Raw genomic sequence first — 70,105 nt, 5'->3', positions numbered from 1 at the left:
ATTGAAGGTTTTAAAAGTTTTCCGGACAAAATAAACATAGGCCTAGGTATTTTAACCGTATCGCAGCACGGATAGAAGCTAGTACATAATAAAGCTACCATTTATCATAGTTTGGGAGTACACTATATGAAAATGATCATACTATCTTGACGTAGGCCAAAGTATTAATAATAAAATCCTTTATTCTTTTCTCTTTCAATTAATACTTTGGAAAGTTTCAGACGTTATTTTCCTTGCGTTGAGATATAATAAGAATTCGTCATTCAAAAGACAAGTAAAAGTAATGAAAATTATCAAATGATAATCAAGAGACTTTGAGGATCTTCTGCTCAGTGTCAGTTGATGACAACGAAATGCGTTGTTTTTTTTCTACGAATTAAGCTCAACTGTTCTTCCAACGAAGCATTTTGTTTGTTACCTCCCCTTACACAAGAACCCGTGTACCATGTATTGACAATATACATCTGGGTGTCGTGAGGTTAACTAGCAATATACGTAGGTCTAATAAAATTTATTCTATCGTTGATTTATTATCAATTTATATATTATAGAAGTCAACACATATTTGTGTGAATATTTACTAAATAGTAAACTAAATGCAGCAATAGTATCTAAGTCTAATATTATTACAAGCGAACAAAAGTGTATCTTCTTATCTTATAAAATACAGACGTTACTTCAAGAAAAGAAGATGATTACGTCCCACGCGTCATGCATTTAGTCATGCATAATTAACCAATGACCTAAATTCTGCCAAGTCACTAGTTTTCCTGGCTAGCTCAGGCAACCCATTCCATGCTCTAATAGCACTAGGGAAGAAAGAGCATTTGTACAAATTTGCCCTAGCATATGGGATGAGGAATGTGCCTTTATCTTTGTGACTTTCTGAGTAATTTATTAAATTTTGTTTTTGTATTTGAAGATTATGGTTCAGTGTTTTATGTATAATTGCTACTTTACTTTAAAGTCTCCTATCCTGAAGGCTTTCTAAATTTAGTGATTTAACTAAAGGTGTTACTCTAGTCAAATGTGGATATGCATTTGTTATGAATCTCACTGCTCTATTTTGTGTCTGTTCCAGTTTCTTAATGTTTTCTTGAGTTGAGGGGTCTCAAACAGAGGATGCATATTCTATTATTGGCCTAACCAAGGTTAAATAACATTTTAGTTTTATTTCTTCTTATCTTATCTTTAATAATACAGACGTTATGCATTCAGTCATGCATATTAACCAATGATCTAAATTATAGAAATTTCTTTTAATAAACCCTAATGCTTTGTTTGATTTTTTGATAGTTTCACCAATATGGGGATTCCATGACAGTTTTTCATTTATTATAACACCAACTTTATTTTGCGTTTTTAGTCTGTGTTACTGGTTTGCCATGAATAAGATAAGTGGAATTAATTTGTTTGTAGTTTTTTTTGTTACTCTTAATAACTGACATTTTTCTGGTTGGAAAGACATGCTCCTATTTGATTCTCATTTCTGTAATTCATCTAATTCTCTGTGTAAAATTTTTGTATCTTGTGTTGGCAAAATATGTAGGTCACAGCTGGGGCTGCGCTGTCACGGGAAATACTGTATTCCTCACTAATCTTCGGACTCGAAGAGAAGCCTTATTATTATATTATGCAATCGTCCGCAAATAATCTGACTTGTTCCTAAACTAATGCAATTTGGTAAATCATTTATGTAAATTAAAAATAGTAGTGGACCTAAGACTGTTCCTTGAGGTACACCTGAGTTTACTGTTATCGGTGTTGATTTAGAGCTATTTATTATTAGTTTGTTCTCTCCCTATCAGAAAATCTTTAATGCATTGATGCAATGGACCATCAATGACAAAATATTTTATTTTTTTAAGCTAACTATGGTGGTGAACTTTGTCAAAAGCCTTGGAAAAATCTAATAATATAGCATCTATTTGCTCACTATTATCTAAACCTTTTGAAAAATCATCAATCAGTCCTATTAGTTGTGTTTCACATGATCTATATTTACTAAAGCCATGTTGGTATGGAGTAAGGACAATATGTTTACATTATGAGAAATACCAATGGTTTGAATATCTCAACAATTGGAAATCTATGACTTCTACAGCATAATTAGCTTGTATACCAGTGTTCATTACTTATGCTACTATTTTCAGTTCTTTGTTGATGTAGGCCTATTTGTGTTATAGTAGGATCTGTATTTTATCAACAACAGTTAGAATTATTATTATTTAAAAAAAAAAACAGAAACTATGAAAATATGAAAAAAGTATGACAAACTACAGGTCATACTGACATCTAGTCAAACACTAAAAAAACAAAAAAAACAACAAAAAAAAAAAAAACAACCAAAGTCAAATGTATGTGTTCTATAGATATTTTGTTGTTCTTGTCACATGAATAGATAGATCATGAACAATGAATGTACTCAACATAAAACAAACAACAAACACAATGACCACAGCTGAACTGGTGACCAACCAATTAGTACCCAGTACATCAAGTCCTGGCTAAACATTCACAAATCAGTTCAAAACAACAGAGCTCACATAACAAACAGACCTTCCCTGTCATTAGCATACGTGTAACTTAATTAGCACACACTTTCTCATCTCATGAACAAAAGTGTTAGTCAAAGTTCAATTTCAAAACTATAATCATCCATAAACATTTGGCTGGAATAATGGAACAAATATTATTTATGTAATTTCTTTGTCAGTGTAACTTTATATGCTGATGTCAAAACATGATTACCTATGTGCTGATGTGGGGGGAAATAATTAAATGTGAATCCTACAAGGGCTACAGGGTTAAAGAAAATACACTTCAACTCAGATGACTCAATGCTTAGAAACAAACCTGCTAACAATCTAGTCTTAGGGTTTATATTCTGGTCAAAAGAGATTTATTTTCACTATATAATCAGGACCACTTTGCATTAAAAGGTACTTAGGGTTGGGAAAAATTAAAGGCGCTGATTTATCAAAATTGACTATAGGTCAATGCCATAGACTACAACAGGCAATACTGTCCATGTCATTTATCTCCTTCACAATGTAATCAATCACACATATGCTCAAAGTTATAACCACATCACAACACTAAATGGTCTCACAGTTTTAAAAAAATTGCCATTATTGTTTTTTTGCATCAGTATTTACTTCAATCATTGCTATAAAAATCTGTTTAAAATAATCATTTAAAAAAAAATCTCTCAGCTCTCAAATGAAGAAAAAATTAGCTGACGCTGACCCTGAATAAAAAAACAACAACATATATGTGCACACAACATTTACAAATTGTGGATGTTGTATTATTTCTTCAGAACTTCAGACTTAGTGGAAGGGAACCGTTGAACTTTGCTCCATGGGAGGAGATAAAGTAAAGATATTTACCCTTATTGGCTACAGACAGCTACAGAAGAGTGCTTATGTGAAGTGGAGGGCTACATTATAGAAATGTGTTTCCTTAGTACACTGTTACAAAGGTGTTACTAATATTCTCTTGCCTTAAAAGTGTCTAGGTGGTGGTGTTATGAAAATTATATTCAGTATCGGTTGTCGTTCTTATGTTTACATGTGCTTGTAACTCGTCTGTAAGAATGTGTTCATGAAATGTGTGTTGTGTAGTCATTCAGTGTATTAAATTGTTATGAACATAAAGATATGTGCCATAATGCTGGAAATTTCATAGAAGGATTGCAAACTGGGATTCTAGTTGAAATAAGCATCACATACCAAATCTAAGCTAGGATAATAAGGTTATTAGCGCTATTTAACAATTATTATTTATTCTACAAGAATTTTGATAAGCTAAAAAAATGAATAAGGGTTATGACCCTTTGCCTTCACAACAAATAGAATCATTTTGGGTTACAGTACCTCCATTAAGAATATTTTCCACTCTGGTTGTTTTAATTATTTAAACTTTGTGCACAGAATTTATTTTTTTTAAAATTGCACAGGAAGCTTACACACATGTATCTTTATGGTCAACAAGGTAATAGTACAAAACACAACTTGTACTGCAATGGAGGGTAACGTTTGCATGTGATAAGAAAAATGGTTGAATGACAAAATGATACAACACTCCATCAACTTAAAACAACATATAACATCCAAACAACACACATACAACATACACCAGGTAAAACAATTAAAAGAATATGCATAAAAAAAAAATTCCCTAAAAAAAAAAAAAAAAATGCCAACAAATGTAATTCAAAGAATCATAATCTGTCCATTAAATGGTATAGTATATCAAATTATATATACTGACCTTGACACAGGGTCAAACACAAAATTATTTATAATAGTAATAATGAAATGTTACTAAATTATATATCACAATATTTGTATACATTATTTGTCAGCATTTTGTACAATACATATATTTATAATTAACATTGGTTTCTTGTATTAAAAACACAATTGTAACAGAATTTGTCTCTGATGCTTACATAAATATTAACAGGGCTATGTGTATAAACAAAGTAGCTACATATTTCTGCTCTGCAGGTTGATGTCAATAATAAGCAGTAGTCTTGTTATGTGTATCAAGAACCACATGGAAATAAACCACATTTGTCCTATTCGGAAGATGAAAAAAAAAAAAAAAAGCTTTGGTCCTTTTGACTAGGTACTAGAAGTCTTGATGTAATTAATACTCAAGCTATTTTTTCTGATAGTAAACAGATTAAAAAAAAATAAAATAAAGGTCACATAGCTGTTGTACAATATTATCATTTAAAATATATTTAAAAAAAATGAAATAAATTTTCTTTGTTTAAATATGTTTTGGATTAGGGTTAGAGTTCCTGCAGGTCAGCAGGGGATGGCAGTGGACAGCATTTGAACCCAGAACCATCACAGTGACAATCCAGTGCACATACCACATGATCAGGCAGCCATCTTTCATCAAGGGTGGAAAACAGCTTCACTTCCCCCCCCCCCCAGTCCAATGTACACATTTCTCTTTGAATTCCTTCATTGAAATGTGTATTACTGAGTAAAACTCTTTCTTATTTCAAACTTGTCTGAATGGCATACAAAGTGTTACAGTTAGCATTTTGTAAGATAAAACAACATTAACAAGGTTACAAAGACAGTTTGTGTAGAGACACAAACTCAAAATCGGCCCCCAAAGTAAAAATACAGGTTTCAATATTTTCAGAAAGAACATCAGAATGAAATTCTATCAAAGACAAATGACAGAGAAGAATGGAGAAAGAAGGTTGACGGATCTTGTGTGGTGCCCCAGCGGTCCACAGACCAAAGAATAGGTGAAAGTGAATGTGAAGTTAGATGTTAACTAATGTCTTATAATGAATATCTAATTGATCTAATTGTTTTGTAAAGGGACAATCTCTTATTCCTCAACAAAGAAACAAAAAAAAAATATTCCTTTAGTTCAGTATCTCATAGTCACTCTGCAGTTCATGCGATAATATGAAAAACTACTTATTAATTGTTGTTTTAAATTATGTCCAACTTGCATACTAAATAGATTTTTTTTCTCTTAAAAAAAAAAAAAGTAAACATTTGTTTTGTGTAAATGTAGTAGTTAGTATAACAGAACTTACATAACTTAGCAATACAAATGTAAAAAAAAAATTTTTTTTTTAATACGCAAATAGTCTTCTCCCCTACTAAAGAGCCTCCCGTGTTTGTTACTATTAATAATCAATAGTTATAAAAGTGGTGTATTTTTATGAAAAAAATGCTTGCATAAGTGATTTAAAAAATTAGATTACATCAGGAAAAAAAAAGTAGACGTTGAATTAGAACTTAGAATTGTCTGAAATATTATGATGTCGGATTTTCACTATCTTTTCTAGTTTAGGAAATCTAAAAGGGACGGACGGACAGACATTCCGTACAATACTAATAGCGTCTTTTCCCTTTTGGAGGCCGCTAAAAAAAATATTGCTAGTTTATCTGCCTATTAGTATATCAGATTGCTCAAATTGTCTGCACCTTTTTTTTAATTTTTGTATTAAAAGAAAAAAAACATTATTTTGATGATATCAACTTTGAAAAATCAAGTCAGTCATTCAAAAAGGAAAATGGGGGGGGGGGGGGGGGGGGGGGGATGATTAAAGAATAAATGACATTCAATCACAAATCAAAATATGAGGTAGGCTTTTATTAAAACAGTAAAAAAAAAATAATTCATTTTACTCTTTTAAACACATATTTTTGGCGCATAAATTACAGTTCTTTACAACTTCTTTGAATTTTTCTTCACCCTAATCCCTGACATAGTTCTAATAATAAGATACGGGTAATGTTAATGTAATATTCAAATAAATGAGAATGCAGCATGATGCATGTAATCATGTGATCCAAAGATAGACTAGTTATCAGCCAAATTTCATGAACATAATAATTATTATTAACTATCCTGACAAGAAACAAAGAAAAATTTTTTTTGCCACAAAACAAGGCACAATATGTGACAACACAAGTTTACACAAGGTCCAGAAGATGAAAATTGTAAATACACCTTTGTGGACAAAGTTTTCCGAGTGTCGCCAGAGAATGCTGACCATGCCTTTCAAAGCTTTATAAAGAAACTACTGCAAAGTTTATCTCAGATGTAGGACTGGTTATCTGAACCCTCCGACTTGATAGTGAGAACAAAGAAGACAAAGTGAGAACAAAGAAGACAAAGTGAGAACAAAGAAGACAATCATGTGACATAGTAGTTAAATAAATACCCAATGCTTCTCTAAATGCACAAACAAGCAAGACATTGTATGATTAGTTCTGAGCATCTAGTGCTCGCTACCCAGCTCAGAGTGCCTCTAAACCTCCAAATGATTATGAACCCACAGTACTAGAAATAAAAACATACAATAAATATTCACAAAAATATCTATTTCCCATCATTTTGGGATTTTGATTTTTAAAAAAAAATCAATTTAATAGCGTGATTAGAAAAAAAATGCCCTAGGTCAATAAAAAACATAAATAAATTTTTTAAATATACCGGTATATAATCAGAATTAATCCCATAATGTATGCCTTAAAAGAATAAAAAGGGATTATTTTTTTCTCTTTTATCATTTAACATTTAGAAAAAACTTCTAAACTGAGCAAAATTTAAAAAGTCTAAAAAAAAATTAATATTTTATCAAATCCAAAAGAAATGATACTCAAGGGAAACTTGGTTGTTTTAAAGGTTTCATTAGATACCAAAAGATGAAAAAAAAAAAAAAGTAAACTAATACATTATGTTAATTATCATTAACACATCAGTCGAAAAGCCTTGTTTTTAAGAAACAGTATAATAATTATGACTTGGGAGAAAGTAATTCTGAACAAATTCAATTTCATAAGATTAATTTGATGTTATTTTGTTCTAGTAGATAATGTGGGTCCAAGAATGTGATGTTCAGATATTTTCTATTAAAATTTTTTAATCTGCAGGCTAGAATGAGCCAAAATAGAACCACTAACAATTACCTAGCAATCTTTGATATTACAACTCTTGATAGACCATTACCTAACACACACTAGTCATTACAACTTTTTAAGCTCTACTACAGAGTTACATGAGAACAATTTCTAAATTCCATGCATTTCTCATGAGAGAAGCTGTAGTTGATATTTGTTCCCCCTTCCCTTGACAAGGCTAATGTTATCAGGTCTACGTCTTCAAGTTGCTTCAAGAGGACTGGGGCAAGAAGCTCAAGTTTGGCCATGATAGTGTCCACTTGTAATTGAAAGCCTATTGACAACTGTCTGCGTAGCGCTGCTGAGATAATAGATCACACCATCTCAAGGGAATTAAGCCTGAGCCATGTTAGAACATAATCCTATTGAGAACATTCATTTAATTTTCTGAAGCCAATGAAACAAGCTGTTTTCATACATTGAAAGAGTTCATGGTCAGAACAGTTTTGCTTAATAAAATAAATGGGGGAAAGTTTAAGCCTGAGATATGTCTAAACATGTTTAATTTATAGAAAAATCATTAGCGTCATTTTTAAGATCAGTGTCAAGGTTCCTCTATGAAGTTGTGACTTGAATAGAAATATTGTACAAAAAAAACAAGTTAGCATTTAACAAAACTTAATGTTAAAAAAAACAACAACACATATTTAGGGGACACTTTAGTTAAAGTATACACAAGTAAGCTTGGTGAATCAGTCTTCTATGATAGGATGATAGGTTATTTACTTAAAGGTTACTTATGAGTTACTGTTGAACCAGTTTGTTCACTAGCTATTAATTCCACCAATATCCTACGAGAATGTCATTTAGATTAATGTTTTCAACAAAGAATTGTAGAAACTGAAAAGGGTGTCTAACAGATTGCACAGCTTTTAAAATGTCATACTCTTTTCATTGCCACATGTACAACAGAGTCAATAATCATAAGAGGAGAGGGGAAGGCATGAAACAGGCATATACCACTCGTCAAGAGGATTGATTGCCCACAGAGAAAATGACAATCTACAGCTCTTAAGTGCAGATATTCACAGTTCCACATTACAATTATTGTTTTCATTTCAGTCATTAAAACATTTTACTTTAAAAAAAAAACATTTATGGGACATGAGGCAGGGGACATTTTATTTCTTTATCTAGCACCTGAGCTTACAAAAAGAACCAAAAAAAAAAACTTTTTCCTAAAAGTGGTTCAGTTTCTGGCTCAGGACCCTGGGCTCCTTCAACATTTACACAACTATAGGAGCAGTAAAGTGGAGGCTCCCCTACCACTCGAGCTTCAAGGACCCCATAAAACTGCCTGTATTATTTAGACATGTGTTAAAGTAGGGCCCTATGAGTTATTATCTCTGAAAGCCTAGCTAGCATTATAGAGAGCACTCCTAGACTTTAGAGCACTGGGGTTGGGTAGAGCTATCCTTTCAAGTCATGCCCAAAAGCTGTAAAACAAGACGAGGGGAGACAAAATTGAATGTTTTTTTTAAACATTCAATTCTTCAACTGAATGAGACAAAAGTTATGATAAAAACTTACAGCCAAGACTTCAAGTACCATAAATCTTAAAAGTAATTTGGATGGTTTCATTTCTAAACGTAAATACATAATTTTTCTTTCAAAATAAAAAAAAAAAAACACGTTTACAATGTATCAATCATATTTCAAACTCCTGGCTTGGGATATTGTTTTTAAAAAAAATTTGAAACTTATTCTGATTTATAAGTCTAAGGAATATTGTTAATCCTAGCATACTAGCCAAAATTGTGAAAGATTTTCAACTTAGAAAAATAATTTATATTTCTAGGGACTGGGTAGATAAATTTGCTCTGCTGTCATATTTTATGGTAGATTTTTTGTTTTAATGTGGAATAAAATTATAAAAACAACCCTCTTAGATGTTGACTTTATAAAACAACAAAAGCTGAAGTTAACATTTCATGTATGCAAAAAAAGTCTCCCAAAGGAAACAAGTTTTTGTCTAAAGAGATTCCAATGCAGAGTGAGTTACATATGTTTAATAGAGGTACTAAACTGAATGAGAACAATCTTTTGGCAGAAATATATGTATTAATTTTTATTTTCACACTCTTGAATTCCCCCCCCCCCCCCCCCCCCAAAAAAAAAATTATAAATTTTATACTTTAATAAACCACTTCTGACAATAGGTAAGTAAAATACTCAACATTATCCAAACTCTAATGCGATTTGACCTATCTACAAAGCACCAAAAGATTATGGATGTGACTTTTCATACTACAAGTCTGGAGTGCTCTCAACATAAAGTGTCAATGCAATCATTAAATCTGTGACTTAGAACTAGTTCAACGTATAATGAGGTAGATGTTTCCCAAGTAGCATTCACAAGATCCCCCCCCCCTCTCCCACCTTCACTATTTTCCTCAATCCTTCTGTTTTATTTCCCTGTAACTCAAACAATTGTGTATTTTTATTGCACTGGTTAACAAGTTCGGAGGGCTACAGGGGAGAACGGATGTAAACATACGTTTTATGTTGGCGCAAGAAATAATTGCACCACACCTGCGGGCACTACAAGAACAATCGCTTCAGACACATATCTTTTTGAGTGTAAATATTGTCTACAATAAAATACGGCTTAGTACTTTAGTCGAAGTATCTTCGCTTAAAAGAAATGACCTTTAAAACAAAATTCTAATGGAATACTCTTATTGTCAGGTTTAAAAACAAAATGTATAGCATCTTATTGAAATTAAGGATAAAAGTTAATTATTGTTTTTGTATAAGGTGCAAACATTTTGTCAACTTAATTTTTTTTAAATATTAATTTTTCTACAGTTTTAAAAAGAACATTTTTAAACAACATAGTAATAAATATACCTTCCTTTAAGATATGTAATTTTACATTACTACAAAAACAAAATTTTACAAACACATCAGACTGGCAAATGTTATACCTATACAATTTGAGCTTCAGAATTGTATCAAATGTACTGACTGGAGTAACAAAGATAAAAGATAATAATTAAAAAAAAACAAAAAACAATGTCATTACAAACTGGCCATTCAAAACTTGAAGTCTACTGTATAAACCTAAAGAAATGTGGCTATAACAAAATGGCAACACAAGACATTTTAATAAAAGTTTTCTCTTAAAAGTGAGGGGGAGTAGGAGCGCTTGTGATTAAACTAAAATAATGGGATAAAGTAGAGACTTGTATAAATACAGCCATTTGGGCAACAAATTTACAATTTCAACAAGGCTAATGCTCATATCAGGAACTTGAATTCCGTCGACACACTCCAAAAAACACTTCCAGCCAACATGGACAGGATGTAATGAATTGTCTCGAGTAATTGTGTCCCCAGCCTTTAGCTAAGCTAATCCTAACACTGCATGGGTCAAAGGGTCCATCCTTCCGCATCTTGCGCCTAGCTTCTGTGTGTTCCAAAAGTTCTGCGCGGGCATAGTCATATATCTTAATGGAGTATCCAGGCGGAACTTTCTTCACTACAAGAGACTTTGGTGACTCAGGGTTGTCCAAAGTGGGTGAATTCACAAATATAGGAAAATTTGAGGCATTGTAGGCCCACACCTCACCCTGCTTGTAAGGTAATTCTGTGGAGCTGTGAACAGTGGGAGGTTGGCTATATGATTGTTCATCCTTCAATTGAAGTTTTATAGAAGTGTTAGGCTGCTTAGAGGGCAGTGACTTTGTCATTTTGCTGCTGCTGTCTGCTTCCATGGGGGAGGTTCTTTTGTTGCTAGACGTCCTCTTCATGCTGGAGTTGACAGTCTGCAAGTGAGCATCCAGAGGTGGGACCTGCCTTGAGCATGGGCTTCCTGAGGTCATGACAAAAGCATCGCTGCTGAAGTAAGCTGGAGGTGAAGACATGGGTGATGATGACGATGATGAAAGTGATGATGGGGAGGGCAGATGTGAACCAGGGGAAGAGGGAGGTATTGTCATAGCATTTTGCGAGTAATCCATGGATTCATCCCATATCTGACCTGTATCACACTCAATGTAGTCACTTGTCCTGGGCTGGCCATGGCCACAGTGACTGCTATGTCCACACAGGACTGAATGGTCTATACACGCCCCACATTCACAACCATTTCTAAAAATGGGGTACCCCCCTTCAGGGCCCCTGTCTTCCAGGCACAGAGATGTAGATATTGAGGTAGATGATGTATTATTATTATTATTACCACAGCCACTAGAACTACTAGAAGTCGGGGACACCTGGGCAGAGGATGACTTCTGCTGAACTTGAACAGCGTTGCTGACCCTATCATCCTCCTTAGATCTCCGCAACAAGTTGACATTATTTCTATGGGCAGCCTCTCGACTAAGAATGATTCCAAACCCGATCTTCTCCCTGGTTCTTCTCACTGCCTCATCATTTGTGGGCTTCTGGAAAAGTCTTAAGCACACCCCATTGCCATGGGGCAGCTGCTGAAACACATGACAACTGGGCTCGGAAACCTGGAATAAACGGCCAACCCTTTCCCGTAGCTCCCAATATGCCAGAGTGCACCAATACATATGATTCTGTTCAGAGCTATGTTCTTCTGTATTACCTAAATAGATAGAGAAAAAAAAAAGAACAAGATCAAATCAATGAAATAAAACTAGTATCAGTTCAAGTAAACAGGGAATGTATTGGAACAAATCTTTTAAAAACAATTTTTAAAGGGGAGGGTCTAAAAATGTGCTGTATTACCCTATGTTTCTAGTGCATGAAGTATTTTGTATTTAGTTATCTACCATACAAATAAAGTGAGGGGGGGGGGGAGCTGGGTTTGGATAATCAGACAATAATCAAATGTACAACTAAACGAATTTAAGTAAAGTCTGTAACAGTATTGTGTGTGTGTGCTCACTGTCTTGATTGAAGTGTCTACATGAGTAAAGTGTTAGAAACATGACCTATATAGAGACATGTATTTTATTAATAAATTTAGTTGCTTTTAATTGCTGTTACAATACATTGAGTTTCCTCATTTCAGTTGAAGTGAGGCGAGCAGGAGAAAGAAGGAAAACAAACATGAAAACAACTATGAAAGCTTCATATTGATCTACACAGTTTCAAACAAGATACTTTATATAAACATTTCATCTTTAAACTGTTGACTTAAGAAAGCATCATTTTTCTCCTATGTTAGTTTAAATTTATTTTATATTTTTCTTGTCTTGAGGATGGGTGATCTGCACATGATCTGAGTATAGTTTTTCTTGGAACTGCCCAAATTGGCACTTCAAAGTGTAGCTATCATAAGGTACCAATTGGAATGGGATGGAACTAGTAATGTTCACATTCATTGGACGAAATTCGTGACATCTATCAGGGCCTTTATAGCTCCACCACAACGCCAGAATAAGTTACCAGTGCTTGTGAGAACACACAGTTCAGAAAATGAGGTCTAATTATGGAGAATAGGCAATAAAATCATGAGATAATGCAAACATCTAATTGTAGGCAAAAGCCCCACAGATCGTTTACAATAATTTTAGAATCAGAACCAAAAAGGCATTCGAAACACACATATCTAGCCCTTTCCACAAGAGAATAGTGGAAAGGGCGCCCCCTCTGGCGCTGGGAACATGAAGGTTATGATCTTAGCTTCTTCACCAACATCTTCTAATCGTATAAGGTTACGCAAATTCCAGACCGCTCAGATACAAACCCTATCCAAAATGATCATTAAAAATCGCAAGGGTAGATCTAGTCTAGCAGTTTTTCTTACAGCCAATAGACCTTCCCTATATTTGTTTTAGAAACGCCTCCTGGTTCGTTAACAACCCCTAAAGGCTAGCATAACAAGAGAATTAATATAGGGTGTTGTATCACATTCTAAGGGTATCTTCTGTGTTGGTTTATACGCGTCTCCAAATCTACATCGCTACTTCGTGCATTTTTTTTTAAAGGTACTCAAATCATATATCTTCAATCCATGTCACTGTTTCTCGCTCATCTACAGTTACCTCCCCTTATAGTTGAATTCCACAGAGGTACAAGTGAGTAGCCTTGTTGAAGAAAGATAGTAAAAAAAAAATAAAATCGAAAACACAAGGCTGGCACCCCCGCGACCTCCATATAAAATGGACTCGCCCAGGAGACGGAGTGACTCCAGTCTGTCTGTCAGTGTTAAAGTTTTGACTTTTCTACAAGGCAAGGTATTATAGGGGAGGCTAGGAATGTAGTGGGGGGATAAAGCACGGCTCAGTGGGGGAGCAAGGGCTGGAGAGTTTACAAGGCTAAGATTGTAATGGAAGAAGATAGCAGGCCCAACAATACAACTCTATTTCAATGTACTGCTTGTATCGCGTGCTCTATCATTATACAATAATTACATCGGAATATAATGTATATATAAGATATATATATATATATATATATATATATATATATATATATATATATATATATATATATATATATATTATATATATATATATATATAACATTTCTAATATATAAAATGTATATCAAAACAATACTTGTAATAAAATAACTATTTCAGAACAAAAGATATTTTTAAAAATCCATTGTTTCAGTAACAGTGATTACTTCTGCTTTCGTTAAGCTTGTGTTTTGTACGTAGTGTTCCTATAATACGAGAGAAATGGGAATACGAGGAGCATCTGGGAGATGTGAAGTTAAGGCCCTTTATGAGCGTACGAAATAATGTTACTTTTTGGGAGGGGGGGGGGGTTGAAAGAGGAGGAGGAGGGGGTGATGTCCAAGAGGAGGGGAGATAACACAGAAGAGCTGAGCTCGCACTGTGTGGGAGGATTTCATGCACACATTGGGGGAAAAGTGGTGGGAGGGGGAGAGAGAGAAAGGAGAGGGGGGGGGGGGACACACGACCAGACGATGAATATATCTAGCAGCGTGGTACAGCGAGGGAGAAATGTGTTTGTGTGTGTGCTGCGGCTGGGGAAGGGGGGGGGGGGGGGAGAGGAAGGGCGGTAGGTCTTCTTCCCATTTTGTGTTTCTCTTTTGTGTACAAACAAACCAAGAGATTTTTTTTCTCCCCTTACTGCCTGCATCTTGGAAGTAGTTTGTTTTGTTTATTTTAGTCTTTCTTACCGCCACCAACACACACAGACACACACACACACGCCACTGCCACGACAGTTTACCATACAACCTGTCACTTAGACGATGTCATTTGTAGTCAGGAATGGCACATATAATAGTGCTATTAAAATCGCTGTTGCACAATGAAATGCTTGGACTGACAGTCGCCCTAGTTGGGTCATACTAATAATGGAAAGTCTCTGCGAGTGCGTACACTCTAAAGTTGTGGCATGATCACTTATCAATATTACAGTCGGGGACGTAGATGAGGTCTGAAGATGCTTGAATAAACGGAACAATAATTGAACAAAACAACAGCTCTCATATCACATTCAGCCTAGGTTAGGATTGTTAACAGTGCTATAAGTAAAGTTCCCCTTTCAGACCTTACGATCTATAGGGCAGATGATGTAATGGTCTTCTGTTTCTGTGGCCCACTTTTAACGAGGGTGTCATGTGGCCAGCACAACGACCAACCGCCTCTACTTTTCCCCAACTAATGTCAGGTACGTATGAGGCACCCAAAGATCACGAAACAGTGCTAAAAATGACATTATTTTAATGACAGGTTGTTGAGTTGGTGAATATATTTAAATATCTAGACATTATTTCATTACACTTTCTTCTTTACAAATTGAAACTGCAGTGGATAGTTTGGGGGGCGGAGGGGCTGTGAGTCTGAGCTACTGAACTATTTCCTTATTCTAAGTGCGCTATTAGGCAGATATGAAAACAAAGGCTTATAATGAACTGTTAATTGCCAATACTTGAAGTCTTCGCGTGATATAACAGTGTTTTAGCTTTACATGATACAACAGCCAGTGTTTTAGCTTTATAAGTTTTCTAGCTCCACAGGACATAACATTGTTTTAGCTCCACGGGACCAAAAAGCGTTTTAGCTTCATACGACATAAGTGTTTAGCTTCACAGGACATATGTGTTTTAGCTTCATAGGACATAAGGACATAACATTGTTTTAGCTTCACATGACATGTTTAGATTCACAGTACATAAGTTTTCTAGCTTCACATGACATAACATTGTTTTAGCTTCACATGACATAAGTGTTTGAACTCCACAGGACAACAGTGTTATAACTTCACAGGACATAAAATTGTTTTAGCTTCACATGACATAAGTGTTTGAACTCCACAGGACAACAGTGTTATAACTTCACATGACATAAGTGTTTGAACTTCACAGGACAACAGTGTTATAACTTCACATGACATAAGTGTTTGAACTTCACAGGACAACAGTGTTATAACTTCACATGACATAACATTGTTTTAGCTTCACATGACATAAGTGTTTGAACTCCACAGGACAACAGTGTTATAACTTCACAGGACAACAGTGTTCTAACTCCACAGCAAAACGGTGAATTCATGAAATCATTTTCTTCTTTAGCCCACCTCCTTCCCTTCCCTCTCTCATACAGACCTCATTCCTGAACAATTTTTTTTTTTTTGAAAACGATGAGAATTTTTGGTGGCAGCAAGAAGATATCTCGCAATCATATCTGCCCTCGGCGTCCTGTAATTTCGCCTCGCCGCCGACTTGACGACCTACATACCATGACGTCAAATGGAGAGAACTACGATAGCCGTGTCTTCTTTCCCGTGGTGTATCTTAGCACTGGAATGGAGGAGAGAGAGGGGGGGAGGGAGGAGGGCGAAAGGTGGAGGGGGATACACATACTTTGTGTATCTTTTTGTTTTAGCTGTCGATTGAGGGTGAAATGGGGTGGGGGGGGGCATTCATTTGATCAAGAATGAAATAATATAAAACATATAGAGTCTTGAGTAAGACTTGAGTTTGATGAAACGAAGAATGGATGCTTTTGCCAATTGCAAGCAAGAATGGGGTAGTGTGTATGGGAGAGAGAGAGAGAATGAGAGAGAAGTTATTCATTGTTCCCATCTTTTATCGACGCAGTAGTTCAGAGTATGAGTATAAACATCTCTTGTACTTGTGCGTTGGCATTCGTATCAAAATGCACTATTTTTAAAAAGACTTGCATACGGCGTGCATGCCACGAAGTGTCTTCTTAGAACACCTTGTTGTGTCCTATAAAATATTAGGTCCTGAAGGGCTCTGGTGTACTATGATATTTGACATTATGTTGTTGTTTTTTTGGCAACACCGGCACAATTGAGACCATGTCGTGCCCACCTGGTGTACTATGAACTTAATGTCTAGGTTAACTGAGTAACAAGCACAACTTCCACTAAGTACACACGAGAGCTTGTAATAATAAGTAAACGAGTTCACAGTTGTTCCATGTACATTTAATACACACCTACTGGGATTTTCATGCATGGCAGATGAAATATAAATGGCTAGCTTTTTTGGTGTATCTGGTGTACACAAATATTAAAGGAAATGAAGATGTGCTATTTTTTTTTCTCCTCAAATGTATACGATCATTATGGTGCACTATTAACAATGCTTATACCAAGTCTACGATGATTATGGTGCACTATTAACAATGCTTATACCAGGTCTACGATGATTATGGTGCACTATTAACAATGCTTATACCAGGTCTACGATGATTATGGTGCACTATTAACAATGCTTATACCAGGTCTACGATGATTATGGTGCACTATTAACAATGCTTATACCACGTCTACGATGATTATGGTGCACTATTAACAATGCTTATACCAGGTCTACGATGATTATGGTGCACTATTAACAATGCTTATACCAGGTCTACGATGATTATGGTGCACTATTAACAATGCTTATACCAGGTCTACGATGATTATGGTGCACTATTAACAATGCTTATACCAAGTCTACGATGATTATGGTGCACTATTAACAATGCTTATACCAGGTCTACAATGATTATGGTGCACTATTAACAATGCTTATACCAAGTCTACGATGATTATGGTGCACTATTAACAATGCTTATACCAGGTCTACAATGATTATGGTGCACTATTAACAATGCTTATACCAAGTCTACGATGATTATGGTGCACTATTAACAATGCTTATACCAGGTCTACGATGATTATGGTGCACTATTAACAATGCTTATACCAAGTCTACGATGATTATGGTGCACTATTAACAATGCTTATACCAAGTCTACGATGATTATGGTGCACTATTAACAATGCTTATACCAAGTCTACGATGATTATGGTGCACTATTAACAATGCTTATACCAGGTCTACGATGATTATGGTGCACTATTAACAATGCTTATACCAGGTCTACGATGATTATGGTGCACTATTAACAATGCTTATACCAAGTCTACGATGATTATGGTGCACTATTAACAATGCTTATACCAAGTCTACGATGATTATGGTGCACTATTAACAATGCTTATACCAAGTCTACGATGATTATGGTGCACTATTAACAATGCTTATACCAGGTCTACGATGATTATGGTGCACTATTAACAATGCTTATACCAGGTCTACGATGATTATGGTGCACTATTAACAATGCTTATACCAAGTCACTTTGTCTGTTACAAACTGTGTAAACCTTTATTTCTCCAACTTTCCATTACCGGAGCAAGTTCAAACTTTTCACAATTAAGCATTGCTCCTAACAAAACATGATTCCATCGAAACAATCGACCATTTACTTTATCAATTAGTCCCAACGAATTTTTTTTTTATTAATATCGAATATATAGTAAAAACGCGCTAAGTAATGGGAGATAAGCCTTGTGTTAGATAATTAAGCGATAAGAATTGAAATAACTCTAGAGTAAAAAAAAAAAAATTAAATGTTAATGCAAAGATTATATCAAAGACTGTATGTACATTAATCAATTATAATGAAAACTTTGTATAGGATTTGTTAATACTGTCTCATCCCTTGTAGAAAAATATATCGACTCACTAAATCAATTGCACGTGTTACTTGTTGACAGAGAAACAACTAAAAGACTTAAGACTTGAGAAGTACGGCTGTAGAAGGAATCAATATATATTAAAACGCAGTAGAAAGCTGAAATATGTGCACAATTATTCATTGTCGATGACAATACACGAACCAATAAAAATAGCATATTAGTTAATTGATTAGTTTTCTTTTATATAGAAAGGGGGAGATAAATCTTGCATCACTGCGTGATTGTGTGGTTCTTTCACATGGGTAAGCATTGTTTCTTTTGAAAGCATTTTTTAAATAAATATTTTGCTTGTTAGCAATGGAAGAATCAAATTGTCTAAGCTCTTCCGTTTAAAGCAGACTTTAAATTCATTTTGGAGGGAGACTTAAGACTTTCATACTATGATTTAAAGCGTGTTCCAATAACTAATGGTCAACTTACTGGTGATAGTAAAGGAAATGTGATACAAATATCAACATCCACACATTGAGATGTGGATAACATTTTAGCTCAGTTTTTTGTTTTTGTTTTGTTTTTTTAGTTGGCAGCAGCGAAGTTTAATGAAGTGCCCTTGACATTGTTCCGTTTATCGCGAAAATCTAACAAGTTAATCTGTGTCTGTACACAAGTTGGTCAGGCCACGTGATAATGTTCCGTTCAGACTAAATATCAAGACGGTCCAGGTCAGATGGACAACTGGGAGGGGGGGGGGATGGCAAGGTATGGGGCCTCTATCATCAATAATACATATGGGTTGGGGGGGGGGAAGAGAGAAAATATAAACTCATTTCTATGATTAGTTTATTGATATGTTGCGCGCATAAAAGATACACAAGTTTCGAGACATCATTCGGAGTAATCCTGATTATCGCCTATTCATTTTTCTTGTTTATTGTTCAACTAATTAATACGGTTTCATATATATGAATAAAACAAACTTAATATTATGTTGAAAGTTCATGCATATATATATATATATATAAAACACAACTAGGTATACCAAAGTGACGAATCAACACACACACAGATGGTAACCAATGCATCCTTTCTATGCGACTTTAATGACACCAAGACGGCTGACAGTCCCATGATGCACTGCCGACTACTCGAGCATGGCGCCCTCATTGTTTATGCCCACGTTACTCTCGTGTCGTACCGCACACTGCTCAACACTTCGGCGCCCAGGTAAACAAAAAATAATAATAAAAGGTAAAGAGGGAGAATTGTGTGATAGATTATAATACCATCTCGGGACCTCAACGACTCGTCATAAAAAAAAACAAACACTAATCTAGCGAACCATGTAATGAGCCGGGTGACTAGGGGCCATGAAGCACAGGGCGCACAACTCTCAAAGAAACCGTTGTTTCATCACAGTGCGCACCAATAAACATCCAGGGGTTTTTTAGAATGGTCGGTATTATTACCACAGACCTTTGTCTCGGAAGAAAAGAGTAGCAACGAAAAGACATAACGGTGGAAGATGCACGAATTGTAATTATAAAAGCAATGTTAACAGGACATTTTGTAACTCGATGTCATGAGCACTGTGATTATAGGATGTACCTACCCTGATTACACAAAACCCTTTATAGCCCCGCCACAGAAAGAAAATAATAGTTACGCAAATGGGGCTGGAGTGGGACATACAATGCGAAGAACAAAACAGAAAATGTAGCAAAACTCTGGACTGGTAACCCACAGGGGAAGAGAAAGGCTGAGAGACCAATGCAAACATGGAGATCAGCAGAATAAGAAGCAAAGACGGCAGGCTGGACATGGACCCAACTGAGGGGCATCGCCCAGGGCCGACTCCGATGGCTCCACTGGGAGTCAAGGTCAATCAAACACACTACAACTAAGTAGCAGAAGATCTACACAGTTCAACACGGTTAACTTCTACAGTTCAACATGGTTAACTCGCACAAGATTAAAATAAGACGCCACTGTACACGTAACACTGATTCACACACACAATGACATTTATGTCAGAAAGAACGTGGTTAATTCTCAAGTCTCTAAATGAACACACGTCGACCAAAGGGAAACAAACAAATTTTAAAAACATAACTGGGATACTTTGATGAATGGCATCTAATGGAACCTGGTTCTTGCAGGTCTAATGGCTGACGCATTATGTAATTAGTACGTCTATTTTTAACTGACGACAGTCGCGTGCTTTATAAATTAACATTGATGAGTTGTTTTTGTTTTTTTGATGAAGCAATAACATTTGTAGAGCTGTGAATGCTTATTCACGCGACTATGTCAAATGCTTAAGAATCTAAAGGCTTGCGGCCCCTGTCGAAAACCCCAACACCTTTGCTGAACTCGGTACTACTGGGGACAGGCTTGACCCACTGCTGACGCCACCGTCATGACAGTAATGCCGGACATCCACTCGGACTAGACATTAGTCACTGTCATTGTGGCATTTGAGCTGTGAGAGTAGTCGACGTGGGAGGAGGTACGTGTGATGGGGGGTGACAGTATGATCGGAGTAAGGAAATAGGGGCTCAGGGAGGCTCTGAGGGAGGCACGCTGACAACAATGAGTTCTTCATGTCATGACATTGTTGGTGGCTAGAAGCGGACCGGTTTCGTTTGGCACCTGTCCCGCAACACTGTAGAATTATTGTCAAGTGGAAGGCGCCGCGGAGTCGCACCACAACAGCGTCACGTCTCATCCTGGCTCCACCTACGAGCCCGCCCCTGACAGATCTGCCGGGCGTACAATAAATACATAGTCTCCTTTATTGATATTCTTTTAATTGAAAGGAGTCACATTATAAACCATAAACTTGAGTAACACAAACGGTGCATTAGGAAGGGGTGTGTGTGTGTCATTAGATAATATATAACACGTACGACGAATGACCAAAAAATAAGTAATCGTTGCCATAACTGTCGTCAACTTTGTTCAACTCTCAGTATTCAACATTTACACGATGTGAGAGATTGAGAGACAGAGGAGAAAGAGAGAGAGAAGAAAGAAACTAGACATACAAAAAAAAAAAACACACTAGACTATTGAATCTACTAAGTTAGTATCAGTCTTAGTCCACTAGGCGCTGTATATGTAGTCAGGTTGCTATCAGTTTTGCACAAATCAACGCTAATCGTTTGCAACTTTGAAATCAGTCAGTCAGCTGTTTAGACAACTACAATACAGGATGAAAACAATTTTTGGGGTACAAATGAAATCTCCAGTACTGCAAACTTAGTCTTCTGACATTTATTTATAGCAATCTTGGCGTAGCAAAACCTAGGTAGAATATTGTTCGCATTTAAACGTTTATCACTTGTCCAACGAGTTTTATTAAACTCCAACCCCCCCCCCCCGCTCCCCCAAAATTTCGAAGAAAGACCAGTCGGACGATGGACTAAGACAAATCACTTACAACACAATCCTCCCAACCTTTCTACTCTCCTAGGGATTTCCCTTCTTGACCCAAAGCCAAGACGGAAGAACGGCTTTTTTTTCCAATGGTCTCTGACCACTCGGCCGGGTCCGTCCACCAAACCTGTTGGTATGTGTCTTAATGTGAGATTTCAAACAGGAGAGAGGGAGGGGGGACGGTTTCATGTGCGACACAAGGTCAATAGGGGGCAAGAGACTCCAAGATTTCGTTTCGGAAAGTCACTAGAAGAAAAAAAAAAGTTTCAACAAGCCACTGAATGTACAAGCCGTGTCCAGCGCTTATGCTAGTTGGGTTAAATTTCACTAGATCTTGATATTTCAACGAAACATGGGTGATCTCACTGATCATGGCACGATGTAACTGATTGGGTTGATCTAGGTTTCTGCAATACCCAACCAAGATAGGGATGTGAACAGTTTTTCTCTAGTGGCAGTAATCCAATCGTTATCCAATGAAACTTTCGTTGCTTCTCAAAACTTCTCCCTAACGCTAGCCCACACTTCATCTTAGTTGACTTTCTCAGACCATTGTGTTCCATGTCTCACTTGAAACCTCATCAGCTCTTCTAAGTGGCGCAGCGACGGGAGTCCAAGGAGCACCCCATCTCATTTTTTAAACAAAATGTTGCTCCCCCCCCCCCCCAAAAAAAAAGTCTACATTCGTTGTTTTTTTTTTTTTTAATCAATTTCTGAAACTGACAGAATTTCACTTCATTCTCTCGAGATTTTGTGTTGTCCCCCTCTTAGAGGTTCTGAGTTTAATAAACAGAGACTATGTAACGTTGTCTCCGTCTTGGAGGTCTGAGTGTATATAAACAAACTGTAAATAAAGAAAAAGGGGGGCGGGAAAGCATGCAATAGATCTGAGCAAACTTTCTATGGTTACAGCACTGAACTCTCGGCAGCTCTTGAATTCTGGTGTCACTATTGCATTCTTTTGTTCAATGCCAACACGTTAACTTTGTCCCCCCCCCCCCCCCCCCCCCAAAAAAAAAAAAGCCGCGTTTTTTTTTTTCAAAACCATTTCCTCAATTATAAACCATTACCAAAGACATCAATGCTGTCTTATGTTATCGCTATAGGGCGCCAGTGCCATATTTAGAACGCCCCGTGGTGACTAAATGCCAGATACAAATGTCTAATCTTAATCTTATATAATACAGACGTTACTTCAAAAAAGAAGTCAAGCATCTAGCCATGCATGTTAGCCAATGACTAAAATGCTGCCAAGTCACTGGACTTCCTGTCTGGCTCAGGCGACCCATTCCATGGTCTAATAGCACCAGGGAAGAAGGAGCATTTGTACACATTTGTCCAAGCATATGGAACGAGGAATGTGCATTTATCTTTGTGGCTTTCTGAGTCTAACCGAAAATCACTTTCACGGAGCTTCTTAATAAAAAGAAAAACATTGCGAAAGACTCTGTAACAGGGTGAAGGGTTGAGCTTTCTGATCTGCTTAACGCTTGAGATTCGCTCCTCCAAGACCTTGGTCTCTTGCAAGTAGGTCAAATATGATGGAGTGTCGAGGACAAAGTGGTTCATCGAACCATTCACCATGAGTCGCCAGGTCTTATCTCGGAGTGGCCCCCACGGTAAACACGACACTGCTCCCAGCCCTCTTCATCTCCGCCAAGTCATTCTCGTGCCTACAGTTCTAAACAAACAAAACGCTTTGGCATGCAAAGTGTGGAGGGGGGGGGGGGGAGGCACAACTACTCGAAGGGAGTTCAACGATAGTGAGGCTCGGTGCAAGGGGGGGGGAGGAGGAGGACAGGAGGAAACGATCGGTCATTGATATCTTGTTCAGCAACCATTTCAAGATGGTGATTGTGCCTTGGGTGGGGGGAGAGGCGTGTACACAGAAAGTTATCAGGCATGAATGGCGAAGCAGCGCTAGTTCTCAAGCTTCTCGACCGACCACATCCACCAGTCACCCGACTAAATGTCAACTCTTGAGGCTAGCGTAGGCCGAACATTAGTCAATATTTTATTATTATGCACCAAATGACAGGCACTTTATGGTACTCTCTGAAGGGATACGAAACACATAAAGAACTGGGGGGGTTGGGGGAAGTGGGCGAGAGAGAAATGGCCCTAAGTACCCAAACGGGTTGAGAAGCAGTGGTGTTATAAAGGAACGACTTATCTCTGCGACTAGTTCGCAGTCAAGTTTGTTGACAGAACTGTTCTGTTTATTTGTACTGTCTGGAACGGGAACAAAGCGTCATTTGAAATGCCGGCAACGTGTACAAGAGTCCACTAGTCTAGCACGCATACAGACGTAGGCACAAGCAAACATACGACGTCTTGACTAAGTGAATGGCGGGGGAGCAGAGAGACACAACTGTATGCTTAGACCGTACGACTTTCTCCGTCCCAGAATACCAAGTCAAAATTGTTTTTTTTTTTTTTTTGTTGTTGTTGTTGTTTTTTACTGAACAACAGAAAGGTCTTGATCCTGGAGATAAATCTGGCAACTTCCAACTTCTGGTTTTTAGTAAACAATAACAATAACCATACACCAATAATAATATCACCTCTTGTAATATAAGAATGCAACAATAACCATAGATCAACAATAATACCATCTCTCGTCATGTAAGTCAATGTAACAATGTGATAACACATTTGAATCAAAAACAAGTTAATAGTAAACAAAAAACTAAAAGGTTCTTACATTGCGTGCATTGTCCCCCCACCATGTTATAGGCCGTATCACTCGAGGTAAATTTGACAATGTGGACCTTTCTAGTGTGTATTGCTCTATGATGTACAAAGAACAGTTACCCCCCCCCCCTTTTTATCACACACACACACACAGAAAATGACACAGAGGAACGGTAATATCCTTCAAGTCTAGAACCTACATTTTGCATCTCTTATAATTCCTTCCGCCAGACATGGACCTCTTGCAGATACTAATGTGTTAAACCGAGACCAATTGTTATAGAAGGCCTGAAAAATGGCCTACAATTGTGGGTAAAACTTTACATCGCAGGACCCTTATGAAGAATGTTACGCAAGTGGCAGCACCGCGCTGTCTATCGCTACGGTAATCAGGTCACAAGGTCACTACCGGCTAGACGGTGTCGGTAGTATCATGTAGGCCTAATAGTTCGTGATAGATCTATAATAGTCATTCGCTAATGATATGAAAACTCTGGATCTATATTATGTAATAAAAAAATATTTAAAAGGCTATAAAAAATAAATAATGAGAATGAATTAATCTTTATTTTTTTAATTTGTTTTTTTTTTGTTTGTTTGTGTCACAAATGTCTGGTACCGTTATCCTATATATTATATATGTACGGGTTATAGGCCTATATTTATATATTTTTGCTGACACTATTTTTTTTTCATTTGTAATGTTTTACAGACCTAAATTATTATTTTTTAATTTATTGATTTAATGTAATTTTACTTTAAAATTAAAGTAAACCATAGTCTATGAAGTAAACCAATCATATTGGGTTTCGTATATGTGCAACATATTCTTTATTTTATTTTCAAATTAAATTAAACTGAATGGGTTTCCTTATAAGTACAGATATTTATCTGAAATCCACGCATTTTCAATAACAGTAGCTAGATGGGTATACCGCTAGATGTTTATGAAGAGTAGTGTGTAGCCTAACATATGCTCGCCCCTCCTCCTTTCACATTCTGGACTTGGAACCAGACAACGGAGGAGTTACCGGCATTTTAACTAAAATATAACTGTTTTTTTTTGTTTTTTTTATTTAAAGCCGGTAGAGACATATGCTATACAATACAAAGGCTCAGTGCTGATGTAAATGAAATAAGTTGCAGTTGCATTTAAACCGTATAAACGAATATAGATATAAAAAAAAGAGATGAAAGCTAAGCCTAAACTAGAAGATGTTCAAATATAAGAATATTTGTGATTCAGTTCTAACGTGTGGCTCTCAAGCATAAAATTTAAGAAAGTAGGCCTACACTGGAGTCACAGTGGAAATAACACGCTAAAAATTTACCCCACAACTAAAAAAAATCCAGTTTCATTGAACAGTGGTCTTATTTCTGCCAGATCTCTACAAATGTTTTTTTTTTTTTTTAATTATTTCAAGTTGTGAAATCCACCGTAAAACATACAACGCTCAAATATTAATTGTATAGAGGCTTTTGTGTAAAGAAAGATACATAGATTACCATGACCATGATGTCCACTTTTGTCTTCGGGAACCGATAATAAATGAGCGCTCGGTATTAATTTGGGATAGACATAGTTTCCAGCTACATCATTAGTTGTCTGTATGAAGAATGATCTATTTAAACTAGAGCGACTACTTTTATGTCCACATAGACTTCGCAAATGCCATAATTAAATTAAATACTTATTTCAGCTACACTAGAGTGAGACTAGAAGCTTTTACATAAAACCAGTGAAGTGAATTGATATCAACTGTATTAATAGATAATGATAACATATGTCTCCCCATTTTCTACACTGATGTTTAAGTGAATTACAGCTAGGTACCAATTTATGATCAAAGAAATATTTATAGAGACAAAGTCAAGTGACGTAAGTTGTAACTTCCAATGTAATAAAGTAAGCATTAAGTGAATAGGAAACTATGAAAAAAATAATCAGTTGGGAAAGTGAGAAGCAGATAAGCTAACGGAATCTATTATGTCATGACATGAAACTATATGAGACAACTAAAGAATTGAAAAAATTGAAACTCACACTGGGTTTTGTATCCGAATCAATCAGAAATAAAAAAGGGAAAGCGACGATGCGATGTTCACTGTTGGATAGCTTGATAATAAACTGCCCTAACTAAAACGTGGACACGTGACTTAAGACAAACAAACCAATCATGCAAATCTGTCATGGGTTATCCAAATGTGTGTGATTTGACCATTTAAGTGAGGGTTACATGAAAAAACAGCAGGGGGTGTGATAGGAAGGGATGGGTGGATGTTGACAGTCTAGCATGTGGCGAGGGAGTTACGCAACATGTCCATCTGTCTTATATGGCCTGCGGGCTCATGATGTATTGTATGTATTGAGTATGTAAACCTACATTTATTACTTAAAAAGATTCATGTATCTTCAACTGTATAGCTTTTAAAAAGAAACATTTTAGATATATAGACAGAGATGAGGTAGAGAGATAAAGGATAGAGAGATAAATAGATAGAGAGAGAGATAAGTTAGACAGAGAGAGGATAGATAGGTAGAGAGAGGGATAGATAGAGAAAGGATAGATAGATAGAGAGAGATAAGTTAGACAGAGAGAGGATAGATAGGTAGAGAGAGGGATAGATAGAGAAAGGATAGACAGAGAGAGAGAGATAAGTTAGACAGAGAGAGGATAGATAGGTAGAGAGAGAGATGGATAGAGAGAGAGAGAGATGGATAGATAGAGAGAGATAAGTTAGACAGAGAGAGGATAGATAGGTAGAGAGAGAGAGGGATAGATAGATAGAGATAAGTTAGACAGAGAGAGGATAGTTAGGTAGAGAGAGAGAGGGATAGATAAAGGATAGATAGATAGAGAGAGATAAGTTAGACAGAGAGAGGATAGATAGGTAGAGAGAGAGAGAGAGGGATAGATAGATAGAGATAAGTTAGACAGAGAGAGGATAGATAGGTAGAGAGAGAGAGGGAGGGATAGATAAAGGATAGATAGATAGAGAGGGATAGATAGAGAGAGAGAGAGATAAGTTAGAGAGAGGATAGATAAATGGATGCATAGAAAGAGAGATACGTAGATTTTGTTTATTTATCTAGCTAATTATTAGAATAATTAAATAAAAAGTGTGTTTATTTAAATAAACTATATAAAAATCCCATTTGTATAGTTATTTGAAACATTTTCACCATTTCCTATTTATTTGCTACGCGCGTGCTTTACTGCCCCGTCGGCGTTGTGTCTTACCGTAACCAACGTATAGGATCTCTGTTCTCCGGCGCAATAGTTCTTCTCACGTCTGCTATCAAACTCGCTAGACGGTCGGCCATAAAACACGGACATATTGACCCCCCCCCCCCCCCCCCAAATAAAAAGTGGGGTCAATTAGCCTGGTAAGGGGATGGTATCAGCATCATACTTACTTCTATTCGGTGCTTTTTTTTTTTCTAAAGAAATAGGTGCCGGTACTCACTAATAAATTAATAATAAACGTTAAAATACAAGAGAAGTAATATTTTTTCCCAAAATTGAAAAAGGTGCCGGTACGCCGTACATACATTCTATTTACATACATGCGAATGTTTGCTCTTTCCCTACGGCTATGTGGCTATCGCCCTCTAATCTTGTCCACTTTTTTTTTTAACATATCTATGCCATCCAGTAATTAAGGTCAATCCTCTTAATACCTACGTCGTTCCTTTCCTCCATTTCTCCCCATTGGACATGACATAGCGCTAGACAGAATGGAGCCCCCCCCCCCCACCACCTACCAACCCCGACCCACCCTCACAGACACCTAAGTAATAATCTCATTTGTAAGAGATACACTTTGTTCAACAGGCCTGTTTGTAACTTTTTTTTGTTACAGAACTATAATTCCAAGCTCTAAACAAAAAAAAAAAAATGTGGGAGGAAAAATTAAGTGGACCAATTAGATTATACTCTAAATTTTTGGCATTTTTAGGATTCAAGCATAAATTGTGAGTGATAGTCCCAAATGTATTAATACAATAGAAAATATCAGATTGAGTAAAGGTTGCAAATAGGCGACTAGATAAAGAATATTAGGGTTCAGAACTCATCTCAATTTTTACTCTTATACTGAATAATTTTGTATAAATTCTAAATTTTCCAAAAGAAAGTTTTTCTTAAAATAGAGCTAAGCAGAAAATGGAAGAGAGATAAGAAGCAATAGCGGCCATAGGGTGTAGCTAATGGGGCAAGCACCCCAGGCCCTACGTCTGAGTGTAAAACGGGGCACTGCCCTGTTGGTGCTTACTTTGCCAGGTTCCGGCCAAATTTTGATGCCCGTTGCCGACACTGTGGAGAGTCGGTGGAGACAGTGGCGCGTCTCTTGCAAGAGTGTATGCAGCTCCGAGAGCTGCGGGATAGTTTGTCTGCAGTCACTTAACCTGTATGGGAGCTTGAAGGTACTACGCCTAACAGAAGAGTTTCTCGCCAAGGCTCTACGGGAGGACTAATCCTTCCAGTCTTGTTACCAATTGGGGTTCATCTCAGGTGCATAGACATCGAATGTTCATACTCTTGTGTGGCATGACTTCCACATGGAGATCACAGATTTTTCTGCATCGTAGAAGCCCATTAGAGTGTATCTTGCTATCAACTTCTACGAGAAGTTCAGATGACTCGTGCAACTTTGATACACTCTTGGGCTCTCCAGCTACTGCCTTAAATGCATTGTAGATGAGAAAAGGTCTCATCTTTGTTAGGCTTTTCCCCTCTTCTGTACACCTGGCCACCAGAAATGATGGCTTGATAGAGTTTCTTGTGCCCTCCTTCTTTCTTTCTTCCATTCTTCCTTTCTTGCCCAGACATAAATCTGGGGCAAGTAGTTTTTTTTTCTGTTGTCCATAGACAATTGTGGCTGTTCATCACTTGTGCTCCCCACCCGCCATCGAGTCCAACAAGGGTCGAGCCATTCGGGTGTTCAGAATGAACCCACCAGGGCTATACCGGTGCTTTACCGAGTCAGCTGCTGCATCCGACATGTGTCCGATACATTTGCTCCATGATTGACCCTTTAGGTCGATGACCTATGCTGGTAGCTCAGCGCGACCAGCCGATTGACTCAGAGCGGGCCATCTGGGCTACAGGACTAGAGGAACTTTGAGCGAAAAAAAGCTTATCCTCCGATTTTTGAGGTGAACGCCGAAACAATTCCAAGACCGCAGTTGTGGACTCATCACTTGTAGCTGTACGAGGTCACCCTGATCGACCTTTATGCACATCACACACTGTTCCGTGAATTTCAAATTTGTCTCGTAGACGTGTAATTGTTAACCTTGAAGGTGGTTCTGTACCATACTCACGTCTCCACTGTCTTCGAACCGCAGCAACATTCTCAAACTTTCAATACCACTTTATTATCTGCTTCCGCTCTTCAAAACTCAAACGCACGTCCGCCATGTTGCAGTTACTTCCTTGCCACTCCGGTACTGTGTGTGGTACAGAACCACCTTCACATTTATTTTTCTAATTAGACATTAAGCTTTCCATGTGCTGAAATTTAGCATTGTAGAACGGGAAATAAATTGTCTATGACAGTTCAAAGTGTATATACATTTTTTTGACGCACTCTGTCTGTAGTTTACCCTTACGGCTCAGGCCCCCCCCCCCACACACACCTGTCTCGATACTAAAAAACTGTTGTGCATTCTTCTGTTTTAATACAGCAACTAGACTGACTGTATAGGTGTCGTAGGATCTGGACGATTTTTTCTGGGATGCCGTATTCTCTAGCTATTTTCCATACTGATTCTCGGTGGACACTATCAAACGCTTTCTTAAAGTCTACGAAACTGATCGTTAGCCATTATTGGTTCTCAATACTTTGTTCTATGATATTTCGTAGAACGAAGATCCGCTCTGCACATGTTCTGCCTCTTTGGAAGCCTGCTTGTTCTTCTCTGAGCCTCTCATCTACAGACTGATGAAGCCGATAAAGGCACTTTTCTTATTCCATATGCTTGGACAAAAGTATTCAAATGCCCCGTCTTTCACCGTGACTGAGCAGGGCCTGAGATATCTGCGTTTCACCACCAATATACCCAGCAAATTCAGTTGATTCATAATGCTCTTGCTCGTATTTTTTATTTATTTATTCCAAATCAACGTTTTGACTCGTACGAAGTTGAAGAACTTTCTAATATTCAAACCTTTTATAGTGCAAAGAATTGCAAGCCTATTATTAGATGTACATGGTTGACCATCATCATCTCATCTCTGCCTGTGGTCCCTTATGGGACATAGGCCACCAGCCAGCTTCTTCAAGGCGTCTCGGTTCTGGGCGTGTCTCTCCAACTGTCCCCACGTCTTGCCCATCTGCTTGACATCTGCTTCCAAATTGCGGCGCTATATATTCCTGGGCCGTCCCTATCTTTCTCTTTTTAAGTCTGTCGAGTATGATGGTAGTCAGTCTGTTGTAAATATTATCTTCCTCTTCACTGTCATCCAAGAAACGTACAAGATTTAACAACAGAGATGTCTGCAAGTGAACTTTGACGACTACAGGTATAAACAAATAGTTTGAGAACATCGCGCAGGATGGACAACAGAACAAACTGAGCGTGCTGGTACGAACCTCGCTGATAGCGACAGAAATGAAGTTGCCATAAAGAAGGGGATGCACAAGAAAGCAGCCCTGTTAGATAGCCCTGAAACAGGAGCATTCAGATACACGAACAGTGGCTAACTTTGCCGCTTCGGAATCGGCTTACTTAGTAAGATCCGATTGTTCGTGGACTCAAAAAGAAACACAAACTAGTTTTTCATGTGAGTGCATTATTTACATCCTTTGTCTTTCAAGACAGAAGGAGACAGTCGGCAACCTCGTCATGGTGAACAAAATGTCCATTTCTAGCGTACTCGTAATATAAAAATCCAGTTATGGATTTACGGCAGTGCGTCAACCCTATGCCTATATTTCCGCAAACCTAAAAATATACAAAATACACATTTTTTGCTTGCATATTTAATAATTATAATTATTTTTAAAGTAGAAAAATAAGATTACATACTCTAAAAAAAAAACGAGAGCAGAAAAAAATGTATTTCAATACGTATTTAAAAGAAACAAAACAGTTAACACACGATTAGATTTATCACGATTAGATTTATAATATTATTTTTTTAGCAAAGATACGTAGGTCTGTAATTAATTAATAATATATTAATTAAAATTCCCCAATTAAAAACATAAAATACCATCTAAACATTAATAGTTATTCCAAGAATAAATTGTACAAAAAAATCTAAATCTATATTACATAGATCTACGATTAACGTACTAAAAGAAGAGAGAGAGAGAGAGAGAGAGAGAGAGAGAGAGGGCAGTGACCGGGCGCGCTCTGCGCGCGAGCAGGTGAGGTCACGTCAGTACGTCATCATACGTGCGGATAGACAGCTGCCAAATAATTGACCTGAAAAACTAGGGTCCTGCGATGTAAAGTTTTACCCAATTGTGGCGTTGCAGTTCAGTGTTGAAGCCATCTAGAACGAATAGTCTTGGTCAAAAGGGTACTGATTGGGGAGGTGTTTTTTTTTTTTTAAATAAACAGATTTTGGTCTACTGTCATAGTTGCGATGGATAACGAATAAACGCCGGCTATCAAAACAGCTGATTTGTCTTTTAAAATGGAGTGACACGTCTGTACAGTGGAGTGCTATGAAACGCTTCTCAGACTGTTCTTTACATCTCCACAAGCCTGCTCAGTCTTAGTTGAGTGCTAGCTTTGTTCTTTATGTCTCAACAATATCTTTGGAAAAGCAACATTGCCTGGGAGTCTGAATAATAATTGTAAACATCGTCTTGCACAGGCCGAGAGAGAGAAAGAGTGAGGAAAAGAGATAGATAGAGAGAAAGAGATGAGAGAGAGAGAGAGAGAGAGAGCTGGAGAAAGAGTGTATTATAAGAAAAAAAAAAGCAGGTAGGTGTACATTCCCTCTGGAGACCAACAGTCCAGACCTACCCTCAGTTCACTTAATACCCGAGAGAGTTTTGCTGGGGATCAAAAGAACCAAGGAGTGGAGTCTGAAGGGCGAAAAACACAGAAGAGAATAATTCGATAAGAGAGAGGGAGAGAGAGAGAGGGAAGGAGCATGATGAGGCGGGAGAAGGCTGCGCGAGAAGAATGCTGGCCCGATTTAGCTTGGTTCATTCAAGGGAGGTAACTCTAGGCCCAGACTACACAATGGATTCCCATCTCCTCTCATACATAGGCTGGACATGGACATTAACGGCCTTATATTTGCGAGTTTCCAACTTTCGTTCGCCACCCTTTAAAAAAAAACAGTTGTTTACCCCCCCCCCCCACTTCTTTTTACAAAAGCTTACATCAACTCACCCCGTCAGTCTGTGTGGTAAAAATTGTGTACACGTTAATTCTCCCACACCCCATCTCGGATTAAGCTGAAATTTTGCACAATTATTTCTTGTACCCGACAACACAAGAATCAATGTAAAAATAAAATAACCAATTAGTTAATTAACTATAGGTAATTAATTATTTTGTTTGATATCTTGAAGAAAGGAAAGAAATCGCACTTGACAGATGTGGTGGTATAAGTTGAATTAGTCCTCTTGAGGAATCTTCAGCCCTGAGTGAACATTGTTTTTTATGCATATAAAAAAACGATCATGTAAACATTCACCAAGATAACCCCTCCCCATTTCAAATTGGTCCAGATAAGTGATCAGTGATAGGATCATAGCGTATTCAGAAAGCTAAAAGCTAAACGAAAACAATTAGTAAAAATATTTGTATCGCACATTTGTCTAGGTCAGTACTATCGGAGCCTACTGATACAATTACATTTAATATAAGCTTTTTTTTTTTTTAAAGAATTTTTGATGGGGTTTATTTTAAGGCTCAAAAAGGAGTGCTACAAGGCTAGAAATAATATCATGACGGGATAACAGATAACTATTGGGAGCAAGAAAAGGGTGAGGCGAGGGATTCAAGTAATTACACCAATTGAAAATATACAAGGCTTGTCATTTTAGATGGCGCAGGAGTCTCAGTACAGTAACACTGATGTCAAATAGAACTCGACACAGATTAGTGATGGTTAATTGGCAGAAGCATCGACCTTTCCAACTACGACCACATATCTGACACAAAATGGCACCTATTAGAGACGTACACACACAAAAAATAACACAAGCCAGTGCACCAGCCTATAAGCTTTGAAACAAACACAAGCCAGTGCACCAGCCTATTAGCTTTGAAACAAACACAAGCCAGTGCACCAGCCTATTAGCTTTGAAACAAACACAAGCCAGTGCACCAGCCTATAAGCTTTGAAACAAACACAAGCCAGTGCACCAGCCTATTAGCTTTGAAACAAGAACAAGCCAGTGCACCAGCCTATAAGCTTTGAAACAAACACAAGCCAACGCACCAGCCTATAAGCTTTGAAACAAACACAAGCCAGTGCACCAGCCTATAAGCTTTGAAACAAACACAAGCCAGTGCACCAGCCTATTAGCTTTGAAACAAGAACAAGCCAGTGCACCAGCCTATAAGCTTTGAAACAAACACAAGCCAGTGCACCAGCCTATACGCTTTGAAACAAACACAAGCCAACGCACCAGCCTATTAGCTTTGAAACAAACACAAGCCAGCGCACCAGCCTATTAACTTTGAAACAAGAACAAGCCAGTGCACCAGCCTATAAGCTTTGAAACAAACACAAGCCAGTGCACCAGCCTATAAGCTTTGAAACAAACACAAGCCAGCGCACCAGCCTATTAGCTTTGAAACAAACAAGACTGCACCAGCCTACTAGCTTTGAAACAAACACAAGCCAGTGCACCAGCCTATTAGCTTTAAAAAAAAAAACAAATATGAGGTAAGAGGCCCATGCAACAGGTAACAACACCAACGCGAGTACACAGCCACCAACACGCAACAGCACAGGCCTACAACAGGAATTTTTTTGTTGTTCTGTTCGCTAGACGGCCTTAACCTCGCGCAAGGGCATACGTACAATTTTATTGTGCCAAAATATTGGCTCCTATTCACACTATGGTCGTATGTAAGTTTCACAACACCCCCCCCTTCCCCCCAAAAAACCCCTCCTTCCTTTCTGTACCACGTACAAAAAAAAGGTCGACAGTCACATGCATTGTGATTTACTACGGTGCAGGTCAATCGCAGCTGCCTATTAAAAAAAAAAATAAAGGCCAACTTTAAATCTTTTATTTATTAGGAGCCTGACATGAATCATGCCAAAATCGTACTGACCCCCCCCCCCCGGGGCACCCCTTTCTCTTCTACGACCGCTTTGACTAGACAAGGGGACTAGGTTCTATTTCTAACCCGGACCCAGGCGACTCACAATCGTCCGTTATGTCTCGCGCTCATTTATCACCACTTCCGCTCCTGTCACATCGACCCCTCTTTCATCCATGCATTACTCGCAGACGTTGTTACAGACTTTCACGCCCCCGCCATTCTACTCCACAGCACAACCAAGACACATACTCGCCCTTACCCCAAATCTTGTCTGGATAAGAAAAAAAAGGGCAGGGTATTATTATTATTGATGTATTCCACCTAAAAAAAAAACGTATATTTTTGTACTATGTCGTCTGCTTTCAAAAGACATTCGTGCAACAATGGCAACATTCTCATTCATCATAACGATATTTACAAACAGGCAGATTTTTGGTGTGCTACAACAAGCTTATAAACACTCGATAAATGCGAAAACATAACAAGCAGTTTTTGTTTTATTACAAAATTATGAGATAGTTGGTCATTAAAATCCTGAAATTATGTATGAAATTTCTGGTGCATTTTTTTTCAAACTTTTAAAATGTATTTATTAAATATTAAAGTCTAACAATATCGCTTTACATAAGAGTTTGATATAATTTAATATATATTTAATATATACTATCATCTTTGTTCATGCCACAAATCACAACACACTGCTTGTTTCTAGTAACAAAGGAAGCTGTTTTGTTGACATTACCATTCAAATAACGCAGTTGATAATCCAGCATTGCTGAATATCAATTCAAACAAGCAACTCGCAAGTGTGTGTCACTAGATGTAAAATCTAGAATCGGAATTCGCCGTTACATCCAAAATGAAACTAGACAAATCGTTCTGTGGGTGTGTAGAGCTATTGGCCCTTTGTTTACAGATTTAATTTAACTTGATAATCATGGAACAAGTATTTTCTGGGAGTTTTGGACCAACGTTTGAATTCATCATATAGACTCAAAAGTCTTGTTTCAAAACGTCCGACTTAGGCTTACATGTAATTCTATAGTGCCTTCCAGTTCGTTGGATGAACCCAAAGCCTTCATTAGCAACAGGAAGGAGGACATGGAACAACAGAGGCAGAAATCATCCAAGAAAGAGCAGGATTAAGTTCCGGTAAAGTTGGGAAGAGAATCGATCATGCTCTCGGCAAGTAGCTCTTCATGGGCAGAGCTAAAAATGTCAATCAAGACTCAATGAAACCTTCTTTAGTTCATCGCCAGTGTGCAAACGTCACTGCATATTAAGTAAGGCGGAAAATTCAAGAGAGTGGCATAGGCATCGAGATAACATCTAGTTGCTTCTAAACATTTATTGTCTACGTTTAATAATCCAAAGCAAAGCCTACAACTTTGCGAATAGCAAACAATGCCCATAATAGTCATAGACTATGTAGAACGAAGTTATTTCCCCCCCCCCCTTTTTAAAGGAGGAGATGGAAAGGGTCGACTGAGGTCACAAAGCCACCTTTATTACCATCAACAAGCTTAGAGACCTCCCTCCCCCCTCATTCTCCCCCCATCAGCGCTGTAACCCGAACCCATCGCCTTTAATGTAGAGCCGAGACCAAAGGACGGGAAGCTGAGGTAAGAGGGGGGGGGGGGGGAAGAGGCTGAGGTAAGAGGGGGGTGAGGGCTGAGATTGTTGAAACAAGCCAAGTATACACGGTGGAATGACTCTTGCGATTATTAACGCGTGGGCGCACATTTGTAAACGCCACTACCTTGATGAAAGTGATCGGCGTGCTTATCTTATTCCCCCCCCCTCCCTTTTCTCTCTCCGTGAATCGAGGCCCTCCTCAGAACATAGGCCAAGTGGTTGGTACAGTGGTCACCCCATGAAATAACAGTCAGTGGGTTGAAAGGTGGTCGCCGAAAGACACGTAAGACGAGTGCACATTAAAGTGCACATACATCTGCGCTAAAAGTAAACAGCCAGCTTCTTTCGTAGGGAAAGCTTTGTCCCAACTGACCCAAAGAATAATCAACAGGGATGCCCGGGAAGCGGAATCTCAGGACTACTAAAGACGTCAATGAAATTATGTGGGAGGAACTCGCCCAAGATCGGAGACAGACTGGGCGTGCTAGTACACTTCAGCCGAGAGCGAAAGAAGTGAAGCGGCCTTAGACCAGAGAAAGAAAGCTCTCCTATCATACATGCTTTCATACTGTAGCAAAGTTTGATAGAAACCAAAAACATATTTCATCTGGCCATATCCATTGTCTTTTCAAGACAGAAGGAGCCGCATGACTATGGTAACTCGCAGTGACGTAGCTAGAGTGGGGGAGGAGGGGGAGAATTAGGAAATCCTCCCGGGCCCCCACTTGAGTGGTTTTTACATTAAATATTACGCAAAATGCAGAGCCACCAACAGGTCAAGCTCATCGGGCCCCCAGATGATGGAAAATTCCTCGCTACGCCCTTGGTCACTTGATAAGAAATCAAAACTGACACATTTGGGAAAGGGAAGAGTCAAGTGGTGATGAACATACTCAGTTAGGATCAAGGTCTGAATAAGGTGCTACAGGGTGGACTTACAGGAAGGGAGTACCAATAAATTATCTACATAATACATAGAGCTCTAACCCGTAAGACATTTCTAACAGTCACTGACACAAGCGCGCATCTCTAAATATACAATGTAAAAAAAACAAACTTTTTATCATTGATAACTTGAAAAGTGTAATTATAGAAACGTGCGTTTTGACACAGACTACACCTTTTGACACAGACTACACGTTTTGACACAGACTATGCGGTCATATAATGAGATCTCCAGGGCTAGCATCGACTTCCATGCCAGGAACAGTAGCAGAGAAAAGAGAAGCAGACAAAGGGAGTGAAGGAAGGAGAACATTAAAGAATGGAAGGGCCTGTCTGTGAAAGGACTGATCATGTTGGTGGTGAAGGAGAACATTAAAGAATAGAAGGGCCTGTCTGTGATAGGACTGGTCATGTTGGTGCCACAATGGTCCATAAAGAATATAGGACAGGTGAAAGGTGAGTTATAGAAAATGATTGTCTTGCACTAACTGATCAAACTAAAAGCATCACGGCTTGCTAATGCTATAAGTCATAAGTCTCAGTTATGCCAAGAAGTTGTAATCAAAGCAAGGCTAATTTTTTATTTAAAAAAAAAAAAAGAAATTGTTTAAGTGTATAAATGTTAATGCAAAATGCAATGCATTATAACAGCCTACCTGAACTATTATCCTGACAGACACATGACGTAAATCCAGTTGTATCTGTAGACTCCATAATCCTAGGAGAATAGTGGCCTGTAACAACACACAATAGGTATTCTTCTTTAATAGAGACACAACGCACATTAGGTATTCTTCTTTAATAGGGACACTAAACTAATTACATTATAACATCTGAATATAGTAATTCAAAAAATGACAAACCCTTTAACCAAACTAAAACAAAAAGTTTGGCTGTAGTAAAACCTTTTGATGCTGTCAACTTAAAAAACAACGTTAGTTACTAGAGATTTTTGTTTTCAATAATATAGTCAGCTCCAAGGGAAACTCAAAATATCAGTACCAATAGAAACAAGATTGTTTTTGTGCATTTTATGATTTCACGCGTTTTTGTGTTGTGCTTTTTTTTTTTTATTCAACTTGCGCGTCTTTATTCATATTGCATAGTTCAGAATTCACTCTATTTCAGTGATTACTGGCTACAAGCCATTGCCAGCAGTTCTCAACCCATGGGTTGTAATTTAAAGATGTTTTTAAATGCCTTAATATAATTAGACTTTTTTTTTTGGGTTAAAAAAACAACATAAAACCGGGGCAATAGTACTGTACAGTTTTTCAACGCAAGCCCCATCCCCAAGTAACTAAACTACGAGTTCAATATACATTGTTGGTGTTGTGGGATAAGAATGCACAGTCCGTTTTAAAAAAAAAATGTGAACTATGGCCAAGACTTGAGCAAGACATTTATTCATATTTATCTAACGTTGTGTGTGACCTATTAAATTAATGTAACGAAGGGAGTGACAGAGAACTCAAGTGAGAAAGAGACAGAGAAAGTAATGACAGGTAACGAGATGGATCTAAAGGTTAACTTCAGCAAACACACACACACAAACAACATTTCAATTCCACCCTACCCCCCACTACCATAACCCTTTCTTTTTCCCCATACAACCAATTTTGTTCCTGAATCAAAATAGAAGATTCCTTTTTTCCCCACACATCAACGTTATGTCATAATTTCTATCTCCTTTAATTCATCTCGTCTACTCACCCCCCCCCCCCTTTAAAAAAAAAAAGCCACGCAAGCGGGTTGTGCACACAAACACACATATTCAAAGGCGGGATGGGGCGGGGGGCGTGCTCCCGGTATGATTACGTCCCTAGCCCCAGCGGTGATAACACAGAGTTAAAGGGGGGAACGAACAAAGCATTACCTTCGCATGGTTACAAGAGAATATAGCAAAGACAAGAGAAGGCATGGAGAAGATGAGAGCGTAAGACAAGGCCATGAATGACTCGACTAAAGCAAGTCACAAGTCAATACTTTTGTCAGACACACTCAAATGTTTTTGTTTTCCCTTCAAAATTGTTACCCTGGTACCCCCCCCCCAACACCATTTTTTCTTAAAGCTTTCGCGAAATTTAAAGCTACACAGCACAAGCGACTGTTATTTCCCATTCTGCGCTAACCACATTCTTGTGCTAGGAATAGGGTGCACCTACTTCATTACAGTGTACAGCTGTAATAGGTAGATCAAAATACTCAACCAAAGGTGTGCATTTCTGTGACCATATGTAATAAGGAAGATAAAGAGGCCTTGAAAGAAACTGGCCTACGCAATGAGAAGATATATAGACAGCGAAAAGAAACTGGTATATACAATAAGGAAGATAAAATAACTGACTTTAAAGAAAGTACCGATATGGACACTAGGTGATCAATCAAATAATGACAGAAATTTTTGGAAGTAATATAGTATAGAAAAAAAAAGGGGGGAGGGGAGCTCACAGAGTCAAGATTAATCATATAATTTACATTTTCAGATAAAACTAAAATAATGATAAAAGCGTGGATAATGATGAAATGATCTGCACAATGCTGGTAGACCATTTGTGCTATAAGTGGCTGAAAATACATGCCCCTTGCAATACTGAGCACAAGCCAGGTGTACCCAAAACAAATGCTGAAATATTCTATAACTGGCTCTTGCCTCAAATTGATCCCCCCCCCCAACAACTAAATTTAAAGAAGATGCAGATTTTATCACAACAAGGAGTTGACCTGTACCTAACAAATGTAAATAATTAGTGCAATATCTTGCAGCAGGGTTTTTATTTTAAAATTCTATGTAGAATGCTGATTCAAGAGAAAAAAAAAAAGCTTATATCCAGAAAAATCAAAATTGACACATTTTTAATAAAAATTCTTATATTTACAAAAAAAAAATCATTCTTATATATTTTTGGTGTAAAAAGAGTTCCTATCAATGGGAAAGAGGGGTTGGTGTGGAAGGAGAGAGGGGGTAGGGGAGAACAAGGCAAGAATAACACAAGTTTATATCTGTGTAATGTGATAAATAGATTTTAAATAATAGTCAGGGACACAAAGAGGCTTGTCAATGTGACATTCCCAATGGTAAATTGTAAATACATCTGCCTCCCCCCCCCCCCCCCCAGTGTATTGTGACACTATTAGCTATGGCCTCACCTTGATATTTGTCATTTGGATCTTCAATTCTAGAACAATGTGAAGATAAGTTCAAAAGTTTATCAGTATAAATGGTTGGCTCATCTGAAAAAAAAATGTGTACTATCATACATAGCGGTAACAAACACAATAAAAAGATCTCATCTGAAAAAAAAAAAATTATACTATCATACATAGGTGACCAACACAATAAAAAGATCTAACCCGAAAAAATTCTTCAATGAACTTAAGGAAAAAAAAAAAGATTTTTTAGAACAATAGCTGTTAAATCTTATTTCCGTGCTTCATTCGGGAAGTTAGAATATAAAGTGGACCATCCAAATAAAGTGAGTGGTGAAGTGGTACAGCACTTGGTTTCCGAATTGAGGGTTCCCAAGTTTGAATTCCAGGATTTCAAACATCAGGATTTTTATGAGGCCCCTTAGTTGAGTGGTAGAGCATTATGATGAGCACTTGACACCCTCATTAACTGTCGGCCAAAGAAACAGACGAGCTTTCATCATCATGGATGCAAGCAACGGAGCCCCATTTTGCCTGCAAGGCAACCCAAAAAAAATGATCATTGTCCCTTCCACCATAGACCAGAAGGTCTAAAAGGGGTACCATTTTTTGTTTACCTTTATTTAACATGAAAAGTTATCTGATTGGTGAACAGGAAAATGTGCGGTAGCTGAGTGGTAAAGCACTTAGCTTCTGAACTGTGGAGCCTCGAGTTTAAATACTAGTAAAGACAGGGATTTGGAATTTCTGGATTTTCAGGGCTCCTTTGAGTCAACCCAACTCTAATGGCTACCTGAAATTACTTGGGGAAGTGTGAAGGTGATTAGTTGTTGATAATCTTTACATCATCTGCTCCAATAGATCACAATTCTGAAAGGGAGACTTTAGGTTATTGTGAAAACCATGAGAGTTCTACAATTTTTTTCCTACATTTTGTGCACAACAATCTAAAATTAAATACAAATAAATGTTAAGATAGAAAGACTCTAACATACAAGTCTCTGAAGGTCTTTATTAGAAAATTATTAAAGGAATGCCCAGCTGGGCTCCCTTATGAATAATAAAACTATTTTAATTTCTAAATAGAAACATTTTTCTGTGTAAAATATAAGATATTTAAAGTAAAAAGTAATAGTGAGCAAGACATAATTACCTATTTTGACAACTAAACTCCAATGGTATGGATTGCAACATATCACAGCATCTTTCTCGTCATTTTGAAATGTACAATTTGGTAATCGCTTCATTTCTGCATCACTTTTTAAATCCGGCCATCTAAATACTCTGCAGCACAGGTTATACGGTGACACCATGTGTTTTCCCACGCGGATTTCTGACTTGGCCACGGGTACACATGGAGTTATTTCACCACCACGGGACTCCATTGCTTGGAGGAGTACTTGGAGCTGTTCTTCCTTCAACTTCTTAAAGAAAGAATGTGTGGCCGTTTTAAGCTCTAATTCCTCTTGCGTGGTTGATGCTGGTGTTGATGGGGATGATGATCTGGAGGCGTCTTTTTGAGACGAACCCCTGGTTTCATCGTTTATTTTGTACTTCCACAGGCGCTTCACGAGTGAATTTCGCTTGCTGCGGAACATAAAGTTTGGCACCACATGCCAAAAGGGTGCATTCGTTTAATATATATATATATTGATGCTTTCAAAGGCCAACAAAAGGTATAATGATTAAATCTGCAAACAATCTTCTCTGACTGCAACCAGCAATCATTTGAAGAAAACTTCACACAGAAAAGCTTATAGTATCAATATCCACACTTTTTCTTCTTATATCCAGGAAATTAAGAAAACTTTTGTTTTGTTTTACAACGTATGTTTCATCACCCAATTAATACAATATATGTATTACAAATGAACCAATTTCTGAAAGAATCAGCACATAAAGCCACAACTTTCTAGTAGATAAAAAGGATCTCAGAAGATCTACTGAACTCTGGAATAAAAAGAAATAAAATGCATTAATTAATATGAATATTTCCTTATTGTATTGTATTGGATCTAGTTAACATAAACATTGAAGCCGACATTAAACTAGGCCTTCTGTAAATTTGATATCTAGCTCATTTTATTATTAGAATGCTTTTTAATACCAAACATAATCTTTTGAAATGTAAATTACTGCTATACTAACATGGGTTAAAGAAAGGAAGTTTACAATTACAATTTTTTCAAGTAACGTCTGTATTAGATAAGATAAGGAATGATTTTGTGATAAATATTTAGCATTTAACTAGCTGAATAAAGAATTTATTTTTATTTTTTAAAGAAAAGCATCCAATAATAAGTGCTATGTAAAAACATGTCTTAATGAAAAGCTACAAATATTTTTTTATTTATTTTTTGGTTGTGTTGAATAACAGACATCACAATATTAAAGGCATAAGGAGATTTTTACAAATTAAGTAATGAGTGAGAGGTTTGCCTAGCTGTTTGGTATATGATATGGACATTCAGCACCATCTTATGGAGTTTGAAACCTGACTAGCATTCATTTCCTGTTGTACTGCAGGAGTTTAAGCCATTGTGACTGTCCGTGAATGAGTTGAGCTAAGGACCTTTAGAGCTCGACCTAAAGGAAGGATTATACCCTGTAGCCATGAAGGAGAGACTGGCTCTTCCCTGAACCCTCTGTCAACTAGAAGATTATGTAATCACATTTGTTAATTTTGGGGTCATGACTTCTTGAGCCAAGCATGTTTCTCCTTACTGGATGAGACTGGAGGTCAAGCCCCATAGGAGATTCTTTGATGAGACTGGAGGTCAAGCCCCATAGGAGATTCTTTCGTATTCCTACAGTATATCACCACTAGCCACTGACCGTGAGAAAGTGGCCAATGCATGTGTGAAGAAGGGTATGAATGTTGGAACAGGTTAGCGAGCCTGTCCTTCTAACCATGTGCAATGTCCTTAGTGGTGTGGAAGCCCACTGTGTTTTTTCCTTGTTTGTCTATTCATCTCCTCAAATAGATATTCCGAGAGGTATCCACAGTCAGGCCAGAAAAATATTACCTTCTAGTCTATAGGTAGGACCTGGAACGAATCATTCTTTCTTTAAGTCTACAATACTGTTATACCCATAGCAGTGTTTCACAACCAGGTACATAATTATTTCATGTGGAGTGTTTTTTTTTGGGGGGGTGGGGGGTGGTTGTGGGGAGTACTTGGAAGAATGTCAGGCAACAATGGTTCAGAAAAGAATGACACTTTACAAGTTTATTTGGAATTGGGGGAAAGTCTATTGAAAAAATAAAGTGAATTCTACTTATATGACTAGATGGTTACAAAATATTTAAGGATAACAAATTGCAGTCTAGATTTTATACAGACCAATTGTAATAAAATATTAATTTTTTTATTAATTTATATTGTATTGAATAGATTAACCTTTATCTAAGTTAAAGTATCCAATGCATAGTACTTTACTTTGAAAGTGGTGAAAGATGTTCAATATTATTAACTTTCTTAAAAATCTAAGTTGCATACAAAAACATGGTTTGATAAGCTACATCTATATATATTGAATTCTAATAATTAATTATTAGAAATTTAGATATAATTATATATATATATATAGATAGATCTATAGTCTATAGAGTAAGGACTCTATTTTATATAGTCAATATAGATCTAGATCTAGTATTATAATTTTATTATATATTATATAAATCTAGATAACTAGATCTATATTAAAATATAATTATCTATCTAGAGATCTAGATAAATTAGATTTATTCTAGACTATGATTATACTTGATTATAGTCTTAAAATTAAATCTAGATCTAGATTCTAGTTAGTGTGAGTCTGACAAGTCAACAATAATTAATGATTAGATAGATCTTCTAGATCTAGATTAGATTCTATTATAAAGTAATTAGATCTACTTCTAGATCTATAGTGTCTATACTAATCTAGATATGGATAGATCTAGCTAGTCCTAGGCCTAGATCTAGTGAGTAGATGATTATCATGATGATCTAGAATCTAGATCTAGAATCTATATTATTATTATTATTATATTACTACCATACTCTAGTTAACTAGTAGACTCTATATACTTTATATAGAGTCTACTATACACTATACTATACTGTCTATATTATTCTAGATCTAGAATCAACAGAATGTCTAGTTCTACTCTAGACTCTAGAATATATCTTTATAATATGATTTATCTTATTCATAGAATATCTAGATCTAGATCTAAGATCTAGAGTCTAGATCTAAGACTATCTAGATCTAGAATCTAGTCAAGATTGATAAGCTCTAGTCACTCTAGACCTAGACTAAATCTAAACTTCTTGCTAAATAATAATACTTAGCATAGGCACAACAACATAGATCTAGATCTAAAACACACTTTGACTATTTTGACTTTAGTAATGCTGAGTCCTAGGTCAGGAAAGCTAGACCCCGCATAGGTAAACCTTGGAACGAATGCGAGGCAACACAAATCGAAATCAACAGCACATCCTAACAGAAGGAAAGCCTACAGCAAGTTTATCTCGGAATCCAGAATGAATGAAGAATTCGGGTGTGGTGCGGTTATGTGGTTCCTCGCTACAGCTACACCATCACCTAAAACACACAGATGTATGATTCTTATTTACAAATCATTGACGGATGGATCGACGTACCTTCTATACGCACACACTCTCCCTCTCTCTCATTCTGCACCCCTCTCCGTTTCTATAAGTATTGAACCGACATGTGGTTTCAAAAAAAAGCAAAACACGACGATGTTCCTTTACTGAATCCGCAGGTAAGCAAATTTTTTTTTTGCGAAGGGGTGACAGGTTTTGGTCGATATTTATAAAATCTTTATAAAATAAATAGAGACTTACTGTTATATGATGAAATCAAACTAACTTTTTTAAATTCACTTAAACCTTCCAGCTAGTTAGTATACGAAATGAATAGCTTCAAGTAACTGAATGACTGAAAGCTGACTCTGCCAAACAATAACACCCCTACTTTATTTTTGTATGAGCTAGCCTAGGCATATGATGGGATTCACTGTAAATGCGAAGACATTGGCGCAGAGAAGTCATGTGACGTGTCTAGACTTTTTGGCGCGGCTCAGTGTCGAAAATGATGTGGTCCTGTTATTACATTGGCCGAGCGCACCACTTCTTAGATTCTCTTAACATTTTCTTCTCATCAGTTTTACAAATGTTTCTTGTTTACTTTTTATATTTATCGTATGTTTATTTTCATTAAATAACGTAACCTTTATTTTCTATAACCTTAAATCAATCATGTTGATATTGATTTGTCTTACTGTAAACCGACGCCGTTACTGCCTGTCACTTTAAAACCATTTTATAATTAAAACTTAAAAAAACAAATGTTGGACAGACTAGTCGGCGGCGATATTTGTTTCATATCCTTAACTAAAAAAAAATATCTATTACTTCATAACTTCTGACAGTATTGTCCTCAGTATTTTAGCTCTTGGTTTACACCCACCGTCATTTTTTTTTTTGGGGGGGGGGGATAACTGAACAGATTGGTGCCGACAATCATCAAATTACACATTTTGAAGTCCATATTTACTAAGACTTAAACCTTGGGAGAAAAAAAACAACAGTTCTTTGATAATGCATATCATCAACAACGGCGACACTGCGGCGAGAGAGACGATAATAGTGTAGTCCTCACAATGCACTACAGAGCCTGACACCCCTTCTTTTCAACGGAATAGGCTAGCCCCTGACTTAGCGTGTTTCCTACAAGCGGGCTATAAAATGTGATAAAGACTGCGCTGTGCTGGCGTTTTTGGGGTACCACGGCTTAGGCCTGATCCCTTTTTATATATTTTCGAAGCTTATAATTGCACTTACTCATAAAAGATTTTTGCTACTATGCTGATTTTTTTTTAAATGATAAACTTTTAATGGCTTCACTAGATATTCAAACATAAAATTTAGGGAAAAAAAAATTCTTTTGTAGATATTTCTTCAAGTCCCCCATGGGGTTTAAAAAGTAATAAATTGACAAACCTTGAGAATTTCGTGGTAGGTAGAGTTACTTGGGTTTAATTGCTGTTGGTGATCAATTGTACTCGTTTTATTAGCAGTAGCTGTAGGTCAGATTTAAACCTAACTAATTAAGAATCGTTTTGGGGATTTTTAAGTTGATCCTTTGAAAAAAAAAAGTGTCTACCATATAAGCACATGAAATGCGTAGGACGTAATTATCTTTTTTTTTAAGTAACGTCTGTAATATATAAGATAAGATGAGCATGCAAATAACTTAACGATAACACGCAAGCATACATACATATGGCTTGCTGAAGGTGCTATGAAGATGTGTGCGCTAGGTTCTGTATTAACGGTACTTCCTTTAAAAAGCCATCCCTTTTGGCGTATTATTGTGACGCATCTAAACATTTTCTATTTCTGTCGCCACAATACAGTAAGGGTCTCATCCTGTTAGAAGTTTATATAGATATATACCTGTATATATATATATTCCCATTACACATGCTAGTTATTGTAGACCTTTTCTAAGCATATAATTGTGGGCAATTCTATAATCATCTTTTTCTTTTAACTTTCGCTCAGACGTAGCAGGGGTTTTCCGCTAGTTGCTTCAGTCCCTTGTTGTTCTTGATTTCATAGATGTCTAGGGCGAAGTGTTCAATAAACAACTAAACTCGTTATAAAAATGGTGGGAGGGGCAGGAGGAATATGTTTTTTTTTTGGGGGGGGAGGGGAGAAAAAAAAGTGTGGGAGAATGGGAAGGGTAATCACCGCAAGAGCACATACAAAGAACAGCAACCCTTTCTTCTTTCGCTAGCGAGGAGTGTGGCGCACCGACAGACGACACAATCTAGTCCGGCGTCTGATAACTGGCGCCTGTGCTCGGCGGCGGAAAACGGTGGAGTTATGTCCCCCCTAATCAGATGCAAATGTCGTCTCCCGCTAGGCGCATGGAGGCTCGAGGTTTGGCTGCGCTCGACAAACTAGCGGACGTCAGACAAAGCACAATGTGTTATTACAACACGCACAGACAGTTGACATACATAGTAAATAATTATAAAAAACATATTTCGCCGAAATAAAATTAAGAAATAACCCTTTTAGCTTAGCTCCATCGTTTAGGAATAAAATATATGCACATGTATTTTAAACCTACGTTGACACTTTTAATAGTTGACCCGAATACAAATAATTTATGATTGGATTATGATAAAGAGAATAGAAAAATGTAATGGAAACACATTAAAGAGTCTATATCTGATAAATATGGTGTGAATAGAATTTGAAGAGATAATAAAGCTCAGAAAAACAAAATCATGGATATATGATAGAACATTGAAAGGGGAGATAATGTTACATTAAAATTCAACACATCTAATGACCATAAATTATAACAGATTGTTTATGTTGGGACAGACAAAATATGTAAATATGAATATACTGTTCTGACGAGAAATTACGACATTAAGATCTTGTGCTTCCTGGTGATCATTAAACATTTTTAAAAATATTTAACAGAAATTACCGGCTAATACAGTGGCGTAGCTAGGGTGGTAGGGGGTCCAAATTCGAAAGTCCTCCTGGCCCCCTCTTGAGAGGGGCCTTCCAAATGAATGTCCTACATTTTTTTACATAAAATATTAGGCCACTGCCACGTAACCTTGCTTTTCAGGTAGAGTCAAAAATACTAGACAGCATTGACCTAGAATCTAGATGATGTAGATGCCCTTGCTGCACAGAAAGCACGAGGTGAGGCGATATGAATTAAGATTTGCCACTCGTGCATTTTCTCGCCAATAAACAACGGTACTACTCAATAAATGAGTCTTAATGATTTTTTTAAAATTAATTTTAATTATATACTATACTATTAGAATTTAGACATATGCCAAAATGCAGGGGTCCCTAAAAGGTCAAAACCCACGGGCCCCAAAATCCCTAGCTGCGACATATCCTCATCCCATATGCTAGGACAAATGTGTACAAATACTCCATCTTCCCTAGTGCTATTAGAGCTAGCCAGGAAAACCAGTGACTTGGCAGAATTTAAGGCATTGGTTAATATGCATGACTGAATGCATGACGCGTAGTACGTAATATTCTTCTTTTTTGAAGTAACGTCTGTATTATATAAGATCAGATGCCCGGCTAATTGAGACGGAGAGGATTTAAAGATATCTTTTGTTTGAATTAAAACGTGTGTAATTCGGGTCATCGGGCTTCAGATTAATTTATTTCAGTACTATAAAATAAATTTAAAAAAAAACTACACATCTACTTGAACGAATCAATCCTTAGCTGCTCCTTTAATGGGAAAGCTACTATGTGCTTTGTGCTGTCTGTCACGTTTATACATCAGCAGTTAAACGCGCTATTTCACCTTGGTACGTCGTACAGGCATCAACGAAAGTATGAGGGGAGGAGACCGGACTTCGTGGAGACGGACTGTGCGTGCTGGTGCCAACCTCGCCGAGAGCAAAAGAAACGAAGCTGCCTTAGTCAATAGAAAGAAAGAAAAAGCTGCCGTTTCAGCTAGCCTTAAAGCAGATGCTAGACATGCATAAACTGTGGCAAAATCTGCCGCTTCAGTGTTGGCTTGATCAGTCACTCCAGATTCTGCCCCGTCTGAAGGCGAAACCAATGGGCACATCTATTGTCTTTCGAGACAGAAGGAGCCATATTGAGATCGTACTCAACACAAAGAACAGCGGCTCCGTTCTAGAAGAGAGCTGCTGTTTATAAGGAAATGAGCAATCTCTTAAAAAAGAATATGTAAAGCCTTATAACGTAATTCTACTGCACAGTGTGTGCATTTGTGTAGGCTAGATGGGAATATTAAAATCAGTTTCTCCTCCCTTGGGTCACACACGTTTTTAATAGTTTCGGATGTTTCTCCAGAATCAAAGATTACTGCAAGTTAGGAGGCGAGGTGGCTGAGTGGTTGGCTTCCGAACCGAGGTCCCGGGTTCAAATCCTGGTGAAGACTGGGATTTTTTTATTTTTTTTTACATCGGGATGTTTTGTCGCCTGTAATGGGAACCTCGCCACATGACACCCCCGTTAACCGTGGGTAACTGAAACAGATAACCTTTACATCATCTGTCGTATAATCGCAAGTTCAGTAAGGGCTACTTTACTTTCGCGTTAGAACGCCTGGGAGGGGGGATGGAAGCGGGCAGGGTTCGAACCTGGGACCATCGAAACGACCACCAGTATTTGACAAATCGATTTAAAAAAAAAATAATTAAAATAAAATGGTAAATTATGTGTTGTAGGTGAAACATCTATTTATATAATTGGAACTCGTGCACTTTTCTTTATAAACAAAATATACATATTTTATGCACAATAGTACAAGCTTTTTTATAACAATCTTTTAACAGGCAGTTTTTGTTTACCTGCAACATTTACATACATAATGAACATATACTTGTTTAGCATAATGGTCGAGTAAGATAGAATCTCATTGGCCGCCTACTTGTTTTTAATTTTAGTTTTTTTTTTTAAGGATATTAATTTAAAAAATGTAGTGTTACTTTAATTAGATGTACATGTTTATATTTACTTATTTAGTTATGAGTTATGATAAGGAAGCGGAAGCAATTTGTCATTGTTGTTTGTTGGAGTTCAAGGTCGAATGAATGACAATACCAATTGAGAATCCGTCTTTACATTTGCTCTATTCAAAGACCGCTAAATAGTAAGGCATGCTAAGCAATGTAAAAGGGAATCCATTTATTTGTATTTGTGGTCAATTTTGTAATCTGTGTAAAATTTTTCTGAGACACAGGACGGCTTGTTTCGAAAACTTTTGTAAGAAAATAGACTACTTCTAACTAAACCTTGTTATTTAAAGCTCTAGATCTATATTCTGGCATGCTTTCACAAATCACTAAAATATCTTTTGGATGGCTGTCTGGTCGTGCGGTTGGCGCGCTGGACTGTCGTTTGGATTTATCGATGGTCCCAGATTTAAACCCTGCCCGCTCCCATCCCCGTCGTCCTGCGGGAGGTTTGGACTAGGAAGTAAACTATCTTCAATTCTAAAGGAACGTCCGAAACATGTAAAACATTTTACAAACAAACATATGGCTAACTTTGTTGGGTTTATCCCCTCAAATAATTGTTAACGCTGTTTCTCCCTCGCGCATGCTCCGATCAAGTTGATACCTTAAACAATTATTTATTGTACCTAACAAAACATGACTCAATAAACATAAATACTAAATTAGTCAATTAATAATTGGTAATTATTTTGTTTGAAATCGAATAAGGGAAATAAATTGTACATTATTGGCAGATATAGTTTTAAGGACGGAGTTCTTCCCCTTTAGATAAGCTTTGTTTTTTATTTTAAACCAATAATTGTTTAACTGAAAGGTAATACATACACTGAATGTCTTTTTCTAAATGTACTGATACACAGATATATACAAGATGACGATATACATATATTCAACCTTCTTGTTTTTTTTTTTTTTTTTTTGGGGGGGGGGGGGAGGGGGGCACTATTATTCTTAAGCCCGAGCTCACCTTTACCTGCTACGACATTGTATACCAGCCATATTATTAAGAGTTTCTTTTTTGTTTTGTCTTTTTTACTTAAACCCATGATTTACTGCTTCCATCTTCTTGTAGGCCTATTGGCAAGACTGGCAAACCACTTTTTGCAATAAAATTGCGTTTTTATCACTTCTGACAGCGGTTTCTATTAGGCGGGAACTTCTTGGGGTTTCGCCTGTCGTCTGCAACAGAGGTAGGAATGTAACAAAGAAGTATCACGTCACTTCTGATTTTGGTGGAAAACAAAAGTGACGTCTGCTCCAATCGTCGGTTCACTTTGATTCGATGCATCTTGGGGGTTTGGCGTCTCCCAGCGTCATCTTAAGATGGCGCCTCTCGCAACATAGAAAACAAGCTGAACATGTTTCTTTCTGCTTCTCCTCTTCCTACCCGCTCGCCATAATACATCATCTGGAAATAGGTGGCCGAGGAACTTAAGTCGGTCGAGCTCGAATCCCCGTGTAGGCTCAGAATTTTAAATTCCATATTGAGTTGTATTTGATGAGCGCTAAAGGACAGCACGTGAATCTTCATCCATATACCCCCCCCTCTCACACACACACAAACACTCTCACACACACACAGGGGCGGACTGGCTATATGGGCATTCGGGCAATTGCACGGTAGGCCCGTACCCAACTGGGCCTGTAGGACCACAGTAATCATCCTTTTTTTTTTTTTTTTTTTTTTGAAGTCACGTCTGTATTTTATAAGATAAGAGAGGCATGTACTAAATTGTTGAAGGATTTATTATATTCTCTTATAAAAGAGCCCTCTGAGAGACGTATGTAAAAATTTTTTTATACTTATACAGACTATACTAGGGCCTACTAATTTAATCTAACAGTACACATTTTCCGAAATAATGTAATAGCCTACATCCGTAGATTATAGACAGTGCTACTAGATCTAGTAGGCTTCATCCTTTTAGGGCCTACACACATAGGGATTAAAAAGCAGCATAAGGCCTGCCGGTATATGCCTTATATGGATATTATAGATTAAGATCTAGGTTCAAAGCAACTAGCAAACAACTACCATTAGTGGCATGGCGGAAAACAATACTTTATTATCTTGAACGAGTGCACATTTGTGCACCATATCAACAACAACAACGAAACATTTCGGCTACTACCATTGCATAATAGTCTTGCATTTTAATTAGATAAATTCTGGATTCACTGGCTGATTCAGTCAACCTGTTCCATGATATAGTGGTAATAAAGAAGAAGGAGCACTTTTAACAAATTGTCCTAGCATATGGTATAAGAAATGTGTATTTTACTTGGTTAGGCTGTTGTTGTTTTTTTTTTTTTTTTGTATTTTTAAGTTCGGTGTTTTTTTTTTATTGTATTATTGCTATTTTACTTTTTAGGCTTCTGTTCTGAAGTGTCCAATGGCGGAGTGGAAAGGATAAGACAGTGTAGACCATGCGGACCCCATGGGTCAGACGTGACCTCCGTGAAGGTGCCGGGTCAGAGCCTCCACAAACTCAATGGCTGCCTGGTCGTATGGTATGCGCTCTGGACTTACGTTCGGTGGTCTCGAAGATCCTGCTCGCCGCCATCCCCCGTTGTCCTGCGGGAGGTTTGGGCTGGGGTGTCATTACATTCAAAATCTGAAGGAACATTTAAAACTAATAAAACAAAATAAATTAACATAAAATAAAGGAAAAGGTACAAGTATTTCTTTCTTCGACAATATAAAACGCTTTTAGACATACTGATGAATATTTCTAAGTATATTTTTATTGAAACATATGAAAGAGAGTAAGGCCTCTACTTACTTAAATCCGGCCTTGGGAGTGGAAAAGGAAAGTTGTTTTTTTTTAAAGTGAAATGTCCAGATGGTAGCATTGGTGCCATTAATGAGATTCACTGGGGCAGACGACACGTGTCAATAGCAGCTGTTTGGTGTCCGGGGAGAGCTGACACTCATCCTATCTGAGCCAAACATCCCTCTTCCCTGGACTAACCACCACATTCTACGCACCACACACACGCACACACTTACACACCACTTAGCCGATATTCGTTACATTTTAGCGATTGTCCGAAAATTTCTGCAACCTTCAAAAATATTATAATAATATTTTTTTAAATCTCCTTTCAGACCATGCGGATCATATGACAGATGATGCTAAGATAATCTGACTCCGTGGGTCACGGCTAGCGAGGGTGTCATGTGGCCAGCACAACGACCAACCACCTTTACATTTCCCGAACTAATGTCAGGTACCCATTAGAGCTGGGTGGACTCAGAGGCGCCCTAAAAATCGCCAAGATTCGAACTCTGGACCCCTTTAACACTCAGCTACCGCGGCTCTCAGTAGTGCTAGCAAATCTGTTTTTTTTTTTTTTTTCAACGCAACTGGTGTAAAGCTGCTATTCTGCTAATCAAATTTGAAAACCTACACAAAGGATACGCCCGTTAAATATACGATTAAAATATTGTGAGTGACAAAAATGGACAATCACACAATGTGGTCAAATTGAAGAAATCATTTTGATCCAACATTGTTCTTATTTCATTTATAGTCACATTATTTCCATAAATAGACGATCTAGAACTTATATCTGGTACCTAATGTACCTATACAGCTAGAGCTTGGAAGCTTCTTTTTCATTGTTGATCTAGATTCTTAGATCTCTCCGTCCCGGGCAGATTCAATATGAATGGAAGCGTGACCTCCATGTCGAAGGTGCCGATGAAAGTCGTAGAAGGGAAAAAAGTGGCGGCTAAAAATAGATGTGGTCATGACCTGTGAATCTCTGTCGCGCGTCTATGTGGGCGCGCTGGCCGTGATCGTATAGTGGTTAGTACTTCGCGTTGTGGCCGCGACAACCCAGGTTCGAATCCTGGTCACGGCATCTTGCTGTGTGGTCTCGCACTGCCAAGTCCACATTTTTTTATTTTTTTTTAGGAATACTTTTTTGTTATTATCATTATTTCATAGCCCTTATTAAAATCAAAAATTGCTTTAAATGTAGCCACATTTATTTATTTATCCTAGAAATTAATCACGTTTCATTCTCTGGCATTACCAAGGTCGAGGCTTCGTTAAAGTGAAACACATTTATTATAGCCCCTATAACAGTGTTCTATAAGGAATTTTATGTGATGTAGCGGGCCTGCAGCAGAACTACAGTCTGAAAGGTATCGAGACTATTCCTAATGATGTTTAGGGACACAAAAGTGTTTTCCGAGTCAGCTGTTACTATCCTTATATCCGCGGCTGATATAACAACAGGCCTCAGCAGAGTATATTGTTATGTTAGATTAATATTGTTATTATTATGTTAGAAACGAACGAGTATTCATTCCCTGGCACTGCCAGGGCAGAGTTTCGTTAAAGGGGAACAAATTTATTGTAGTCCCTTATCAGAATCCACTGAGGAATATTCTGGTGATTGGCAGGTCTGCAGCAGTACCGCCCTCTGAAAGGAAACGAGAGTCTTCTTAAGAATGTTATTATTATTATTATGTTAGAAATGAACGAGTAGTCATTCTCTGGCGCTGCCAGGGTCGAGTTTCGCTAAAGAGAAACAAAATTCATCGTAGTCCCTTTATTTTTATTATTATTATTATTATTATTATTATTATTATTACTTAAGAATGTTAATTATTATTATTATTATTATCCAAATGAGTTAATTTTCATTCTCTGGCACTGCCAGGGTGAAGCTACATTAAAGGGAAACACAATTCATTGTAGTCCTTTTAACAGTGTCAACTCAGAAATTTTGTTCTGGGACAGTACTGCCCTTTGACAAGTAATAAGGCTTCGAATATGTCTGCAAGGTCAGCTGTCATTATCCCTTTATATTTTGTTTTACTTCATAAAATCTATAATGTAAGAGCAAAATACTCCTTACTCACTGACTGATTCATTGATCAAGAAATCTCTTAAACTGTCGAACGTATCCGCATGAAATTTCGTATACAGGTTCCTTTTACTTACAGATGCTCAATAATAACTTTTTTTTTTGACAGAATCGCAACCTTCGGACCGCTTTTCATGAAAAACAGCAAGCTTTCTTTTTTTTTTCTTTGTTTTATTTAATTATTGTATTTATCTTTGTATTTATTTTCGGTATTTCCCCTAATAGCATTAATAAGATAGATCTAGAGCCTTTTTCTTTTCTTTTTTTTTTTTTTCGTAAAGAGAGAGAGAGAGAGAGCAATGAATAGATCTATTGTCATTTCGCTACATTTAAACGAAGTGAGATAAACGATGATAATAAATACAACCAATTTAATATTTCTTGTTATTTAGAAAAAAAAATGTAGAAAGGGGAATGGGAGTGTGGCATTCAATTGGGCCTTCGGAAAATGCATTAGAAATATTATATTAGAAGACTGTGTGAAGTGTGGTGGTTGAGTGGTAGAGCGCTTGGCTTCCGAACCGATGAGTCTCGGGTTCGAATATAGATAATATTTGCATGACACTTTTATATGGACACTCCTTTGTTGTTTTTTTTTATAAGAGGTGGCGTGGAGAGGGGGGTCGTAGCAAGTTACAAAGAAAACAAAAACCTGTTGCAGTGTGGCTTGTCTTCAGTTGTGAAAGGGAAAAACCCAACTTAATGAGGACAAAAAAAAACCTAGGCGCGACGACTGTCTGGTGTTTGTTCTAATTACTCTTGGTCGTTTGAAGCCGAAATCAACCTGGCGTCAGCTTCGTATTGACGAATTAGTGTATGTGCTCGTGTGTGTGTGTGAGAAGTGGTATATCATGAGAGAAGATGGGGGCACCACAATATGAGTATTAACTAGTCATGTATCTATATTCACCAAACGGACAGATCGTGTCTGGGATGGGAAGGGAGAGGGATAACAGGATTATGGTGATAGAGTGGAAGGGGTGGCTTGGCAAATGACGGTGCGCCCCCCCTCCTTGAGTAATTAGCTTGTTGTTTTCAACCAAATTTTCACCAAGCACGCAACTGTATTCACAGTGGGAGAGTGGAGCTCAAAGCAATGGCAGTGGAGCTCAAAGCAATGACAGTGGAGTCCAAAACAATGACGGTGGATCACAGAGCATTGACAGCGGAGCTCAAACCAATTGACAGTAGAGCTCAAACCAATTGACAGTAGAGCTCAAACCAATTGACAGTAGAGCTCAAACCAATTGACAGCGGAGCTCAAACCAATTGACAGCGGAGCTCAAACCAATTGACAGTAGAGCTCAAACCAATTGACAGTAGAGCTCAAACCAATTGACAGTAGAGCTCAAACCAATTGACAGCGGAGCTCAAACCAATTGACAGTAGAGCTCAAACCAATTGACAGCGGAGCTCAAACCAATTGACAGTAGAGCTCAAACCAATTGACAGCGGAGCTCAAACCAATTGACAGTAGAGCTCAAACCAATTGACAGTAGAGCTCAAACCAATGACAACGGAGCTGAAACCAATGACGCCGGATCTCAAACCAATGACAGCGGAACTGAAACCAATAACAGTGGTGCTCAAAGCAATGACGTTGGAGGTCATATCTCATATCTTTAAAGTAAACATGCTCCTTACTTCAACTTTTTTAGAGGCCCTGACAAAAAAATAGTAATAAACGAGATGTAAACTTCTCCCTCACTTCAAGAACAAAAACGTGAAGAGTGCTTCAAAACAAACCAAAATTAAAGCTGCACTTTCAATGATGATAGGATGAGAACCAAAACATCACGATGGCCTTGGTCAGACGTCCAGTAGTCACAATAAGTTTATTAACCCGCAGCAAACTCTACAAGGAAATGCAACATATAGGTATATTTCAACTTATTTATATACATTCTGCCAAACTTGTATTACCTGGCCGCATATTTCTGATTTATCAAAACTTCGTATAGATAAAAGGTGGTGCTATGGAGAGTGTGTGTTTACATCGTGACGGTGGGAAGAGGTTAGCGATTGGTTGTGAATGATGCAACATAGGTGGAATTGTCGTCACGTGGTCTTAGTTAGGAGGGACGACTCCAGAACGTGAGACAGAAAAGATGTCCTAATTGTGGTGAGTAATATTGAGAATTAACAGGAAATGGCTTTATTTCATGAATTTGCGTGAATATATAGTTCTGTGATTAATACATAATAATCGATATATATATATATAGGTCTGTGAGTTGATCAATCGAGGTTAAGAATCTGTTTCCGTTTTTAGGTCTAAATATAATATTTATAGGTCTGTGATCAATACATTCTAACCAGGATTCTTTCTCGGGGAGAAAAAAGGGGGGGGGGGGTACAAAATTTTTCCATTGTTTTTCAATCTAAGATTCATTAATATTTTTTTTAGAAAAACAATCACTCTATAAGTTGCAAACAGGAGGTATTGTATTTTTTTAAAAAGTATTTTTAATGTTGTTGTTTTTTTTGTGTGTTTGTTTCTAATTTTATGTTACTTGTGTTTCAATAAAATCAAATCAACTATCACTTTCAAATCCTGTCTATTAAAACCAAAAATAAAAAACTCTGCACTAAACTCTAATAATAACGATAAGCAATATAAATCTACGCTAATACGCCCCAATTTTTTTTTTTTTTTACACTTCCAAACATTGCTACACCTGCCACGCACCAGCTTTTGTATATGTGGGATTTGTTATTAGTATTTTTACATCTTATTTTGGATCATTCAGAACGTGAGATTTTATGAACTTCAGCAAGAAGAGGGAAAAGAAGGGGGGGGGGGGGAGATTGGCGCCCTGTCGTAATAGCTTCATGGCTCCACGTGTCCGCGCGGCCAGCGTAATTTAATCTTCTCCGTGATATCTTTCCGCGATTGGTCACGTAAAGAACCGGTCATCTATCATGGAATGTCCATCTGCTCACTCCTCCCCAGTGGTCAGTGACGCCACATAAATTAAGCCGCCCTCCTTCGCTGTCACCCCCCCCCCCTCTTCCTTCTCCCCTACCCGCCCAAAGGTCGTTTTTCATGTAACGCCTTTGACTGTTGGTGAAAAGAAAACGGAAGTGGCAGGCAGACGAGACCATTTCTGCTGACCAAACTGTTTCTGCAAAGTGGATCGCGGCTCCTGCACCCACGCCGCACCCGCCCTTGCGTTGCCGAACAAACAACTGCTGCCCCGAAATGCAATTCAACTGACCACAGTGACGCAACACTGTCCAGTTCCCTCCCTCAGGGCTTGTCTCGCTGGCGCCGTCTAGTCTCCGACTGACCCGTGCGTCGACCCAATGGCAATTTTGGCATGTTTATTCAACTATCATATGTAACTGAATATCAAGAGGGGATGTAATACGGCTGATTTGAATAGCTTGTCTCCCCGAACCGGAAACAAGATTCTCCATGGAAACATATAATCAAAAGAACAGGAAGAGATATACAATACGCTCGGGCATGTTAACAATATAAAACAAATCTCGTGTTACAAATGAGGGTGTTTTAAATGCTTCCCGTCCCCTTTCAACGGCTTTCATCGTTTTAAATTAGTAACATAAATTGGTCCAATGAAGCGTCGATTATCTAGAATCTAAAGTATAGACATGGGCTAAATAAAATATTTTCTGCAAATTTCTTTTCAAACCTTTAATAATTAAAAATTTATAGGGCAGATGATGTAAAGGTCATCTGTTTCTGTGGCCTACGGTTAACGAGGGTGTCGTGTGGCCAGCACAACGACCAACCGCCTTTACTTTTCCCCAACTAATGTCAGGTGCCCATTAGAGCTGAGTGGACTCAGGGGCGCCCAAAGATTCCTCCATTAAAAATCCCAGTCTTCACCAGGATTCGAACCCAGATCCCCGGTTCAGAAGACAAGCGTTTTACCGCTCAACCACCGCGCTTTGTTAATTGCTTTTCTTTTTTTTTTTTTTGTAGCTAAAGAATGCCTCGTAGCCTAAGCGCCCTTTGTTTTACTTGGTCCTGCAGGGTCACATATATTCATGTTTATATACAATTCTCTTCTTCCCTCAACATTTTGGACGACAAGAAGAAGTAAAGGAAAGATCACTCTCTTATTTCTGCGGATAGTCACCCCACGAAAAAAAACAAATAAATAGTTAAGTTTTTTGTGTATTCGGTGTACAAGAATTTGGAATATACAAGAATATACAAGAATATACAAGAATATGGAATATACAAGAATATACAAGAATATACAAGAATATACAAGAATATACAAGAATATGGAATATACAAGAATATACAAGAATATGGAATATACAAGAATATACAAGAATAATTTCCAGCACAAGTAATTTTTATACTTGACCGGACTGTGAAACAGTGAAACTGTAATATATACTTTCTATTATTTAGATATCTCCATCAACATTTTTCAACGTTAATATTTTGGTTCCGTGAAATTAGCCATTGTAATCACTTTTACATTTTCTCACCATGTACACATCCATTTTACTATATTTTATTGCTTGGAAAAAGAAGTTTTTTTGTTGTTTTTTTTTTGTTTTTGTTTTAATGTAATCCAGATCTTACATCACAAGCTAAGAGTACTTAAATGGGATTAACTTAATTATGAAAATTCCTAGTATTAACTGACTGTTACTTATTTCTGTTTGTATTCTTTTTATTTGAGAAAGGAGTCTTTGTAATCCAAAATAAATCTTTTAAAGATTAATAAAGCAGTGTTAATTGCACTTCTGACTTCCTTTGCGGCTATTTTTGGCAACATCTGTTGCCTTACCATTTCTTTAAATCTTTACTGGTGAAATTTATTTCTATGGGCTATTTACAAACCCAACAGTTTCACAGAAAATGTGGCTACGCCTTTGACCAGAACGACTGTTACCGAATATTCATAGTATTTAGCAGACACCAGATTTTTTTTTTTTTTTTGGTTTTACTGTCCCACGAGGCCCACGTCTGACTATTTATCACCTTTAACAGACTACAAAATAAACAGTTCAGTCAAGGTGTGTTTCCCCTCCCTCCCCCCCCCCCAACACCCGTTCCCAACGTCGTGCCCTTTCCCCCTATCTTCTCTGATGCACACGCACACACACACACACACCTTTGGCCGGATACTGTTAGCTGTTAGTCAGACTGTCCGACGCCGTCCAGATTGATAGGACGTGACACCCCTGTGACGTCATCGTCACCCCCAGTAATGAAAGTCTATGATCCGGAGGAGGAAAAAAAAAAGTTGACAGTATGTAGGGAGCCCAGACTTTTGGATGACTGTGCATATACTAACACTAAACTTTGAGACTTACCATCCGCAAGTCACTATACCAGGGGCGAACCGTCTTTATGGCCATTCGGGCTAATGCCAAGTAGGCCGGCACGCAATGGGCCGATGCGCTGTCGCTGAAAGGCCCGCTTTCAGTAACATTTAAATTCGTAAAAATATAATGTTCTCTTATGAAAAGGAGCCCCCACGGGGCGTCATAATTTCCTTGTTAATGAAAGTACAAGCATTACTTTTTTTTTTTTTTTTTAAATATACTTGTTTGTTTGGTTTACATGTTTCAGATGTTCCTTCAAAGTTAAAGATAATCTACTTCCTAGTCCAAACCTTCCGACAACGGGGGATGGGAGCGGGGGTAACTTGAAATTTAGGCCCCGGATATCTAGGCACCCTGAAATTTAGGCACTTTTTGACAAGGCGGAAAATTAGGCACCGGAAAATAAGGCACTCTTTAATAGCGCCCTTAATTTTGAATATAATTATTAGTTAATTAACTAATTTTTGTTTTGTTTTTTTAATTGATTCTTGTGTTGCCAGGTAAAAGAAATAATTGTGCAAAATTTCAGCTTGATCCGAGATTGGGTGTTGGAGAAATAACGTGTACAAACTTTTGACCAGACAAACAGAGTGAGTTGATATAAGCTTTGTACCGAGCGCTATACTTTAACTATATGACATACAAGTAAAAACTAAGCAACTAACTAACGGTATTGGATATTGTTGAAACTATAGCTCAGTTCTTTTTTGTTTTGTTTTTTTGTTTAGTATTAGTTGGAAACATTGACGTTCAATTTAGTGTCCTTGACATTGTTTAGCGTCCTTGACATTGGTTAGCGTCCTTGACATTGTTTAGCGTCCTTGACATTATTTATTTTCTCGTGATAATCTACGATTACACACGCATTACAAACTATTTTATCAACCTCTTAAAATACCATCCGCGTAGTCCATTCGACTCACTAACAGCGGCCAGATAGGATACTATACTATGATCAATCATAACCCTGCGGTTTAATTATATGAGTATTTGTATGTTTTTTAACGATAACAATCGTGATCAATACCATGAGAATTTAGATGTACATAAATGAGGTAGTTCCGAATCTCTGACCTACGTTATAGAATGTCACGTGACTGTGGTCTTATACATGGCAATAATGGCAATATCTTCCTATGATAAGATGTAGATCTAGATTTAGTGCTAGCCTAGATCCAGTAGACCTACTAAATAATCATAAAAACTAGTGAATTATTGTAACATACATTTTATGACTTAAAGATGTATAGATCTAGACTATTTTCATGTTTAAATTACAATGAAATCAATGAGGTCATTAATGTAAACAACACACCCACGTGACTGAGAAGAGATCCGGAACTCCCCCATTAGTGCTACTACAGTGCTACATGAGAATAATAAGCAGTCTGTTTCTTTGATATCTTTTACATGGTTCGAAAATCGAACGCTACTTCGGAATTGAACATCCTAGCGCAAACCTTCCTCGGGACGGGGGGGGGGGGGGAATAGCAGCGTGCAGGGTTGGAACCTAGGACCATCGAAACTGTTCTGTTGTCACAGTGAAATGAATAATATACTGTAGACATTAATAATAACAAGTAATGAACAGAGACTTCGTGTTGATATAAGTAGACATTGAAGACTATCATTTTGTTACGTCACATCCTTTCAAGAACTTTCTCACATAAACATTCACAACAAACAATGACGCACATATAAACATATTAGCACAGAGACGACAGTGCACAGCACATTTCAAACGACTAGTAAGCCATCCAAATTGTCTTCAAGCTGGAAGAGAAAGGTAGGGTGGTGCGCCACGGGAGTAAAGATACATCTAGCATTTTAGACCTTGCTATCAATGGGGCAGATGATGGTAAGCTTTTATGTTTCTTTCGCAGACAGTTAATGAGGGTGTCATGTGGCCATCCGAGGCGTAGTGGCTGAGCGGTAAAGCGCTTGACTGGGGACCGGAGTTCGAATCCTGGTGAAGACTGGGATTTTTAATTTCGGGATCTTCGGGCGTCTCTGAGTCTACCCAGCTCTAATGGGTACCTGACATTAGTTAGGGAAAAGTAAAGGCGGTTAGTCGTTGTACTGGCCACATGACACCCTCGTCAACCGTAGGCCACAGAAACAGATGACCTTTACATCATCTGCCCTATAGACCACAAAGGTCTGAAAAGGGAACTTTACTTTACTTTTACTTGTGGCCATCACAACGACCGAGCAATTTACTTTTCCCAGCCTGTATCAGGTGCACATTAGAGATGGGTGCACTCAAGGGCGCCATAAAAACTCCATTCGAGTTCAACGTTAAAGATGTTGTAAATCGATAAAAAAATTTTTTTTTTTTTAATTATTAAAGGTTTGAAAAACTTTAATTTTCTTAATGAAAGCATACTATGAACTAAGTCATCCTACGACTGGACACGACCAGCTTCATAGATTTACGTAATATTAAAACAGATTAAAAAACAACAACAACAACAAATGGAGTGCTTTGTCTCTGAAACACCGCGTCTGCCATTGGGATTTTTTATAAGGGGGCGATCCTTATCCTAATTCACCGCAAGCGCTCGCGTCACAGTCGCAAAGGACAGCCAGCGAGTCGCCCAGCGCAGACCAAAAACATTAATCATAGGGAATCAAGGGAAGTTAAGCCGAGTTGGATGCTAATATTCCCTTCAGTGCATCAAAAGTATTTTAGCGGGGTTATCCTGCCCCTTAGGGAAAAAAAAAACAACCCAGAACTTAGACTAACCATTCCTATTGATGTCTGTCGAACTTAGTGCTGTCTGTAGGCACGGACAGTTAGGTGCTCGACTCCTTCCACATCGCATCTTATTTTGTTTGTTTGTTGTTTTATTTGTTTTAATGTTGTTGTTTTTTCAGAAAAATCGCAAAATCTGGACTGTATTTGCTCAGAGGCCATGGCGAGACAAGCGCCTACACGTCTCCTAGGAGCTAGGGCGTTGTACCAGACATTTTCGAATTATGATTAATTCTGAGTTAACTACTAGAAACAGCGACCGCTTGTCTTGACACTAAATATCTCAAATCTACCTAGCGGGGATTTAGCTAAGGACCTTAGGTTTGACAGTTATTATGTATTATGCAATAACATTGTCCTATCTTATCTTATGTTAGACATATTTTTTTCTTAATATTCAAATATGGATGGCTGCATGGTCGTGCGGTTTGCGCGCTGGACTGTCGTTCGGATTTATCGACGGTCGAGGGTTCAAACCCTTCCCCTCTCCCATCCCCCGTCGTCCTGAGGGAGGTTTGGACTAGGAAGTAAACTATCTTCAACTCTGAAGGAACATTCGAAGCATGTAAAACATTTTACAAACAAACAATATAATTATTCCCTAGTGTTAATATTCAGTCGTTGGTTTGTAGCTCCAAACAGCTAGTACAACTCAACCGATGAATCTAATTTGAAATAAACACAAACAAGCTTCTTTTTGAAACACAATTAAATGTAACTTTTATGTATGAATATACACAGATTCAGTATAAAAGTTAATAAATGTAGAAACACAAATAAAAATGATACTTTCAACCAGATCTAACTCACTACAAATACACGTCCTTTCTGTCTCAAAGTCTCTCGATTGTCTCCCTTCTTCAACTTTCCCTCCAGTATTTATTAACTTCAATTACGACAGACCAGCTCGTGATTTCATCAGAATCGAATGGTCCACAAGATCTGCTTCATCGGAGACATAAGTTTTCGATTCATTTTGTAGAGCGAATATTGTAAAACCTAACTGCTATTTTGTCCCAGGAAAATTGGTTATAATAACATTGTTATACACAAACAAAGAAGACAACCAACAAAGCGATAAAGCAGCGGTTCTCAACCTTTTATGCTCGGCGACCCCTTTTTACAATCCCCCACTCTGCCGCGACCCCCCCCCCTCCCCACATACGGCAATAGAAGAGTAGACAATAACAATCCATATTTTCGATGGTTTTAGGCGACCCCTGGCAAATCGTCAATCGACCCCCCCAAAGGGGTCGCGACCCACAGGTTGAGAACCCCTGCGATAAAGACTTCCGTTGGTGCAGATTGAAAGCTTATAATCTCCACTTCAATGGAGACAAAGGTTACTTAGTCACAAATGTCAACGCATTTCGTAGCTTATCAAACATAGTAAAGGGTCAGTTGTGATCAGTTTCCAAGACAACTTTAACTCTTTCTCTCCGTAATTATTTTCATCGTTCCGATAGAGGTATTCATTTTGCTCATTTGTATTTCTCTGTTCTGTTCTGATTTAACTTTAATAACCTTTTTTGTTTGTTTATCAGAAAATGGTATTTCTGGTATCGAATTATAGGGGAAGGCATGCTCTTTTTACGCAACACAAATTAAAGTTTATAGATCCAAAGGTCAATTTAGTTTAATGGAGTCAAATCAACGTTGGCATCGTCAATTAGAAGAGAAAGAGTTAAAACAGTCTTGAACAAGTCAGAGGTGCCAATGTTCTCGGGCATCACGTGGTTCCCGATGAAATGTGCATGAGTCCCGTGATCAGCGCCATCGACAAATGCCCGCATTTAAATTCTGTTATTTAGATACTTAAAAATAAAAATGTAAAGTTTTCTTTTGGGTGGAGTGCGAAATTCATAGAATCCTTTACGACCATTGTGTTTTCTCCCTATTGATTTAGATAGCACATTAAACCAGTGATGCCCAACCTAATTCGACCTTCGGGCCATTTCAATGTCCAACACTCGTGTCGCGGGCCACATGACCGAACATGTACAAAACGATATGAAATTGACCTAAACTATTTTTTTTTTAGAAACTCTGGATCTGGTACTTACATTAAATAATGGGTTATTGGGAGTTATTTTTTTTACGCGTCGGAATATAGTTCGATTTCAATAATTAAAACGTGAGCAACATTGCAGCTAGCCTTACCACCGACACATTTTTTTGTTTCTTTTTGGTAAATATTCCCATCGATCCTCCAATCTCTAGGCATAGTTTGACAATATTTTTTATTCGCGGCTCAAACTAAGAATGCAGCCATATTTGGTTTATAATGCTATTTATATGATGTGATTTGTTTTTTAAACAGACTTAGTCTCTTAATGAAACAAATATGCTGGCTTATTATCATGTACCACAAAAAAGTTAAGATCCGTTCTTTTTTCCTGGTAGATTCTAAATTGGAATCCACTTGTAGTTTCTTCGGCTCTTCTATTTCGTAAACGCTCAAATATTAAATGTCATGGTAGCAATCAATCAGAGAAAATGTCAAGGCCCTAACGTAAAAAAAAGTAAAGTTCCCCTTTCAAATTTTTTTTTTTTTAAAGGGGAGATTTTTTCTACACTTCGTGCTGACGTTTCGGCGTGCCGTATTTTGGGCATCACTGCATTAAACTGATCGATTGAAAAAAAATCAAGTTGGCTAGTCCATATATTTATTTGAATACAGCTCTACTCTAGTTGGTTACTCTATTTCTTGATTTCTCAAAAAAAAAATAATAATTTAATAGAATCTAGACCCCAGGCTGGACAACGACTTTGTATGTGTGAGATGAGGCAAAATATTCAGATCGCAACTGGGCTTGGTCACGTGAAATACTCCGTTCTCATCCTTATTGTCCGGAATCAAAGACATTGTCTTACATTGGCTTATACACTTCTGCCAGTTGTTTTTTTTTAAGAAGACTGGGAAAATGTCAAAGTGAAATGAATGGGACAAGGTTAAACATTTCAGTCATGTCATTAAATTTGAAATAGATCTAGATTCTAGACTAACTAAAAAAATTATTTAAAAAAAAAAACAGGGGGAACGACTGAATTTGAACTCTCTAGCCAACCACTCTGCTGGTGAAGAGCTTATGAATATGAAAGATTGTTTAGTTATTTATTGTTTCCATTCTCTCGACCTATTTTTCAGGTTTGCGTTCACTAAGACTCAGGCGACTAATTCAGCTTATACCACCACTTCAGTCAATTATAATTTCTTTCCCTTGTTTAAGATACCAAACAAATTGATTAATTACCAAGTGTTAAACAACTAATTGGTTATTTTTTTTTTATTATTGATCCCTTTCTTGTCAGGTAAAAGAAATAATTTCAGCTTGATCCGAGATTGGGTGTGGGAGAAATAACGTGTACAAACTTTTTTACCAGACAGACAGACAGAATGAGTTGATATAAGCTTTGTAAAAAAAAAAGTCAGTATACTTTCTGTTTTGCTGAGTGCTATCAGTAGTTTGGCTTTAACATTATCAATGTATCAACTATCAATTTAATTATCAACATTGTTCTACAAACTAAGCGAAATGAAAGGTTTGAGTGTTGTCCCAACAGGACTCCAGATAACAAGTGCCAGATATGACCAAATAGGCGTCTAGTTTGCAAACGTATCTCTCGAGAAACCTCAGGCGAGGAGGGTTTGAATCAAGACGGCGTCTCACTTGATGTCATTCGTTATCACGTGACTTGCGCAAAAAAAAAAATAAACAGAGTAAATAATATTTCAGTATTCCTTCACTGATTAAAATAAGAGAAAGTCAAATCGACTGACGACAGAGCCCCAGTTCTGACAACCTGCGTTAAATCAAACCAGGAGCCGCGCCCGATTTCTGTCTGTCTGGTCGCCTATGTGATCAGCCCCCAATCCCTAGTTATTAATTATCTGATTAATACTGTGGCGCCTAGGAGATCAAGACGAGGGAGCGAAGAGGGAGCGGGCGCCTTTGTTCTCCCCATCAGTCAAGGGCTATATTTACTGTTATTAGGATAGTTTCGGGACTTTTTTTTTCAGTGGGGGGGGGGGGGGCGGGGTTGCGGAAAGGAAGAAGAAAATTATAAAGGAGGATGTGAAGACTTTATGATGTCTGGGGATGGGGAGGGAATGAAGTATGACTAAGCCGGAGGGGGGGGTTATACAGAAAGGAGGAAGATAAAGAAAGAGTGTAGAGGAGAGGAGGTAATGAAGACAGTTGAAGGAAGAGAGTAAGACAGTGATGGAGTTAAAGACAGAGAGACAATGATAGACAAAGAGATATAAGACATTGAAAGGGAGAGAGAAAGAAAATTAGAGAAAAAGATCAGTGAGAGAAAAAGAAAGTCGGAGAGAAAGAGAGAGTTAGAGAGAAAGAGAGAGTTAGAGAGAAAGAGAGAGTTAAGGGGAAAGAGAGAGTTAAGGCGAAAGAAAGAGTTAGAGAGAAAGAGAGAGTTAGAGAGAAAGAGAGAGAATGAGAGAGTTAGAGAGAAAGAGAGAGAAAGTCAGAAAGAGAGAGAAAGTCAGAGATAAAGAGAAAGAAAGTCTAAGAGAAAGTCAGTGAGAATGAGAGAGAAATCAGAGAAAGAGAGAAAAGGTCAGAGAAAGAAAAAGTCAGAGAGAAAGAAAGTATGAGAGAAAGAGAGTAAAAGTCAGAGAAAAAAAAAAACAGAAATGGCTGCCTGGTCGTGCTCTACGCGCACTGGACTGTCGTTCGGTTCGATGGTCCCGGGTTCATACCCTACCCGATACCATCCCCCGTCGTGCTGCGGGAGGTTTAGACAAGGAAGTAGATTATCTTCAACTCTGAAGGAACATTTGAAACATGTAAAAAAAAACAAAAAAAAATGTATTTTATGTTCTATATCCATGGATCACAGTCGCACAAGTGCACAAGAAATATTACAACACACAGAGCAATGTAAATTATGAATGTCAATTTACGATCAACGAAGTGCATATTATAATTATGATTTCGTTCTTTCAAATAAAAGCTTTGTAAAAACTTTTTTTCCATTTATTTTATGTTGGTTAAAAAAATATCAAACTCAGAAATATTTCCCCCCTCAATCTGCACTCACTAAATAAGCAAAAAAATAATACCATATACACTCAAGTAAACGGTTGTTCTGCTAGTGTAATGGACAGATCGTCACGTCATTCTGGGACTATCAAGTTCACGTGACCGCGCGTGCACTGAGACTGACCCAATTCTTCATCAGCGTTGTGTAATGTCTCCTCGTTGGTGTTGTTTGCCGGATATGACGTATTCGCGGAATAATTTGATTCACAACGAGGCAGGCGTTACAAATAATTAGATATCTCATTATTCCTCTCCTGGGGACACTGGGGGGTAGGGGGTGGGGAGTGAAGGGATAGAAAAAAAAAAAAGATTAACATCGAGTCTGGAGTCGATACGAGGGGAATGACATCCCCAGAGAACACCTGTCACTGGAGACCTGCTTCGTTAAACTGGACAAGAGAAGGTGGGGGGAAGATGTGGGGGAGGAACGGACATCGGACTTTTGTGACAGCCGGGCCATCACTGTTGGGCGCCTCTCCGACGCCTCAGCAAACAATGGCCGTCGGAAACGAAGGTAATTTTTCTTTATATGCCAAGAGAAATACTGACCAAGAGACGACGATGGATTTACAGAGATGAATTTTTTAAAATTTGGCTCCCTCACCCCCCCCCCCAAAAAAAAAAAGAATATTAAAGCCTTTTCACGAACTTATAAAATATGAAAGCTTATTATAGCTCTAGCGTTAATTAGAAGAATTTGTTAAAAGCTTCGACACTTTCAATAAGTCCTTTAGTTCATCACTCTGTCATTACTAATTAACCTAATCACGTGGCTGTCAGATCAACCAATCGAACGTAATTCAAAGAAATTCACAACCTAATTTTTATACATGCGTAATACCAAAGTATAAAATTCTGGAGGGGGGGGGGGGGTCAGGGCGAGAAATCTGTCTTCTCATGATGCCATGTCCAGACATATGACTCATACCCAAACTAGACGCCTGTTATCTCTTTTTCTGATACACTCGGTCCCCCGTACTATTTAGTCGTCTGTGAGACCAACAAACAACCCCATATGTCTATCTTCACCGATGAAGGATTGGGCGCCGCTTACTTACGGCGCACAGGGAGTTACTCCGGAATAAAATAAAATTCACTTTTTTTTCTTGTGAATAACAGCACCACTACTCTTTATAACTTTTTTGTTTTTATTTATTTATGATGCAGAGAGCGTGAAAAGGGGGGAAAAAAGGGGTAGATTAAAGGACTTTTTTTTTTTTTAGTCGGCGAACGTATGGAACAACAAAGATGTCATTGTTTAATAAAGTATGTAAAACATTTTTGAGAGTGACGCCCTGTTGACTTCATCACCCTGACACATTAAGCGATGGAAGCCCAAGTGAAATTAAAGATCCGGGACTCTCTGAGCAGATTATAAAATGGCCATTCATGAGGAGGGACGTTTAGGAGAAATGTAGATTCTGTGTTAATGTTGTTTTTTTTTTATTGAATGCACAGTGTAACGTTTCATCGCGACAAAGTTAAAGCTTTCAAGCATTAAAAGTGCACTCGCAAAGCAGTTCAAGGAAATAAAAGTATTGCAAAATGTGTATTTCTTTCTAGAACTGTCTAAACAGACAGACGGACAGATAGGCGCACAGACGGACTAACGAACGCCCGTTGATTTGTTCCCAGGGTATATATTACTAATTTTGACCAGTCTACGCTCCTACTTCTAACCTCCACCCCCCCCCTTTTTTTTTTCTTATCCAGTTTCAATAAAACTGTAGGAAATCCTTCCTCCTCCTCCATTTTTTTAAAATGACATTTTTTGCATCTTTCTGCTCTCCCACATAGTTTTCTGACAGGAAACCCCACCCCCTCCATATTATACTTTTTAGTATCTTATAAATAAATAAATCATAGCTTTTATAATTAGAGCGCTACTTTCATGCTTATAGCATGCTCAGAGAAGTTTTTTCCGTGCTGCCTTTAGGCGCTCAGTAAACACAACTCTGCTTGAGTCGGGTGTCGAACCTCGAGCCCCCCTTCATATGTAGCCAAGCCAAGTTAATTAAAGCGTGCTTAGCCTCTCGACCACGCATCCCACACATATATATGA

General features: G+C 37.7%; 1 protein-coding gene and 1 non-coding gene across 5 annotated transcripts; one reads left to right on the top strand and one right to left on the bottom strand.

Moving 5' to 3' along the window:
- Positions 1 to 9,571: 9,571 nt before the first annotated feature.
- On the bottom strand, positions 9,572 to 45,484 carry LOC106056002 (mothers against decapentaplegic homolog 6-like). 4 transcript variants are annotated; one of them, XM_056017093.1, is made up of 5 exons: positions 45,323 to 45,484; positions 41,617 to 42,413; positions 40,464 to 40,547; positions 37,970 to 38,047; positions 9,572 to 12,009 (listed from the first exon to the last, which is right to left on the bottom strand). In XM_056017093.1, exons 2-5 carry the CDS (start codon positions 42,059 to 42,061, stop codon positions 10,700 to 10,702), a joined length of 1,917 nt encoding a protein of 638 aa, XP_055873068.1. In that variant the 5' UTR covers positions 42,062 to 42,413; positions 45,323 to 45,484; the 3' UTR covers positions 9,572 to 10,699. The 4 variants fall into 4 exon arrangements, with proteins under 4 accessions (XP_055873068.1, XP_013067991.2, XP_013067992.2 ...); XM_013212537.2 differs by lacking the exon at positions 45,323 to 45,484 and adding an exon at positions 45,116 to 45,251; XM_013212538.2 differs by lacking the exon at positions 45,323 to 45,484 and adding an exon at positions 44,839 to 45,242.
- Positions 45,485 to 53,823: 8,339 nt separating this feature from the next.
- Trnah-gug (transfer RNA histidin (anticodon GUG)) lies at positions 53,824 to 53,895 on the top strand. Its single transcript has one exon. It is a non-coding gene; the product is annotated as a tRNA-His (tRNA).
- Positions 53,896 to 70,105: the final 16,210 nt, after the last annotated feature.

This window comes from Biomphalaria glabrata, chromosome 18, assembly GCF_947242115.1.
Source record: "Biomphalaria glabrata chromosome 18, xgBioGlab47.1, whole genome shotgun sequence".
In the NCBI taxonomy this organism is placed as follows: domain Eukaryota; kingdom Metazoa; phylum Mollusca; class Gastropoda; family Planorbidae; genus Biomphalaria; species Biomphalaria glabrata.
This window is presented reverse-complemented; position numbering and strand designations above follow the sequence as displayed.

Excerpts from the sequence above, each read along its gene's own strand:
- LOC106056002 (XM_056017093.1), bottom strand. The coding sequence starts at position 42,061 with ATGTTCCGCAGCAAGCGAAATTCACTCGTGAAGCGCCTGTGGAAGTAC. Across the intron at positions 40,548-41,616 it reads GAGTTTAGTTGTCAAAATAG|ATGAGCCAACCATTTATACT; the intron begins GTAATTATGTCT and ends TTTTTTTTTCAG. Across the intron at positions 12,010-37,969 it reads CTGTCAGGATAATAGTTCAG|GTAATACAGAAGAACATAGC; the intron begins GTAGGCTGTTAT and ends CTATCTATTTAG.